The following is a 60,948-nucleotide window of genomic DNA, read 5'->3' on the forward strand; positions in this document are numbered from 1 at the left end:
CTGGGGGCTGCAAAGCCTAAGCAGACATTCAAGGAAATCCAAGCCCTGCACTGGCAAAATCCTTGCTGTTTTTACTGGCAGGAGAGGCAGAGGAGAGCATGCCAGCCACGCCACAGCAGCAGCATTGTGCTGTAGGGCCCCAGCAACATCTGGGGTCACTGAGAAATTTGCAGAACTGAAAGTCAGCACATCCTCTCCCCTGTACTGTGGTGGGGATGACAGTGGTGTCTGTACATACAGGCTGATGTACTGAGTATGATTGCCAGATATCTAAAGATTTTGTGCTTCAGGGCTTTAAGGGTTTCATTCCAAATTACCATCCGTGTATCTCAGGTCACAATTTGCGTTTATTGACAGACTCTTCTTGGGAGAGCTGAGTAGAAACTGGAGCTGTCTTGTGAGGATAAGAGTAGTTTCTCCTCACCAGACCTCAGGTCAGGGGCAAGGCACAGGAGCAGATGCAGGCAGGCACAGCCTGATCAGCCCTGCCCGCTCCTGAGTGACCAGACAACCAGCCTACAGTTCCCCCCACTTCTTCCTTTCATCACCCTGCGCTTCCATGGAAAAATAATTTCATACAAATCTTAGAGGAACATCCAGTTAATCAAAACACAGCAGGCTGCCAGCGCAGCCTGAGCAGAACGGTGCTATCGCACACCACGGCACTTTCAATTCTGCTGCTTCATTCACTTGACAGAGATATTAACAAAAAGAGGAAACAGGCTATTACCGTGACAAAGGCTTTGACAGCACAGGGAAAATGGCATGTTAACTCAGCATCAGGCAGGCTGAAGCTGCCTGGTAATAACCATGCTCCCCTCACAGCACTCAAATCCTTTCTCACCGCTGTGTGGGTGGGTTTGTCTGTTGTGGAGCAGGGCACATATTTCCATGCACTTTTACCCACATTTTACCCACCCGAGTAATCAGACACTGTAGCCAAGATCCCCACTTTCAATAGAATGGAATACTAAAAGATCATCTTCAGCCTCTTTTGTTTCAGATCTCAAACCCTCTAAGTTACAGCCACTGATATCTGGAGGAAGCAAGTCAGAAGTTACACTCTATTTAATGGATGGGAGGGCTCCAATTTTTAAGGGGCAGGCATCTTCCGCTGTACGTGTAGAAGCGCTGTCATCTGATTTTATTGCCAGCAGATGTTGGAGTGTGCTTGACTTGGAAAAACCCATGAGGCTCAGAATTAGCTACGCCAATTGAGGTCATTTGGTAAACTGGGTGTATTTTAGTTGCTTCAAGATCCAATTCAAGGTTGCAATGAACAAGGATCAGTTTTCTCTGGGTCTCTAAGAAAGCTCTGGCCATTACTCCATTAATTTCTCCCTGTTTGAGACCCATTAATGATCAGTGCTGGGGAGGCTGCTTTCTTTGGGTTAGGATTAGGTTTAGGGTGCTTTCTCTCTCTGCCAGTCCCATGCCATCGGTCTCTTTAGCAGTAGCCCACCTTAGGTAGCCCTGACATAGCGATCTTCTGTCAAACTAAATGGCATTAAATTTAATGACATCTCCCTGTCATTAAATTGGTCAAAAGATGAGCAATTACAGTTTTGGATGGTACTCTGGCCATTTTTGAGCTATGACTTCAATTGCTGTTGCTGTTCTCTGGAATTTGATATTGAAAATAATTTTCCTGACTTCCTCTCTCAGAGTTTTTGTAGGTCCTGAATTCCTTAAGCCAGAAACTACCCGTCTGCCCATAGAAATAATTGGGCTCACTGTGTTCTTGATCAGTGTGAATAGTAACAGAGAGACCAACTTTGCATAAAGGTATAGCCTCTTCTGTTGCATCCTGTAATATAAAAGGGAAAGATAGACAAGCCTTGGGATGTTTATCAAGTCTGACAAAGCAACAGTAAAAAAATCCCCAAAGATTTACAAGGTCATGATCATTGGAGGGTGTCCAGCTACCCAATCTTTTTAAGTGATTTTCCTGGAAAATAGAATAAATGTAAGCAACTGGTAAGTCTCTTCTTTTTCTTTTCCCTCAGTAATTGAAGTTGGTTTAATTAAGTCAGTCCAAGACCAAGCTGCTGCCAACCCCTCTTCCTCTGTCCCTTATTCCTGCTTCTTCCACTGGGCAGGCACTGATGCAGGGATAGACATCTTGAGATACTGTTAAAGGAGCTAATCTGTCTCAAAACATATCCCTGGCCGCCAGCTGCTTGTTCCTGACCCCAGAGTAGCCCTGTGCTCAGGCTAGCAGAAGTATTTCTGTGTCCATCCAGTGGACCACGTTGGGAAACTGATCCAGCTGAAGAATAAACAGGGGAACATAACGCGCTCTTCTCCCAGGTGAGCCAGGTTCCTAATTTGATATGCTGAGCTGCTGAGAAAGTACAGTCAGAGCACAGGGCAGGGGCAAGGATGAGATCATTGGAAAAGAGGACAAAGTGAACCTGGAGACATGTGGGTTGAGCCGTGTCCTTGGAGCTACAGGCAGATCTAGGCTGCAGGGGAAATTAGGGCATTGCGACAGCTCTGGCTCATCCCAGGATGAGAGGGGACCCTCCTGCAGCAGCTCTGTGAGCAGACACAGATCTCTTTGGGAGACCCAAAAATAAATAGTTACATGCTCAGACACCAGGTCTTCAGAGCAGCTCTGGATACACACAAGGAGGTGGTGATGTCAATTAAGAGCTCTAAATAACATCTCCTCGTCTCCCTGTCACGGCCTGGGAATTGCAGCTGTGGGATTGGGGAATTGGGTGTATCAGGATTCCTGCAAGGGGGGAGGCCATGCTGTGGCTCCCAGCTGTGCTCAGCCAGTGGCTTTTCTGCTGTCCCCAGGATGTGATGGGCAGCTGCTGTTTCTTGCTTGAGCGCACAGCTGTTGGTTTCAGCGTGTTTTCTTATGCTTCAAAACAGATGGAAAAGAGGGAGAAGGTGATCAGATAAAGGTTTAGAAAACATATGGAGGGTATAGGAACAATCCTTACTAGAGATGGGAGCGAATGGTTTGACTGAAAGAGGAGTTTATATCTGGCATAAAGGTCTGATGTGGTTCCCCAACCTCCCCTCTACCCCCAGGGCTCTGTGGGGCAGGAGTGGGCAGCAGGGTGGATCCCCTCATAGTCTTGATTCCCCAAGGACATTCCAAGGTTTCCATCAGCCCTAGCAAGGAACTTGGGCTGGCAGCATTTTTGGAAAAGGAACCAAATGGCTGAAAAATAGGTCTTGTCTTCTTTTGACAGCTGTGCTGGGTGCTGGTGTTGTCCTCTCAATACCAGCCCACTCCACTCCAGCACAACATCCAATCCAACAATCAGGAAGCTCCAGCTCCATGTTTTGTAAAAAACCAAAGCAACCAACCAAACAAAACATTTGAAGGTTTTTTTAATGTCACTCCTAAGAAAAAGAAGAAGTTTAACTCAGAGGTAGATAATGTTAATGACTGCAAAATGACAAGAATAAAAACGTAGGAGTCCATAAGATGTATTTTAATGTGAATGTTTACCTGGAAAGTGAGTCAGGATATTTTGCCAGACTGGTAAATTCAAGATAAAACTAATAGCATTTTCATTTTGTCCAGTGTTTACCACAAAAATAAAATACAGCACAGGCAATATTGACTGTTCAGAAATATAGATGCAGCCATCAATATAGGAAGAAAGATTGGTAGGACACTTCTCCTCTCTTGAAAGTAAACTTTAAGTGGCTGCAAAATTTTTAATGATGTTGACACTTAGATGGTCACAGTGAAGCTTCAGCACAAATGTCTTCTGGAGATGAATGAAGCTGCTTATGATTCAGAAATACTATTTCAGCATATGATAGGTGCTGTTTTCAGACACCACATCAATTACACCTTTTTTCATGATAAAGATTTTCCTCACAAGCAAAGCAGAAAGGTTATACAAACCATCAACAAAAAAATGTCTTTATAGTCTGAAAAAGAAATAATGGTGTGAAATGAAAGAAAAAAAAAAGGTTACTGAAGAATTTTATTTTACTCTGGATGCAAGTTTTGGTTAGCTATAATAATTCCTCTGCTAGCAAATATATTCTTTCTGCTTTACTGCTGACATAGCCTCCCTTCTTTTACTTCTCTGACCTTCAACTTCAGACTTTGCCTGGATAGTTTTGCTTTTTTCTGCTCCAGGTTGTTGCAGAAATTGTGTCTGCTTATTTCTGGTTAGTAATCTTGTGCCATCTGGAGCACGTTTCATTTTTTGGTTTTTGTTGCTTATTATCTGTTTCTTTATAAAAAAGACGATTTTCAAATTATTCATACAAAACATAAACTCTGAATGAGTGCAGAGGAATGGCCAAGATGATGATTATAGTGGGGGAACTCCTCTCCTATGCAGAGAGGCCGAGGGAGCTGGGGTTGTTCATCTGGTTCTGGAGAAAAGAAGGTTCTGTTGAGACCCTATAGCATCTTCCAGTACCTAGAGGGAGTATAGAGAGAGATGGAGAGGAATTTTTAGCAAGGTCATGCAGTGCTAGGACAAGGCAGAATGGCCTCAAACTGAGAGAGATTTGGTTTAGATTGGATATTAGGAAGGAATTCTTTACTGTGAGCACAGTTAGACACCAGAACAGGTTTCCTAGAGGAGCTGTTGATGCACCATCCCTGAAAGTGCTCAAGGCCAAGCTGGATGGGACTTTGGGCAACCTGGTCTAGTGGGTGGCATCCCCACCCTCGGCAGATCTTTAGGGTCCCTTCCTACCATTCTGTGATTCTCATTCTGTGACTCTGTGATTTTAAAGTGTTGAAAGAAATTGCCCCGACAGCACTAAGTATCCATGGTCCTGCTCTGCTGACTCAGGGTTACCAGTGCTCTCAGGAGGCTCTCAGAAGAAAAGGGGACACGCTGCCTGCAGCCTCCACCCCAGCCAGAGGGTTTGGAGATGCTCACTGGAGACGTGAGCAGTAAAGCCAGTCTGACCTGACTTCTCCTGACCTCCAAGAAACGCTGTGCATGGGGTGTGAATATGGCCACGCTACAGTGGGAAAATGTCCCTCCTTAGGAGAGTTTGCCAAGATGCAAAGAGGGGTACAGAATTGCCAGTGCTGGCATCCATGAGAAATCTCACTTTGAGGTATGCCACGAAAACCTGCGCTGAGCAGCCAGCCTATATGCATACCAGAGGATAAGCACTGAGGGTGCGTTTTGGTTTGATTTGGATATTCTGTTTGGGGTTTTTTTTACACAATCAGAGCATCTAAAAAAGGGATTGTAAGCTGATGGTTAGGGAAGCCATCATTTACATGATTACTGAAATTATTTATTCAACAGTTAGTTATCTCACCAATTCATCATTGTTTAAATTTTAATTCAGTGACAATGTAACCTCTGGAAAACACTGCTTGCATCTATAATTAATAGATTGTTATGCTCTGTAGTTTAAAATTTGATATACTTCCCTCAAACTCCATGAAGAAATGTTTCATGGGATCTCTTTCTGAATTCACAACAGATGCAAATGGCCTGCTAGGTTTCATACAAGGAGGTTCATTTGTAGGGAGGTGCAGATCCTGTTTGCTGTTTGCTGTCTAACACAATTTAGTCAGAGCAGCACAGCCCTCCCCTTTTTTCCTGACAGCAATTCTCCCTCCAAAATGAGGTTCTGGCAGTCTGCTTTTGTACAAAGTAGACTCAAATGTAATTATGCTGCTATGACAACTTAGTCTTAAAGCAACTCACAGTCCTTTTTCTTCTCATCTTTGTAGTGCTGCTACGAGAAGAAAGTGATTCTGTTTTTTTCTTCCAGTATAAATAGAAATACACATCAGTAAAGTCCAAGCTGTACTGGTATAAGGTCAGGGTCAGTCCCAGTACATTAAACACTTGTCTATTAAAAATAATGTGATGAAAAGAGGGAGAAAATGTAAACTTCTCACTCCCCCAGCCCTGTCTAAACGAAGGCCACGTTAACCACACATCTGCATGGGGAAGGAAACTTTATTTGAATACCCACACGGAAAGAGAGCAGCCATGGCCACATCTCTCCCTGCCTCACCTTTCCTCAGGAATAAGCCACATGAATTCTTCAGAGCCCTTGCTGCAGTGTTTAGTCCTCGCCAAAGAGTCTTTGTGCTCCCACGGGGGGCTGCGATGGCTTACATCCTGAGCCACTGCCGGGGGGGTGCCAGCATGGGAGAAAACAAACCCAAAGAACTTCTCTGGACATGGCACAGTGCCTCTGGAGGAAGGCAGACAAGGGAGCTGAGCTCTGCATGGGAGGAGCCAGTGAGGAGGAACGGGCTGGAAGGACCACGCTGGAGGGATTGGCTGTTCAGGTGGGAGAACATCCCAGGAAATGTCAGATAGCTGAGGAGTGTTTTACAGAGAGCAGGCACACGCTTTCTGTTCCCTCTTGCCTGTGTCCTTGTAGGGCTCTGAACCTGACATCTGCTCTGAAAGCAGAATCTCAGCTGTAACAGGTTTCAGCTTCCCCTTAGACCTTCTCATCCAGCCTTTGAGGCAGGCAGTAGGAAATGTCTTTCGAGGGTCACCTCAAAATTTGGACCAAGGTGCAGGCACACTAAGGCAGAATGCCTCGGGCCAGGCCTGAGGGAAGAACATGTGGTTTTGCCATCAAGATGTCTCCATTAATTACTACCAAAGCCAGAGGTTTTCCATGTGTTTACCTTCGATGAGTTATGTCCTGCAAAAAAATTGTAAGTGTAGCCAGCATAACTTAATTCACAGTGACACCCAGGGAGCTGTGGAGAGGTGCCAGAGGTGTGATGGAGAGCATTTTAGTTTCGTGTGGCTTCCTGAAGCTCCCTAGAGCACACTGAAAACAGTCCAGCCATTTTTTTCTTTTTATTTAAGGTAAAAAAATATTCCCTTTCCAGCTGTGAAAGCAACTGCATAGGCCAGAACAGAAGGTGTTTGCGGTAAAAAGACACACAGGCTTAGCCAGACTATTTTGATCTTTTTTTTCCCTCCCTGAATTCTCCAGGGAGGAGAGGTGCCAGCATCAGAGGACAGAAGAGAGACCCAGGGATTCTAATTTTATTTTTTCTTTCTGAGCCAAGCTCTGGGAAGAAGCAGAAACTTCTATCACTTGTTCTCTCTGTCAGGCAGGCTGAGACCTGGGGTCAGAAAAAGACTGTTCCCAGCTGGTGTGGCTGTGAGAGTGACCAGAGCCAAGGAAGGGCAGGAGGGAGGTCATGGCACTGCTTCTGAAATTCCTCTCTAGAAGCAGTGACCCAAACCACACAAGTATCAGAGTCCCTGAAGTCCCATGACCCTCACCCCCATGTGCTTCTTCCTCCCCACCATGCACTCACCTTGCAGTGGAGATGGAATTCCCCAGCTTCTCCCTCCCCAAAGCATCCCCCAGAAGCTGCCATGTCAGAGCAGGGTGGGGACCAGGGCCTCCAGGGAAGTCAGCTCCCCAGCCACTTCGGGTGCCACAGTAAAGCCTCAAAAGCAAGATAAAGAATAGCAAGTGTTACTTTTTGGTCCTGTATAAACTGTGGCTTGCCCCCATGCCTGTGCAGGGCTGTTTCTAGGTGTAACCCTCCATAGCCCTGGAGCACAGCTGGACCCCACTCCCAGACAAGGGAACTCTGACAGTCACAGTGGGTCTGGACTTCTGTTGTGCTCTCCCACCCTGAGTGCTGGATTCTGGGTGATCCTGGGTGCTGCAGAACCTGTGCCTCCTGCCCTGCCTTCCCCCTTCAGCAACGTCTGTCAGCGTGGGCATCACCTACACCCATGGGTGGCCTGGGAACTCAGACACAGAAAAGCTGCTTTCAGAATGGCATCATCTGTCAGCCCTCTGTCCCCTGCCTCAGAAACAGAGAACAGACACCACTGCAGGTGTTTTCCCTGTCTCATTTTGACATCTTTGTGAAGTGACACTGTCAGAGAGGTATCTTTCCTATGAAGGAGTAGCTTCTTTTCCACTTGATCCTTGACATTTCAGTGGGTGAACTAAGAAGATTCTGGCCTCTATTTTAATCAAGTAAGACAGATTTCATGTACAGGCTGGTCGCCCTAGAGCTTGCTACAGCATATGAGAGATGTCTTGTCCGAAACACACACCTAAATCCAGCACTTACAGCACAAACACTGTTCCTGTCTCAAGCCCCATGTTTGCTTCTGCATGTTTTCTAACCTGTCATGAAGTTCCCTGCTCAGCACCTCCTGGCCCAGACCTCACATTTGCTCTGGTGGGTGGCTCTTTCTCTGTCTTGCTGCCCAGACTTCCTGCGTTTTGCAGAGTTTGTCTGAGACACTCACGAAAGCCGAGACTGATCCTTGACAAAGTCCTGTTGATCATGGCTGAGTGAGGTGAGTCTGGGAGGAGAACTTCCTGTGGTTCCATTGACCTGCTGGTCAGAGGGCTGACTGCTGCAGCCTGAGTGTTCTGGAGGTTCCTGGGCCACCTTTCCTAGGGGAAGTCTCAATGCATCTTCATAAGCATGGCAGCTGTTCTTCTCTAGGCATCTTCATAAGCATGGCAGCTGTTCTTCTCTAGGTAATCAGTGTTCCCAGGCTGATTTTATATCTCGTCCATTTTACTCCCAACCTCCCTTCCCTCTGGCACATAGTGCTCCCTACACCTCCCTGTTGCCAAAGGGACACCACCACCCCACTCCACCTCTCACCCACTTTGTTCCCAGCTCTGAGGGTACTTTTCACACAGTCCTTGTGCACCTCCACTCTCTGCAGAAGGTCTGCTGTGCTGCAGCTGCAGGCAGAGCTGCACCTCAGCCCCACACATTGGCTGCTTCCTCCTGCTCACGTGAATGATCCCTCAGAAGTAAAACTCCTGATTTTGTCTGAGATTAGAATACCTGGGCATGTCCTTTACTAAAGTGCACCACATTCACAAGAGAAAGGGGCATACAAAAGCTTTATCTTCTCACAGACTCGATTCTTCCACAGTCTCGTATCATCAATCATATCCCTGCAGAGTACAAAACAATGCCCAATGCTGTCTCTTGTATTTACTTTCTGAAGATGTTAATGACTGTGGGAGCAAAATGAAGTGGTCCTTCCCCTAGGAGATAATACCATTTTGTTCTGAGAGGCAGGTCATAACAGATGGGATGTACGTGCACTTACTTTCTTGTGTGCACTTCTCATTTCTCCTTCCCTGTTTTTTTTTTTTCAGAAGAAAAGTTAAGAGTGACTCACACCAATTGGTGGTTGACAGCAAGACAAATATTCTCTGTTTTGAGGGGTTTGTAAGAGAAGAAATGGGAATCACACTCTTCCCTCCTTCTCTGCAAAATGAAGTCTCTCACAAAATGGGAACTTTCTTCCAAATGATTCTTATACGTAATCTTAACAGAAGCAATTTGTGATCAATGAAGTAAAAGTCAACTGATCCAGCATCATAAAAAGAACTCAGAGCTCATTGGAATTCTAGTTTAGTTTCCTTTGTTGGCTTATATAGTAGTTGGACAAACAATGTTTCCTGGTTCTGATTCCATAATAGATTCTATGGCTCTGTATTTCACAGCTACCATAAAAGCAGGTGCTGCAGTGATGGGAGCCATATAAGAACCTGGATAGATGATAAAAATATTGTTGCTGAGCGCTTCAGGGCGCACTTTGTGTGAGGAGACACTTAATCTAAAGAATAAGGGATTGTTAAATTTTACTATATAGCATATGCAATACTAGAATTTATTAGTCTATTGTTCAATACAGGAACTGATGTGCTGTTTTAAGTATTTTTTTAATCCGTGGCATAAAAGAAGTTCCCAAACTTCCTGACTCAGTTTTCCTGTTTGCAATATGTGAATAGTGTTGATACTAAGTGAAAGTGCAGTAAATTAAACAGCAGAATAGACATATAGAATAGACACAGGTGGAACATGATTCATGTGTGCCCATGAAAAGATCTGGGCTTTCCCCAGACTAATAAAGGACTGATTTCTAGTAAGGTAAGGGCAGAGAGCAGACACTGCTTCTTCCCCACGTGTTTGAGAGTGGGCAGGAGAGCTGGGCAGGGTTATCTGTACTGTGGCACTCTTCAAGCTGCCGTAACCAATAGTTAATTGTAATAGTAATTTGGACACCCACTGTTGTGTGGATGTCCACAGTTGAGACAATTCAGTAAGTCAATCTCAGAGAGCTGAGCACTCATTACTTTCCATATGCAATAATAATTAGTAGAAATTATTGACAACCTTTTTTTATATATGCATGCCATCCAACTCATTTTTGGATTCTTGCATTTACATTCAGTTTCTGTTTTAAATTGACGGGTTTAGCCCATAGCTGCTTTCAGCACACTAGGAGAGGAGAGTGCCATTTCTTTACCTCCCTGCTGTTTGAGGGAAAAGCAGTTGTTCTTTACACAAAATCTCTATCAGTGGCAGCTTTTAAAGACTTCCTTGTGTGATGTCTGAATTTTTAAAAGTTTTGAAGTGCCAGGTTTTTCTGCATAAAAGCTGCTTATCCCTCAATAGCAAGAACTTCAAACAGTTTGCTGACAGCACATAGACAGCCCCTACTTAAATAACTTGAGTTGGTTGTAGCTTCTCTTGGCAAGTGGGGGAGATTAAGGGCAAAATCCTACAATGATGAAGATCATTATGCCAAAGTCACTCTCTGCTCTCCATCTCTCCATGTCTCCAGGCCCGACCAGCATTTCCCTGCCTTGCAGTGAGTGTGCATCTCTGTGCTGCAGATCCATCTGCAGCAGTAGCAGCAGCAGCAGCAGCCTGTCCCTCTGTGCTCCCTGCATGCTGGAACTTGACTCAGCCAGGAGGCAGCCTGGTGCTCACACATGGCTGGTGGTTGTCTCACGCTGCTTTGTGCTAGCTTGCAGAGCTGAAGTGGTTACTTCACCCATTTTGGTGTCTGGCACTGCTTCATCCCTCCTCCATGCCTCCAGAGTAGTAGAAGAGCACAGTCCATTTATGCTTTGTTAAATTGGCACAGGAGGCAGAGAGATGCGTTTTAATTATTTTCATCTGGGTATGTACAGCACAGAGGGACAGTGTTTTGATTTTTCTGTTTATTTTTTCCATCTCTGAATGAATAAAGATTTTTTTCTCAGCAGCTGTATGCTCATAATCTCCAGCTCCCAAATATTTGTAATTTCAGTTGACTCTTCCCTCCAACTTTCACCACCCTGTTCATACCTTGAGTATCTGCCTTTACTGTAAATGCTACTCAGAGACATAAAATGTAAGATATCCATTGATATCCACTCCCGGGATTTTGGGATCTGAAAGGACAAAGCCACTAGGGAATAGGGACATGTAGCAGATGGGAAGCTGACCCCTGTGGCTGTGGCGAGTACAAGATGCCTGAATATCTTTGGGAATACAGACCCTGATGTCTGTGTAAACAGTCTGCTGTAAGAACAGTACCAGGGTCTGTGGCATCTCTGGATGTCTGCCCACACCCAGTTTGTACCAGAATAAGCAGAGACAACACAGGTCAGCAGTAATGGCTGAGGAATTTTTTACTGAGGGCTTTCTGGATGCTGTTCTAACACAATTCCCAGCAGCAGGTGCTGGTAGGACACAGGAGGTCCTCCTGTGCCTTACCATTCTGTTAGCACTCAAGTCTGGATGCACACCCAGGCAGTGGGGGTCAAGCAAGCACTGCAGCCTCACAGCAAGCAGTTTGTCTCTTTTTTAACATGGTGCAAACACTGGGTGTCCAAGGAAATGGAAACTCTTCTCCAACGACAGGATTCGTCTCAAAATGCTGTTTGTATGGATCCCCATTTTAGAAACCTTTTTTTCACCTGACTCACAGGGAAGTCTGCTGCATTTTCACTGTAGATGGAATCAAGATAGGCAGCTTCACAAATCTCATGGAAGTTTTACTTAGCAGGCAGACCAAGGCTATCACTGAACACAGAAAATACTTTTGGAAAGGAGTAAAAGCACTGTGAGGCAAGGTACAGGAACAGGTTGCCCAGAGAAGCTGTAGATGCCCCATCTTTGGAAGTGTTCAAGGCCAGGCTGATGAAGCCCTGAACAACCTGATCTAATGGAAGGTGTTTCTGCCTGGGGTTAGGGAGTTGGAACTAGATGATGTTTAAGGTCCTTTCCAACCCAAACCATTCTATGGTATCTTCTGGTTTTGATGCTTGTGCTGATATTCCACACTGAAAATAGCTGATGATCCCTGCCTGGCTCTTTGGCCTCCTGCAAAGCTCCAGCAGCCTTCCTGCAAGCTGTTGCTTCAAACCTAGAGAAAAATGAGCAGCTGCAGCCTTTTGGGCTTATTTGGTAACAGCTGTTGCTTGCCAGTGTGCTCTCTCTTTCATCTTGAAAGTATTCCTGTCCTTTTTTCACCTTTGGGATCCTTTCTTCTTTCATTTTAATGCCCTCTGTGATTTAAGAGAATTGGTCATGAGAAAAATTTGGTGGAGAGCACAGAAAGTTTCTTTCCAGTACCCATATGTGGCAGTGTGCTGGGAAACCTTCATTAAGCCCTTTGGCCCTGTCAGAAGGTGGAGGGCACCAAGTACCACTGTGCTTCTCTGCATTATCTTCCTCCACCCTGTGCATGCATGGGATCACTGGTGTGAAGGTGATGAGCAAAACCTTCTTCCCTCTCAACAGCCTGGTTCAGTGGAAGGTGTCTCTGCCCATGGCAGGGGGATGGAACTAGATAATCTTAAGAGTCCTTTCCTTCTAGGATTTCTCCCCTCTTTCCTGGCAGCCCCATGTGTAGACAACCCCCAGCACAGCAGTGCCAGTGCCAGCTCAGGGGAAATCTCTGCACTGGCAGAAGGTTGTTCAGTAGTTCCTTTCCTTGCCAAGCCCCTAAGTGTGCCAGTCACTGGTGGAAGCTAAGATTTGAAATGCTTTTCCTCTCTTTCTGCCAACACAACATATGAGATGGTTGTACTCTTTGTGATATTTTAGTAGTTAACAAACATGTGCATGCTCTAAGAAAAATCCTGCATGCAAATGAAATGGTGTGTAATGTATGCCTTCCTTTACAACACCTTTTAAATTATTTTTCTTTTCTTTATTATTTTTAAGAAGTCTGTGGAACTGGAGCATAACAGAGAAAGACAGGACAAGCTGAGAAGAACCAACTGAAAGGAAAATCTTCACATTTGTGGCTATCAGAGCAAAAGGCAAAAAGGTAGGATTGCATCCATGTGGTTGTTCGTCTTTCACCCGCTCACATTGACTGAAATGGGACTGCTGGCTCTGTGCCCCTGCCTGTTGGACCCTCACTTTATGAAGGTGGAAGGGGACATTAAGACTCCAGAAGTTCAGGGAGATGGAAGCCAGACCAAGGCAGACTTTAGCAGGCTTGTGCTCCAGATGGTTTGGCTCCAGGAAAACAAGCGAGGGCTTGCATGCTCGGCATACGAGTTGGCCCTCTCCAGCTCTGTGTCACTGTCTCTTTGAGACCAGCCCAACTTCACCACCAACTCACATACAAATACATGAAAAAGAGCAAACCCTGCAGTTTTGTGCTGAAGCAGCTCCCTGCTTAGTGTTCAAAACAGTGGCTTTATTTCCATAATGTTAGATGGCAGCATCATAACCTTTAGCAGCACATGAATCAAAAGTTGTCAGCTTTTCCTCTTCTGCCATGAGCCTTGTGATTCTTGCCGTGTGCTTTATTTTCTTGTGGTTAGCCCAAGCTTGCATGCAAATTTTTCCAGTTTAGAAACGTCCATCATTTCCTGTGGTCTTTAACAAGAGAGGAATGGCAGCCAAGGCAGGCAGCCTCTCCACACAGCTCGTTGCTCATACACACTGAGGTTGCTCTCGGTAAACAAGGTCGCTGCCTCTCCCTCTCTTGAAGCAAATTGCAACAAGACTCTGCTTTGTGCCCTTGTCCCGGCAGGAGGGGGGAATTGGGAGGCTGGAGGGGAAAACTTGCTTGAAAATGTCAAAAAACAAACCAATCCCAAACGCCAAACAACCTAAAAGAACTCCACAACTTTTTTCATCAGTTGTTGAAAAAAAAAGACTTATATACTTATGTGGAAATTTTCCTATTGCTGTTATTATTTCAGCTTGTAGCTGGCCATGGGAGCATTTCCAAAGATACCAGTACTCTGGGAAACCTTTTGTTATCCAGAAAGGCTGTTATTCAAAAGCAATTAACATAAAAACATTGAAATTGTCTAACTTCCGAGACAGAAAAATGGAGGAAGGAAATGTGAGAGTGTGTCTGTGTGTGTCTGTGTGTGTGTGTGTGTGTGTGTGTGTGTGTGTGTGTGCAGGAGGGAATGCCACAGTCTGGGGTAATGTAAGAGGCAGGAGGAGGAGACAAGAGCAGTTGGGCCAGCATGGGATGGGTGCAATTGCCAAGGAGGCTTGGGATGGTGAGACCCCACACATTTGGGATGCAGGAGCTGTGAGGTCAGCTGGGGGCTGCTGTGGCCTTGGAGGGCAGCACAAGGCAAGGAGAGGTGTGGGACAGCAGGGGTCCCAGCAGTGACAGTAGAGATGCTCAAATGTCTCTCCATTCTTCAGGCCCGGTGTGAAGTGTGTATTATATGTTTTGGCAGCTCTGAGTGCCTCTTGTCATGAGGTGTGAGCTGTGGTTTTGAGACCAGGCTTGTGCTCGGCAGCTCAGGACAGTGCTCCCAATCCCCTCGCTCCCCACTGCCAATGCTTGGTGAAGGCACTGACAGCAGCAGTGTTGAGAGAAAAAAACCCACATTTGTACTGTGCAAGTTTTCTCCACCATTCCTCCAGCAGGTTTTGAACCAGCTGGCTGATTTCAGCCTCACTTGAGAGGGCAGAGGGTCACTGGATATTAAAGTACTGTCTGCTTGTGTGGAAATGGAGTTCGATCAGAGGGAGTTTCCAGATGCCCCAAGGCAGATGTCCCTGACTTTTTCAAAAGAGCACAACTATTTTAAAGTGTCAACTGTACCATATGCAACCTGAAGTAAGATGTTTTCTCTTACAAGGGTGTGCCATACCTGTAAAAGTACAGATTATCTTTTTAGGCCTTTTGATGTCTCCATCAATTTTTCCTCCTCCTATGTTATCTTGTCCCTGACCCTGCTCATGTCCACACGTGTTGGTCTCAGCCAGACTGGGACGTGGAGATCTCAGTCCTCCTCAAGGGGGACCCAGGGGACTTGGGAGTCAGCCAGAGGTAACATATCAGGGAGGAGACCCATGGGAAGGAGAAGTGGCAGTATTATTGGGAAGGCTGAGTTCACTGTGACTGGAAGACATGAACTGGAGTTGCAGGAGTCGATGAAATATCCCAGACTAGCTAGGATTCCCGAGATCAGTCACACTCAGAAGAGCCTACCTGTGTCCCAGAAGCACATTTGAAACAGAAACCTACAAAGACCTTTGATACATAAAAGTCTGAAATGCAAAAGCTCGTTCTAAACTAGACAATGGTCTCACACTCTGAAAAACCCAGAGCAGAGGAGCAAAAAGCATTGCATAAAAAAGACAAAAGACATGTGAACAACAGGACCTGCAGAGCAAAAGCGTGCTTCAAAAAAGGCTCAGGGCAGCATGTAGTGCCAGTGGAAGGGGTGGAGGCATCTGGGACTGTCCTCCTGCCACAGAGGGAGGCTTTGCAGGTTATCAGGGCAGCGTTTCTGTGCTGGTGATTTCCTGTAAGCCTCCCCTTCCATTCAAAGGGCAGAAAAACTTTTAATAGATCATCAGTAGTTGGTACAACAGTGTCCCCCTACTTCCATCGTTCTGTCTGTTTCAAGATCAAATTTTAATTGAAATAAGATGTTGTAGATAGGATGAGTGTCTATAAACAGGTTCTAAACTGTCACCTTAAGAGGAACGTATGTGACCCAGTTCAAACACCAACATGAAGAAGGAAAAATTGTTAAACACATAGTTCTGCTAGACACAGGAAGGTCCCCTTGGACATTGTTTTAATCTTTGGAGGATATTTCTTTACACTGGTTCCAGCAAATGATAACACATTTTCTGCTTTGGTGCCCAGGAAATGCATTTTAATAATAGATTCCATTCATACCACGTGTTGTATTGTCACTGAATTTATGGCACAGATAATATGCGTGCTTACTAGTTTCTCCTTCTTTCATTTTGAAAGAGTTTAATTTATATATTCTGTTACCTGATATGCAGAAGAGATTTTCTTTGGGTGTTTAACCAAATCTTCATTTGAAATATGTAATTTTTGATGATAAAATATTCTAGCTTGACCAAATGATTGATCTGAGAAAGCATTTAAAATATTGTAGAGGTTGTGAAACCCTTGTAGCGTGTTTAAACTTCCAGTTTCATTTATATAACAGAGTATTTAAGTTGTCTGAGCCCCCCAGAAGATTACCTGTATAAGCAGCAAAGGCAGACAGGATTCAGGTTTTGTTATTCAATCTCTTTTCAACATATGATATGCTTTCCCAACAGCTGGTTATGTAAAGCAAGGTTTATTGAGGTTATTTTTCAGTACTTGGCTCTCAGCACTGCATATTCCTCGTTTGTTATTTGCCTCACTTTTTGAGGGCTTGTACGTATAATCCTTACAGCTGACGTTCTGCAGCAGCCTGTGTATCTTGAGGAAAATATTTATTTGAAGCCTAAAAACGTTTTCAAGATAAAAAATACAAAGCTAGGGGTGGCTTATATTTTAAGTGTGCTTATGCAAGTTTAAATAAATGAAACATGGACTTTTAAACTTTATCCATATTCACTGAGCTTGATGCAGTGTTACTATAGATAGTTAGCACTCAGAGCCAGCTACCATTTAAAGACCAATAACAACAATACTGTGTTTCTAGAGGCTTTATCAAAATGAAATGCTCCTTATCTGTTCTGTGAAGCTACAGCAAACTATCCTGTACAGCAATGCTGGCTGCTTGCACACACACTGCAGAAATTTGCAAATCTTTTTATACCATGCAATGGTCCAGTTGGAAAAAATTTCCTCACTGAGACAGCAGCTAAGTATTGGAACAGGCTCCCCAGGGAAATGGTGGAGTCCCTGGAGGTATTCAGTAACAAGGAGATGTGGCACTTTGTGATACAGTTTAGGGGGTGTGTGGCGCTCGAAGGTTGGACTTTATGATCTTGGAGATCTTTTCCAACCTTAATGATTCTATGAAATTGCTTGAAAGCAAAGTAGTTACTGCTTCGAGGTTAATAAACAACATATTCACCAGTCATAGATGCAGACTACAGGCTTTAACAATCAAAATATAAGTGTCTTTTTGTTTTGTTTTAGGTTTATTTGGTTTCTCACTTGTTTTTGGGGGTTTTTTGTTTGCTTTTTTTTTTTGTTTTGCATTTGTTAATGGACTGGTAGATTTAGAAATAACACCATGATGGAAGCGATGAGTTTTAGTATCCTAGGCAGTCTTAAGGAGAAGTCACAGAGCTTGCATTACAAGATGAAATATCAAGTTGCCTCCAGCCACAGACAGCAAACAGTTTGTTTTGATAAGGTTTTTGGGACAGGCTGACAGCTTAGTTCATTGACTTTGCTATTGCTTGAATTTGGGTGTTAGTTATGTTTTCTATTGCATACACCTTAGGATGTGTTTTAAAACTTGTTAGCCTGAATACCAGGGTGCACAAAAGCAGGATAAAGAGACGGGTGGTAGAGGAGAAAGAGAGGTCCTCTGCCTACAAGCATTAAACACACATTCTCTAGCAGAAAAACACAGAAGACAGAAATCTCTGACAGGAGACAGCAGTCTGCCCCTGTTTGACTTCTTTCACCACTTTGGAGACTTCTGTCTGGACACCACATCAAAGGGCCTCAATTGCTTCCAGCTCATCATTGCTCGTTGTGGTGGCAAAAAGTCAATGAGAGAAGAGAACTTTGAGCCAGGTGAGGTCTGAAGCTCCCAGCAACCAAGAAGGCCCTTGGGCACCTGGGCCCTCTTGTGCCCCTTGCACACCTGAAGTGCTGCACTTATCGAGCCACACCATGATATAAAGCAGACAACCCCATTCAGAGAACCAGTAAATATGTAAAGTAGTTTGAACTATGTGCCATGTGAAAGTAAGCATCTCTGTGAACATTCAAGTTGTCACTTATATTTCAAAGCAGTAAATTCACCTGTTTGCACATTTTGCAATAAAAAATACGAGCTATACATGTACAAGGAAGGACTTGGAGTAGATGTCTTGAGTAAAACATCATCTTGGAAGGTGTATCTGCCAGCACAGAAAGAAGGTGGGTATTTTGAAGTCTGACCTGCATATGTCCAGCTTTATATGAGGTACTTTCTTTTGCAAGAGGAGGGAAGACTGCTGAATTTTCTAAAATTTACTCTCTCCCTCCTTTCAGAGCCTTTTTATATTTTCCTCTATAAGAATCTGGGTAGGGAACAGAAACCATATTCTTTAATATCAGTGACCAGTCACACAGCATATTTGAATCCTGAACAAAAATTCTTGGAGATGTGGGTACCATTCAGCAAACTGTAGGCAAAAAAAAGATTTTATTGAACTTCTTCACCACATGGTCATCAGAAAAGACTGTAAGAAATGTTATCCATTTGTGGTCAGAAGTATCAAGTACAACAAATTACTCTTACTGAATGCTTCAGTTACTGTACTTGGCAGTGGATTTGCTTTAACTCCAGGAGGGCATTATAAATGAAATCTTCAGAAGATATGTGAACCAACTGTGCAATACTGGACTTTTTGTTCCTCAGGCCATAGTCCTGCTCCCAGTCTCAGATTCACTGTGCCTATCAGGAGAAGCATTCTATTAAGAAAACAGAAAATGTGACCAGTTCCTAACTGCAGAAGGCAGCATGGCAGCTAAGATATTTGGGATGAAACCACCACGAGACAACTGCCATTCCAGCAGGATTTGGCTCAAGGATCATGTGGGAAGCCTTTCCCCTGCCAGAACAGTGATGAAAAAGAGACAGGGGGTGAGGGGGACACAAGCTCCAAGTTGTGAATCACCCCTCGTGCTGGCCAAAGAGGCTGCAGATGGAAATAGGAGGGAAGCGACCACCGAGGCTGAGCTTTGCAACCTTACTTGACCCGGCCCCCACTTGGAAGAACTGTGCTTTGTTTCCCTTTCTGAAATTTGCCTTTTCATACAGCATTTGCCACCATTAATTGGAGCACCTCCTTCCTGCATCCTAATCAAACAGTGCTGGCAAAGAAGAATCATTATTACGAGCAGTGTTGGACATGTGCTGGCCAATTCAAGCCATGAATTGCTTACCTCAGGCCTGGCAGGTAGGGGTCTCCATTTAATTTTATTCAGAATAAAATTACTAGCAGCAATGAAGCATGTGTAGACCATGCAGAAAAGGAAACAGCCCCTGTTGCAGAGAGAGAGCTCAGTTTCTGTTTTTCCTTCAAGTACAATTAAAACATTGATACTTTCTCCCAAGAGAGGAAAATACTACCAGGTAAAAGATGGCAGCAAATATGCTAAAATTGGTGCTACACCAAAAATCAAGAAGTGAAAAACAGCTGAGAAACAGTTCAAAGTCAAGACTGCGCACATCAAGAGGTACCCCACTTCTTAGCAAGCATTTCTTTCAGTCAGGGAGTTCCTACTTCAGGGCACAGGTACTCTGTGCCAGACCCAAAAGTCCTGCAACAGAAGCCAGCAGGGAGTGGGATTTTGGCCAAACCTGGGGTGGAAATGCATGTAAACCACAAAGTGGCTTCCAAGTCTGGGTTGTAATGTTCCCCAAATGTAGTCCAGAAATGAAATTGTGCTACCAGAAAATGTCGTTGGGGGCCTGGGCTGATGTATCAAGAAACACCAGGGAGTTGCACTCACAGAGCGAACTTCACGAGAATTTGATTCCAACAAGGGGTGTGCTTTTCACCCCGTTTCCTGATCCCTAGAGGAACAACTGCGGAAAGCCGGAGCCTTTGCAGCAAGCCTGACCCTGTGTCGCAAGAGATGGAGCCACCTGCGTGTGTGTGTGTGTGTCACTGTGGCCGTGTCCAAGGCAAACAGCTCGCTTCCCGGAGCGCGGGCCGGCGGGCACAGCGGCGGTGCGCAGCGCCCGGAGCGGGGAGCGGGCGGTGCTGCGGGGCGGGAGCGCCGCGGTCCCGGCCGGGCTGCGGGCGCTGCCCCGGGCTCGGCGCTGCCGAGGGCTCCGAGCTGCGCTCCTCGGCAGCCGGCAGGCACGGAAGGGCGGCAAGGGACGGGTTTTGCCCGGAAACTTATCTGTCTGGCAGACAGCAAGCCCAGCATCCGTGTGTTCTGGGAGGTTCCGATAGACGCGTTACGCCACCGGAGCAGCCGCTGGGCTCCGCAGCTGCTCGGCTTTGGGTGGGTTTGGCGGGCAGCCCTGCGTGAGCCTACTGGAAAAGTTCAAAGGGTATTTTCTCGGTTCTTCCCGCTTCCACTACCCCTGCCAAGGCAGCTAACCTCTGCTTCCTTTCTCAGAAACGAACTAAAGCTTTGCTCCACTAAAACTTAGCCACCATGAAAAAAGAAAAAAATTTTAAAAAGTCAAATATAATGGTAAATATATTTTTAAAATCGCTTTTCTCTAGAGAAATATGTTGCAGATTGGATGACAGTCATGTTTCTTTCTTTTTTCTGTTTCTCTCCCTCTTAGCCATGCACATACATTTTTTTCTGTGGTAGGGTTCCAATCACTGAAGTTTTGGGCAACTTCCATCACGCATTGCTGTACTGGGACTGGGCTAGGACAGCAGGCAGCAGGCCAGCTTTCTGGGATAGAAGCATTCCCCCTGTATGGAGAAGGAGGAGAGAGGGACAACATGCCTCTCTACTTTTCTTGTCACATATGGTGGTTTAGATAATGATAAGGCATGCTGAAGAGGTGTATGTCTTTTAATCTAAGCTCATCAGTATGGTGTGTGTGAAATATGGGCTTTGGTGAGCTGCGCTGGCTCTGGATGGAGGGGAGAAGATTTTGCAGTGCTTCTGTCTTTCCTCAGTTCACCCAGCCTGGCTCCCTGCAGGAAAACTTATTTTGAGGTGGATTTATGAACCAAGATGCCACCTCCTTCTTGCAAAGCTCAGTAGTTTCTTGATTGCTTTTTAGCGTGAGAGTTCAGAAAAACATTCTTAAACTATGATGTCTCCAGAGGTTTGTGGTAAGAAAACAATGTTAATTTGCCCAGTCTAGAAGTAGAAAGATTAAAAAAGAGCAAAGTACACTGTGTTCTTTGTTCCAATTACCTGAAATTAGTGTCTTTGTTGGAGATAAGTGCCATAAATGGCTTTAACATTTCCAGGTTATTTTCTCATTTTGGAGCAGTGCTGTATTGCTGCCACAGCACTGCTGCACTACACAGCACAGTCACCTATTTGCAGTTTTTAATGAGAGCGACTCTACTGTAGCTATTGCATTGGCTGTGCATCCATGATTTGATTTCCAAAGGAGAGTGTGTCGTAATAAGCTTCTAGAAAAGTTCAAGACAGCTGTCTGTGTCATGGAAAAATAAGACTTGATTAACAGAGGATGTAGGATGCCAAAGTAAATACTAGAAATGTGTAAAGCAGTTATGGTTGTGTAGATTAGTACATATGAAGGGATGTGTAAATCTGAGTGCTTGACATGATTGATTCTTACGTTGAAAGGGAAGTCATTGTGTTATTATGTTTTGAGTTGGAAGTCACTGCTGACGGTGTTGGAGCTGTTTCAATGTCCCACTCAATTAAAAATCTCAAATATTGTGAAGAGTTGGGCCTGCATTCCCATTTTTCCTGAATTTTAAATGTGGAAGGACAAGTAGCAAGAGAGAAAATGCTAAACTTTGAAGACTATGCCCAACAGCAAAAACCACCAGTGTGTACAGGCAGCACCTCTTTGTTGAACCACGTAACTCATGTTTAAAAAATATCCCACCATGAGAGGTAGAAGTGATGGTAACTGTGTGACAGGACCATCTAGAAGGCAGGAGGAGAGCTTTGTGAGCCTATGAGTCTTGCAAAGCCCTTCAGATGTTCTCACCTCTCTCACACATTGCAGACAAGTGGGCGAAAAGCTGCAAGCTACTTAAATCAGTCCCTGTGACACATCCAGTTAGTTTGGTTATGAAGAGAGCATGAATTACGGCATTCTACTGTGTCATTTAAAGAGAAATGTTTTACAGCACAAATCCCATTATTATGTGTACATTTTTAAAAGAAAGATTGTGTTTTGTTTTGAGTCTTTTAGTTTGCTTGGTTGGGGTTATTTGGTGGGGTATTTTGTTGCTGGTGGGTTTTTTTACATCAATTTTAAGACTTCTAGTCTTGCTAGGAGGTAGGTCCAAGTTGTGGTTAAATCCTGCAGACGATAGTCTTGGTGATCTCAGGATTTTCCAAATATTAAAATGCATGTCTGGATTTCTCAAAACCCTACAAAGCTTCAAGAACATTAGACCTGTTTCACCTTTCCTCAGATAACCGAGATGGCCATAAACTGCTTGAGTGTCCTGGTCCTAGCAAGATTTCTTATAATAGGCAGTCTCTTGCATAGCTCTTAGTGCTTGTTAGCAACTTCAGGTATTATGTTTTAGCAAACAAAATCGAAGTTTATCCCTTAGCTTTTCCTTAACTACAATAAATTATTTATAAGGTCCAACCCTCTGTCGTGCAGATGCTTTTTCCAGTCGTGTTGTTTTATATGACACATACCATTAAAAATGTCATGGGGGGGGGTTCTGTACGGAGATGTGTATGAAGTTGGAACAAATTAAAATAAATCTTCCGGTAAACCCTGTCACTCTTGTGACTATGATCACTGTGCCACCCCCAGCACCACTTCCTACGGGAGCCACAGCCTTGAGGCCAAGGCTGGAGGTTGGTACATACATGGGTCCGGATGTGGGCTGGTCTAGATGACAATTAGCTTTAGCAGAATCAAATGGAAGTCCTTACCTAGAGATAAGCCTGAATTGCTCATGCACTATTAAGTTCCTGGCAAAGTCTTTACAATGTATATGTTTACACTCAGGATTTGTACATACATTTACACTCAGGGTTTGTAGATATAGTTACAGTGTGACAAACATCCCTATCTAGACAAGTTGGCAGAAACAGAACAGGGTAAGTACAGGAACACTAAAAGAACAGAATAAGTGTCCATGCTCCTTTTTGAGTGAAGCCTGGAGGGTTTTAGTGAGCCTGGAGTGTGTGCATGTGTCTTTTTCTTTGTTTACTTAAGATGGTTTAAGTTTCTCAAGTGGTAACTGCAAGCCTTGGGTAGCAGAAATACACTTGCTGAAGTATGCTTGTCCTGCATTAGGACAGCTGGCTGGCCCCATGGCAAACCATTTCTTATTTTCAAGTGGAGCTTCTGGCTTTGTCCCACCCTGGGATTTTGTTTGTCCTCTGTAGGAGTCTGTCTTTTTTGGCAACATGGGCCATTAGCTTTCCTCTTGTGGTTTCAGCTTTTCTTCTTGCTTTTCACTTGGGAGTTTTCTTCTAGTGGTTCTTATCTCTTTTTAGTGAGCAGCTTCTGCAGATCTGCAGGTGAATTTAGTCACTCTGTATAAACTCTTCCCTTTTATTAAATCAGTCATGTATTTTTCAGTCCTCATTCTTAAGATGAATAACACAGAGTTGTGGTTTGTGAAGGGTTTTGGTTGATTGCTTATTGGGTTTGTTGGAGCAGGGAGGGGAAGTGAGAGATGGAGGGAATCACATCTCACAGGGAAGGTGCTGTTACTAATTATGCCTTGGAGATTATTACTTCATGGCTCAGATATAATTAGTACTTGATCAAACTCCTATGTGCTATTTAGGACAAAAGAAAGCCTCTCTTTCTGTGTGACCCAAAAAGCCAGCTGTTACTTCAAACATTCATTTGTAGGGGTTCAGGGAACTGCATATATAATTCTTATGAGTCCTAACAGCTCCTGAACCCCTTCCAACAGCTGCCATGCCTGCAGGCCTCCTTTTACCAAAACTTTGCCACCTATAGGAATACAGAGGTGCAAAGGAGTACTTTTAGGACACATCTTAGTGCTGGATTCTGGTTGTCTTTTGAGAACTCCTTAGAAATGTATGTTGTAGGACAGGATTTTTAACCTTGTCCCTGTCTTATTCATGTAAAGTTGGCAAAAGCTGGAGGTAGAGAGTAGTGCAACACAGATCATGAAGGTAATGGAGACATGGCCTCAGAGGCAAAGAAGTTCTGGGAGAATGATAAGAGGATCCCTGTCTGACCTTAATTATATTTTTTGTTTCTCTAATGCTCATGTTTCACTACTTCAGATCCAGTGCTGGGAGTAACACCATGTGCCTTCTGGTGACCAGAAGTGTGTGTTGTGTGAGCTGGTCAGATGATAAAGGTGTTGAGTGAAAATCCACTGAATTGGTAAGACTCATTCCCAGATCTTCAGAGAGCTGCAGATCTGGGCTGGAGTTTAGACAGCCCATGCCCAAATCTGCATTCCTCTATCCTCACACCGCTGCTGCCTGGACGAATTGGTGCTACCAAGCTAGCTGAAGCTCCTGCCTTTGAGCATGCCCAGAGGCACGTCAGCCTCAGCAGAACTGAGCAGCTCAGTGCCAGGTCTGTCCCCCAGCAGCAGATGGGGACAGACCTGGCAGCTCTTCAGACTGCATCTGCAAAAAGGCTGTTGTAGGCTCCTGCCTTTGTTCGAAGTACTGCAGCTGTTGCAGCTCCTGTTCTCCTTACCCCACCACCCAAGGTAAGGATGCTCCCCTGCACCCAGCCTGGTCTTCTCATCTTTCAGCTTCTTTCTTTCAGCTAACAGATTCAAAAAAGCTCTCCCATTCTCTGAGGTATGTCTGAACTTCCAGGTTTGTGTATAACTGTTTTGCAGTGGGTGCAATCCCGATTCATGGAGCTGGAGGCATTAACCAAGAATCTGTGAAGTGCAGTGAGCAAGGCATGTGTGTGAGAGGTGGAAGAGTAGGATTCCACTGCTTCTGCCAGAAATCATCCCTGTGGCTTATGCCTACTGTTCATGAAAGATATAAACAGGCCTTGGGGTGACAGTTACTGCCTAAAGGCTCTGGAGAATCTGTCTCCCAGTGGCATTGTATACAGGAAATGTACAGGAAGAATGGCCTTTGCACTCCCTGTCCCAGTCTGATGTTTCAGAAGGACATTTCAAGGTTCACAGAGAATTTGGCTTCTAATTCATTATTAGGTAAATTATACCCATGTGGAGAAAGCTGTTCCATGTGTTTCAGGGCTGTGTTCTACAGTGGGGGTCCCTGTGCTGTTTTCCAAGGGTTCAGGAGGCATGGGCCAAACCCATGGACATGGTACACCTTGTACCTCACTAAAATGGTGATAGTAATTCTCAGTTTACATGGCTCATGGGAAGGACTCATAATGCTGGAAAGGAGTTGCTGGTACTTATTTCTTAGCTCTGATTTTGTACAGACTGGTAGAAGAGATGAAGCATAACAGATTAATTCTTGGTTGTCAGAGGCCAGAAATGTTCGGTTGATAGTGCTTAACCACCAGTTTCAGTAACACAAGCCACTTTATTTGGAGAATAAGGTTTGTGCCTATTGGCTGCTACCACTTGTGCACATGAGACTGATGCCAGCCATCGACTTCACATCAGCAGCGATGACATATATACACCTTCCTGAAAGGCACAGTTTAAAGTGGTCATTTAAGCCCTATTTATATTCTTTATTTCAAATATTAAGGCCACCATAATGCTGTATGTATTACTTCAGAGGATTACAGATCACACCACAGAGTGTTTTATAAATGATTTCTCTTCAACATAGCCTTATATTGCCAGGCCAATTGCTTCTACAGTCCTACTTCCAGCCCTTCCACCTTAGTCTATGTCCAACTCTTGCTGAAATTCCTGACATTCTTCTTTATTAAGGTTATTATCAGATCCCACACTGCCTTTGCTGCAAGAACAAGATTTGGGCCCAGAGACAATTTATTAAAAGGTCCTTAATTCTGTCCCCTTTGCATTGTCTTTATCCATTAGTCATGGAACTAATGACCAGACACACAGTATGTAGGCAATGTACGTGTATTTATGGTGTCCATTTAAAGGCATTTCTTCCTCCTGGGAGAAGAGAATTGAGAGAAGCTGCTGTTCCCCAGGATATAAGTGGGATTTCAGCAAAAATTCATAAACTCCTTGCTCGCTCAGTGCCCAACTCACACCAGGCATCAGCCAAGCAGACCAGGCCTGCCTTTCTGCTTACAAGGGTTTACTGCTGTACATTTATCAGCTCTATACAGCAGCACTGAATGCACACACCCCCCATTTATTTCAATATGACAAGGCAGGAAACACTTTCTTCCCATGCACGGGTAGGCAGCTGTCTTCCCCTTTACCATAAACTGTGCTTTGGATTCAAGACTTGCTGAGAAAAGGGGCACTATTCACATGGACTCTGACTTGTAAATGATTTTTTCACTTGAGAGATGAGTAGTGTTTACATCCCAGACTGGGGACATTGGAGAAGGCTTCAGGCAGTCCATGAGCCAGATGCAGTTTCCTGGGCTGCAATGCTGGGTGCAGTGCTGGAGTCAAGTAGCAGAGCCACAGCAGTCAGCATATAATACCTGAGGTGAGCTCTTGCCAAGAGGAGAGCATGCTGGTAAACAGAAACCACAGCCAGCCTCAGCTTACTGTCTAGTGCACTAGTTCTATGCTTTTTGTGTAGAGATTATTGATTTTAGACTACAGTGTCAAGAGACAGCAATGGTTTGTACAAGTGACCTCATAAGTCATAAACCATGTGCAATTACACAGGCAGTACTAAACTACTACAGTAGTTCAGACAGTGTTTGTTAGTTGTTGTTATTACCTCTCCCAAGAGCTTAGTGCTATTGCTGTCTGTAGGCTGTGATTTACAGTACTGTAATCACCTGAAAATATTGGGTTTGTTAAGCTTCTCAGGTAACAGAAAAACCAGTCAAGCAATACTTACAGATACCAAATGGACTTAAAATGCTTTTCTTGCCTGAAGATGTATTATTTTATTATGTTCCACCCATCCACTCGCCAACAGACAAAGTGGTTTTTCATTGGGGAACACTTACTAAAAAAGAGAATTATGAAGGAATTTCTTAACTTGTAATATTAGTGGTATGACCACCATAGTGTGACTGAATGTTCAGTAACAATACAGATGCCACTTGACTCTTATTTAAATGAGCACTGAGTCAGGGTTTTCCTCCTGAAACCTGACATCAAGTCTGTGAAACTCTCCCTTCTTGAAGTGATTCAGGAAGAAAAACTATGTGCTATTTGAGAATGGAAGCCACACACATTGTTAGAAATTATAGGAGACCTTAATATCCATTGGTTAGTCTTCTAGTAATAAATTACTGTTGCATGAATTTATTAAAGATTACTTAGGCCTTCGGGAAAATAATTGTAATCATGCTTTTCAAGCTTTTTTTCTGAACAGGGTGGACTTGGAAAAACCTTTTTAAGCTTATACTAGTTAATTTTCAGTTTGATATTTTGTACTAGTAAAAAGCCCTCCCGTTGCTTACTTTCATTTTCCTCTGTCAAAGGAGATCACATCTTCTTGAGTATGACTGCTCCTCCTGTCCTCCTGTCCCATATATAGCAATTCCATAGGGATCTAGAACACTATGATGGGAGGAAGCCAAGAAATACAGGACAGTGAAATGGAGGGGCTCCAAAATGAGCTGGCCCAAGGCCTCTCTCAATTGAATTTTACAACTTTCTAGGATGCAGGGCCAAGGTCATTCCTATTTCAGATGCAGCAGAGGGAAGTGCTGGGGCAGGAAGTTTCCATGGGCACACACCTGCTGTTTGAAACAGCAGTGAATAATCAAGGGAAGAGCCGTGGAGCTCCAGCACCCTGTTTTCCCTTCCTCTAAAGAGCGCGGAGGCAGCAGCTGTGGCTGTTGATTGCTTCATTCCTGTCATGGCTCCCAGCAGATCCCTTACCTTGGAAGCAGCTGGCTCCACAGTCCCTGACCCCACTGGCCCAGCCCCTGCCCCAGCTCAGCACTAGGGCCACACCAGGCAGTTCAGCTAAGGTGGTTCTGCTGCCCTGGGGCTGCCTGCTTTGTCTTGGCCTTCGGGGGGCAAGCAGATCCACCCAAAGCTGCTGCAGTCTTAAACAAAACCAGAAAACCCCACAGTAGGCTGGAGACAACTCCCATCTTCAGTGTTTACTGCACCAGTGGTGTGTGCTGGGCAGGAAGCTGCACAGGAAGACAGAAGCTTGGCCGCTGGGATAGGGCAAACGAGGCATGGAAAACGTGCTTTCCACCTGCCAAAAAGACTGAGGCTAAAACTCTGCCAGTTGGACCGCACCTTGAGAGTTGGAAGACAAGGTCACTTCTAATTAATGACAGTGGGATTTCTTAGCAACTGGTGTGTTTACAGGGGGAATGACGGGGAACATCACAATGCAAATGCGTGTGAGGCTGAAGCCATCCATGGTCTGTGTGAAGTAATGCACTCAGGTGATTCTCCACACTCAGTAATGGTTGTACTCTAACAGATTACTCCTCACCCTGACTGCTGGCTTTTGCTTTAGTGATATGGCAGTGCTATTAGCCAAAACACATTCTCCCCAAGTATGAAATGGTATTCATTGTGCTTGCCTTTTCAAAAGCTTTCCTTTTGTCCTCTTCTAAATTTTAATTCAACTCATATATGATAATCTAGATAATATCCTGTAAGTACTTTTGCACATAAATGTACTTCTCAATTTTTACTTCTAAAACTGTCAACAAAATATTTTAAAACTGCTCTGTGGCACAAATGAGCTTTTCACTCATCCATATTTTCTCTTAAATAAAGCAAAGGAGGTACTGCTCAGTTCTCTCTAGAAGGCACTGATGAGAGCAGCAGGTTCACGTGCTGTTTTCAAAAGGAACCCAGCAGGACTGAATGCCATCACACATGTTGGCCACTAGATCTGTTGTGTCCTCAGCTTCCTGCTAAATGAAACCTGGTTTGATTGTTCCACATAGTAAACTGTTGTTGATTGATGTAATGCTGAATGGTGCTGGTGGCTGATTCATCACTCTTGACTTGACCATTGCACAACCTAATGAGTAAAAGGGAGGTACTACTGTCTAGGAACAAAAGGCCAACAAGGGAAGAAACATGGAAGGGAAGAAAAGGGAATCTCATAGCCATCATATGGACACAGAGCACTGAGAGAAGAGTCACTAAGTTTTTTGCCAAATTTAAGATGCATTTGATTTTCTGATGCTGATTCATTTAGTGAGACACTTAGATTTTGAAAACAGAATGTATAAATGCTGCATGGGAGAAATTAGCTGAGAAGCAACATCTTAATATAGAGTGCAGGAATGCGAGGAACACTCCTGACAGTGGAGGAGCCTGGGCTCCTACACAGTCATTCCCAAAGAATGTTAAAAATATTTATGGGAGAGAACAAACTTGTGAAATCGATTTTCTGAGCTGCTGTCTGCTTATTTAAAACAAAAATATGTTTCCTTTCATATCAGTGTTAAGCTTATTTTATAATCACATGTTCAGCATGTAATGTAAGTTTAAAATATCCATTACAAAACTTAATGCAAAGAGAATGTGGCTTGGATGCTTGCTGGCATGTAGAGAGATATCCTGTCTTACTCTTTTGTATTGCGATACAGTTGTAGCATTATAGATATCTAGAGCTTTGAAGGATCTATTGTAAGCATGTCAAAGACTTCTAGAATTTGGTTTTGGGATCACAAAAACTGAGGAATGAGTCCCACAAACTTTCATTAAACAATGAAAGTTATTGTTTTTCCCATTTTAGAGTTGAAATTAAACTAGCATAAATAACACTCTGCATATTTAATTCTTTCAATCAGAAAAAAAGTAACTATTATCATGTCTATAGAAAAATGCATTCAAAACACATCTTAGACACTGAATAGTCACCGCTGTGTGCTGCTTGTGCAGGCAAAGAGAAAAGTGTGCCTTGCACAAGACTCTGATGTCCATGGTGGAGTTTGCTGAGTCAGGAGTGCTGTCTCCTGACCAACACCTTACCTCCTCAGGGACCTGGGGAGTCCAAGACTAACTATGGCACGAGTGTTCCACTTGGCAGTTCTGCACGTGGGAAAAGAGCATTCCCACAGCAAGTGGTAACTTGTGTGGCAGCCAACTCTAGAGCCACCACTACAGGACTGTTGATAGACTGTGGGAGTGAAGGCTGTGTAACTGGGAGCTAGGAACAGCTGAGCCTGAAGTCCAGATTTCAACCTAGCAAGAGTTTAAGGCTGGCACAAAGACTCAGAAGTGGGAAGACAGTAGTTTGTCATAAGAAAGAGGACAGAAAGAAAGAATGGGCAGAAAACCCTCTGCCCCTTTGCCCCTAGACTTAGTTTCAGGAAGTCATGGCCATTCTTATGCTGGTGTGTTGGCATGTACCTGTCAGCCATCCCCCCAGTAAGAGTCCAAACTTTCTTTCAGTCTCCTTCTAAAGTATGACAATGTTCTGTTGCTCTCAAGTATTCCTTTGGTTTCTCATGGTGCTAAGCTCAGTGTAGAAGGTCTTGCCTTGCTGAAGGCAATCTGGGTGTCAGAATGCCAATGGAGAATGGAACTCCTGCTTCTTAGCTTTCTTTTTTAAACACTGGGAAATTAGAACTTTCTTCATACTAATTAACACAAATACTGTAATCACTAGGAAAGGTAGAAGAATATTTAGGCTGTGAAATGAAGCACTCAAAGACTGCAAAGTGTCATGATTAAGAGTTACACAGTGATTTGACTGGATCCTGTTACACACGTTCACAGATGAACATGTAACAAGCAATGTATTTTACAAGCAAGTTTGAGTCCAACTTTATTTATGTTGGCAATTAATTAAATACAAACATTTGTGTCTTCACAAATTTCCACAGTGCTACAGAACCCTGAGAAGTCACCACAACAGCAGCACTTGCTGGGTATTTTAGCTTCATTTTACAGATGGGACAACTTCATAGCCAAGTGGCAAGCACATCTGGTAAGGCAGGTTTAGACATTTGGATATCTTGTTACCTTTTCCTTAAATCAAATGACAGTTTCTTCTGAGCCACGGTAGTACATAAAATATACAGGGTGGAAATGAAATCCTGTCTTTTCAGAGATTAATATAAATTATAGTACATGAGACATTTTAGTACAGATACATATCCTTACGGTCTAAGTTATTCAGTTCACCAAACTAAATTGCTAACAAATTGGCAAACTAACAAATATCAGCATTTGTGAAAATTAAATCCATATGTTCATCAAATGCCTGTCTCATCAACTACTTCCAGATGTAAAAATCCATGGATAGTTTTAAAGAATCTCAGTCCCACAGTCAGTTTCCATCATGATACTCCAAATGAGCACTGTTTACAAGCAATTTACAAGAATATTTAGTCTGTTCATGAAACAATACTTGTTGCTTTCCTTAGAGCCAGGTATCCTGTAACCACATCTGAAGGGAGCATCCGAATATAGGCAAATTCTTCAATAGTACTAAATCTTAGCTTGCTCTGTGGATCTGTGTAATTTGCCTGAAAAAGAAACAATGGTAGAGACATGATTCAAAGAAAATTTCTAACCATAATAGTAAAATAAGTACCTTAATTACAGGACCACAAAGCAGTGAGTTTCTCTTCCTAGTAACAGCACTGCTGCACTGCTGGTCTACCCTGTGGCCACAAGTCTTTTTTTCTTTCTTCTCATGTGATATCTTACGAGAAGTTAACAGACCCCCTATAAAATCAGATTAGAAATGCGTTAAACATAACAGAGGGCTGAAGTAAGCTTCCTATAAAACACAGCGCAAAAGAAATTCCTCAACTCTCTAAACTCACCCTAGCAACTCTGTGCCTTGTGCAGTCTCTCTCAAGGCAGCTTTCCAAAGAGTCAGGCTGTTGCCAATAAATTACCCACAAAGAGGCTGAATTATGGGTGCTCTGATAGCTTTGGGCTGCCTTTCTCTTGCTGCATACAACTTAGCTTTTATTTTACTTTAAAGTGGTTGTTAAAGCTAGGGAGTCTCAGCTTATGGTTCTGTGACTGAACTGATAAGAGGTTTGAACCCGGCACTGTGGCTTGCTCCAGATGCCTGCTTTCAGGATAGCAGCCTGGCCAGCTCACCCTGGGCTACGCTCCTATCCTCTGCTATATTTGGACCCTGGGTGCCTGGGAGCGGTGCCAGTTTCCTTCTATCCTCTCCCCTTCCTTGTTGCTACAGAAACCTGGAGCTCGGCTGAGCTCGGGGGTAGGCCAGGAGGCTGCACTGGGAGAAGGCAGGCATCAGGGCATTGCCTCTCCCCACTCAGCCTCCAGGACAACCCCTGCCTCTTCGTCACTGGATCACCAAGCGCCTGCCAAGGCTCCAAAAGTGTCTTCTGTGCTTTTATTTAGCACGAGTTGGTGGCAGGCTGCAAGGCACAGGCAGTTGAGATTCCTGAAGACATTGATACTAAAAACAGGAAAGGCCAGGAAGAGCTGGAGTACTCCCCCATGCCACACAGTTATCGTGCAGAGCTCTCTACATTTTTATGTTGGAAAGCACCTGTTGACCATGGTAACAATCCAGCCAATCATTTGGTCTGATGTGACTTAGAAAATTTAGTGTTATTTGTAGCTTTGTTTTCTTTACAAAGAAATGCTGCCAGATTAATTAAATGTAGTCAGCTAACAGCTTCAGCCATCAATTAAGTTTCAAACAAATGGCAAAGTTAGAACATTAGGAGGTATAAATTTATACAGCAGGTATAAATTTACTTTTATTTCACTCTTTACATTTGGCCTCATATAAGAAAAAGCTAAGCAATTAGACTGTTTTTCAAATGTGCATAATTCTGTAATAGAGTAACCAAGCAATATCTGCAATTTGTATTGTGCACTGATCTAGGTTTAAAATATTATGGCAGCTCTTGACTGTTCTGGTATTATGTATTGGGCTGTACTGTTTGCAGACACAAATGTACTGTAACCAGCCATTTATGCCATGGCTTCAGCTTGAAATAAACTTTACCAATACTCCAGCAATAATTAGAGATTAGAATATTAAATTAAGATGAATTTCCAAATAAAAAACTCTGTCATGTTTAAAAACTAAGTCAAAGGCCATGGAGACATGCTCTTAAAATACAATAAACTAGGTATCTCAGTCTGTTTCTATAGTAACAGGTCTGATCCATTTTCAGAAAAGGAAGAGAAATAGAAACATTGAAGGTTTGGGTTTGTTTTTTTAAATCTGCTTTACAATAAATTACTCTGCTTTGAATGCTAAAATATCTAAATACTCATTTTGCAAGTTTGGAAATAATAGGTTTATTTTGCAGTGTCAATACAGTATATAATAGCTTTAGAATTCTAGGCTGCCTTACAAATATAAATTGGCTGCTCTGCTGAGAGCATTGGTAAATTTAATTCCATTTGTGCTACACACAGAAAGAGAAGGGGATCAGTAGAATTTAATTGTGGCATCTAATCTAAGAGCAAGTATGCTGATTGAGAATGTTTTAATACACTTCTCTTTTTGTACCTAGTAGATAATTTAATTCTTCCCTAAATAGGTAATGCTAAGGAATTCTTCTTCCCCCCCCCTCCAAGAGGAATCCAGCATTCCCACAGAAAATATATTCTTACACAAATGCTTTTATATTTTACACAGAAAATACAGGGGCATTTTTCTAATACTACATTTCTATAATATTCTATTGTCCCACATATGCTCCTACTAGGACATGATCTTGAAAGCATATTTAGTGCTTCTTATGAAACATTTCTAGCCTAGCAATTTAAAGGACACACTGTCTCAGCTATTTTAATAACAAAAGGGGTTTTTTAAATGTGGTAATTATATCATAGTCTGGAGAAACCTTGCAGGCCAGGTAAAATAGGAAACTTGACTCACAATGCAATTAGAGGATGGAAAATTAAGGGAAAAAAAGTGGAAAGAGAAGAAAAGAAAACAAAAGCAGCACTGAATGGATTTGTATAGAGAGTATCTATACTAAGCTAGAATAGTTGCAATACCTAAATCACTGATGGAAAAGAGGTGCTGGTAAAGAAAAGCTGAAGAACTGAGAGAATTGCCCAAGGTTTAACTGACGTCTCTCTGGTAGGAATGTGGTCTCCACTCTCATCTATACCCTGCATCATCAGCTTACTATAGGTGCAATGACTGATTAGTTTTGAAATACATCAAAGGTTAGTGCTGGAAAGCATTATCTCATTCCTTGGAGATGGGGTAGGAGCCTGCCTGGCTGGAGGGAATTACCTTCCCTGAGTTTGTGAGCATTCTCTTCCATTTGCTGTCTGCCAGTTCATCTGTGAGGGAGATGTTGCTTTTCCACTCCCTCTTGAACACCAAGGGTTATCAGCCTTTATTTGAGCAACTCACTCCCTTTCCAAACCACATTCAGAGGCACAGGCTGGACACATTCCACCTCCTAGGTGCCTCATTTAAATGTGTTACTTAAAAACTAAAGTCTAAGAAAATATATGCTACCAAATCAAGATCAAATGCTAGGATGTGCAGGATTACAGTTGGAGCTATAGCTATTCTTTGATGCCTTACACTAAGTATCCACTAAAAGGCAGCCCTTAGTTAAGTGCTCAGCCATTTTCTGTCCTAATAGGACTTTTTGCCTAATTCAGTGCACAGAATGCAAGGTGGTATGCTAACCTGCATCAGCATAACAAATATGTACCTTTAAGCACATCTCCAGGAGGTGATATCGAGCCTGTGAAGGTGTGCTAGTGCCCTATGGGTAAGAAACAGTTTAAACTGAGGGAAGTGACACAGAAATTCTGTGCAAGGCTCTTTGATATTACAAAGTTTTCACTATTGTACCTATTAAGTGTAACTATTACTTAAGCATTTTTTTTCCAAAATACAACATTCCCATTCATTTCAATTGCAAGAAATGCACAGACTTCTGCAAAATAAATCACTGGCATTTGAAGGTGAAAAGTGAAAAAATATTCTGTTACTCATACCTGTTTTGTTCTAAGTAAAATTATTCATGTAACATAGGAACGGTTTCAACAGGAGATACAAAATTTTTGTTGGGCAGAATTCAATGACTTTACTCCTGTTTTGTGTCAACAGAATCTTTGGGGAATTCAGACACCAAATTCTAACTACCAAGTCTTTCTGGAGCATATGCAAACCGTATCTAAGTCAAATGTGGTTTGGGTTTTGTTTTTTCCCCTTTCCCCTCTTTCTTTAACAAAAACACGTAAAAGAGCCCATCTGTGACACACAGGCTATACATCTGCCAAACTCCAACTTCCAGCTCTGAAGCATAGGGGTATCTGAAATTCTCAACAGTCTATGCCAAGTGTCTGTTTCAGGCTGATTTGTTTGAGGCAAAGTTTGAGAGAAGTGATAACAAGGTTGGGGTTTTTTTAACCTGGTGGAAAAGAGGACAAACAATAAAATTTTGCCTAATCTCATTATTGAAAATTACTGAGCCATCTTTTTAAAACTTCCTCTACAAGATACAATGAAATAAATCTACATCAGGCAAACAGAATGGAAAGTTTCAGTTAGTGTGGGTATACCTTGGCAAAATCAACAGTAATGGAGACTGTGGACTACCAGCATTCCCTGAAGCTATCTTAAGAATTAGAAATCATGGGCACCAGTGTAGAATCTACAGGTGAGAAAGAGGTGTCATAGGAGTTACTTGGCTGGACAAGGTATTTAATCTGTCCTGACATCTATTAACAACCTAAGGATTTTGTGATGTAGCGACAAGTATTTGGGGTTTGGTCATAAATGACTGGATAATTATTAGGCCCAATTCTGAATAGGAACTTCTGCATATACATCTTTTACAAAACAAGGCACCAGCACTATTTCATTGTGGAAGGTGAGATGTCAATTTTGAGGGGAAAAGAAATACTTACAGGAAGTCCTGAGATGTCTGAGTATTTCTTAGCCGGTTTAAAAGAAGGAGGAGCATCAATATTAAAATCTAGAGAGAAACAAAGGCATAAACTCAGTGTCTCATATATATATATATATATTCTATAGCATTAACCTACTCTCTGAGGTCTCTATTAACTAGCAACACTAAGGCAAAGAAATATGAAGCAGAATCACCTCCGAAAACATTTAGCCTGTTAGCATGTAAATCACAGCCTGATCCTGCTCATCTATTAATAGAGTTCAGCAAGCAGAACTGCCCTCCCCAAAAGGAAAATGCCAGAGACATTTGAAATGTGTCCATTTCTTCCAAGTCTTAATGAATTCCCTTGCAGTCAGTCACGTGCAAAGAATAACCATTATCAAATGCATACTGTATGTTAAGACCGTGAAACATTGCTCAAGATTGCAGCTCTGAAATACTATAATCCAGAAAAGCAAAGTAATCTTTTAAATCAGTTAAATCTTTAAGCATGTACCACTTTAAGCCAGTCAATGACCTAGAAAATTGTCTGAATGTTTAAACTGAGGGTTGGAAATTGCTGTTCTTTGGTGTCCTTTAGATAGCAATTATCATTCATAAACATTTTTAAAGATATAGTTGGTATGCTTAAGTAGTTAAATCATCAATTTTGGATGTTTACAAAAATATCTTGTAACTGAATGATTTCTTTCCTCTTTCCTGATCTCCTTTGCAATTTATTCAGATGCTATGTTCAATTCAAACACTCCATCCATATCAAATTTCTAACCCTCCATCTCATAATTCAAAGGACCCTAATGCCACAGACAGCTGGTTTTAAATATGAAACTGAATTTCTTTTCCCTCCTTCTTATAAAAAATACTGTAAATGTCTGGTTGCAAACAGACCATAGTAGAAATAGCAACATCAGCAGATTGTCAGTTACAATGGCCAGGAACACACAGTAGTCTGCATTTTTCTGTAACAGTTGCATCTAAAACACTTCAAAAAAACGGCAAGCTATTTTTGGATAAAGCACCAAGTCTGACAAAAAGTGTATACATATTCTCAGTTTTGAAATGCCTCTACTTGCCTAAATAAAATCTGAGGATTGCATTCTGCCAGCAGCTAGGTTCAATAGTATACTACTTTACAAGCAGACTTGAAGAGTATCTAGATTAAGACCACTGCTGTAACTCTGCTCCCGTGGATGTAACCAGCTAGGACTGCTAATCAGCACTGCTAATAGTGTAGTTTCAGCTGTGCTGCACTAAAGAGAGGATGTAGGATTTAAATCTCCCAAGAATCTAGGATAAGGAGCTGGATAGGAAGCTTGGGCTGAGGTCTAAGCTACTGCAGGTATGTGGCTTAGCAGAAACTATTTGAAAAGTACTCAAATATAGCTAATCAAGCAGCAGCCACCCACCAAAAGACCTCTGGACTGTACACAGAGGAAGAGGTGCCTAACCAGTGAAAAGGTGACAAAAATCTCATGGGAATAAGGGTTTCTGACTTGGTTTGGGTAAATATTTTTTCCTTATTCAACTCTCCCCCCAAATGTATTTGAACTTTGCTATGATACTCCAAACTATTTGCTTCCGCCTACTTTCCACGTAGGGCTGATGAGTGTGATTGGAGAAATCTTAAATGCATCACTGGATGCTGTCCAAGCAGGATACTGCATGCACTGATGAAATAATTTAGGTTAGTTTTAAAGAAAGTTATTTGTGTGGATTCTATTATTTATAAATACATGCAAAGCATCTAAGCAGCTTACAGCTAGGATCATTTAGTTGCCATGGCAATGCCCTTTCAGAAGCAAGAATTTGTTTTAGGTTCTTCCATGTTCTGTTCTTCTTGCCAGCTGCTGCTCCACCAATGCCGGAGTGCTAGAATTAAAAATATGGTGTTTAGAGAAAAAAATAAATAAAGAATATTCTTTCAGAGCATGACACTTCTATTTCATAGTCTTTCTGATATGTCTCATCTTGTCATGAACCAATTGTTATTCTCACTTATTCCATCAGCAGGCTACCATGCTGTACACTTTAATCTTGGCTGCAAGCAAAAACAAAGCTTTTTGGACTGTGTCAAAGCTTCTATGTTTCCCATTAACTGAAGGAAATTAAAATCTGTTTTTTACATGGAAATAGAAAATCAATGTGGTTAGGCTTAGCCTGAGATTACAGGATTCTGTATGTACTTCCTATTGCATTAGAAGTTATTACTATGAAGTTGTTTCTAAAATTGTGATTATACAGCTAAATTTTCTCTCTCCTTTTTATGGCATATTACAGGTGTAGCTCTTTTACAAATTATTGGTGACTGCAGAAAACACAACTGATCTTGCAAAATGTAATAAATACTGAGAAACTTTCTGGAAATTTTATTTTTCTTTCAAAGGCTAGAAGACAGAATAATAGAAAAGGAATAATAAATAGAATGTTGGCTGCCAAGACAATTTTGCAGTTTGAAAGGAACACTAATGGAAGGCTTGCCACAGGTACTATAATGGCAGATGCAGTTATCAAATGTGATTGCTACGGAGTAATTTATTTATGTCCCTCCAGAGACAGAAGCTGCACAACATACTGTACTACTTCTAAATGATCAAAGGACACAGATTTACAGCTTAACTTTAGAAAAAGAAAATATTCTTACAATTGAGAAGCTGCTATTTCTGCTAATAATTACTACTTGCCCCATGAGTCTCATTGAAACTCAGCGAAGTTCCATAAACACACTTTTGATTTGAATGTTTTTAAATTAACCACTTAAATTGATGAGGATGACAGGAGGAAGGACTCAATGAGAAAGCTTTTCTTGTAGACATAAGATATATTCAGAAAAGATGCTCACGAGCTGATGGTATACTGGCTTTTGGTGATGGATATCTGATTTAAAAGACAGAAGCAAATATTTGCTCTTAGGGTAACACCTTAGTCATCTAAAGATTGTTGCATAATAGAGACTGCTACAGCATGAGATGAAACTACATGTACTTCCACACCACTAATTCAAATTCATTGCATGAATTTTCCCCAAAATCACTCCAAGATGATTTTTTGTTCAGTATTCTCAAAACCAACCTCGTTTTTTATGAACTTATGCCTCCTAAAAATGGGGCTGAGCATCACCTCACACACTTACAATGAAAAGGCAATGACTGCCAAGCACGTATGAACCAAACAAAGTTCAGAGAAAGCTGAAGCTAGGACAGGTGGAGCTACTGCTCTACAGCATCTATTGCTCTACACAAGTGTCAAAAAATCTTTTTTGCCTCACCCATTGTCAAAGGATGTAAATTCCAATCAGAAAGTTTAGGAAAAGGTAATTTCTTCCTCCTTCTGTTCTCTTAAGTCTATCCTCTGCAGTAAACTAATGGTTCAAACTTAGGCATACATACGAGAGAGAGACACAGTTTGATTTATTTTCTTCCTTTTAAGGCAAATTAGGCTGGAAAGATGCAAAAATCCATCCAAATTGTTGCTGCCAGGTCATACCAATGCTGATTAACAAGTAATGCATTTCTTCTCAAATTAGTTACTGTATTGGAGGGGACAATTTCATGGGTTTTATTATAACTGCCTATTATTTCTGCAGCAGTTGCCAAAGACCCTGTACATTCATTATTATTTCAAGCATGAAGACATTAGTATTGCCTCTTTGGAAATGGTGACATCCCTCTAAGAACTGAAGGATCAGCTCAGGGCTTCATAGATATTTAAATCCTATGTGGAAGCTACATGGGATGCCTCTGGGTACAAAAGGAGCTTTTGCAGTAAGCCCCACTTTTCAAAGATGCTGGTGCTTGCTGGAGGATTAGTGAGGAAAGTATATGGTTGTTTGAATGCCCCTCTCATGACTGAAGTTGTCTGCAAAGCAGATGTAGAGCAACTCACATGTCAGAGATTAATTTCATATCCCCTGCCAAACCTGTGCTTAGTGAGCTGTGCGTTGCCCGATTACTCCTTATGTGCTGTGGGATATTGTATCTTGTTCATGCAGAGTGAAATCTGGGATAAAATCCTTCTTTCTAAGTACTGGCTTAGGACCAGCAGTCTGAGAGGTTTGCTTGTCTAGAAAGCATTTGTACAGTGTGCCAATGAGTTGGCCTTGGCACAGCAAGATAAAAAGATATCAAAAAATAAACCCAGCATTACTAATTTAATCTTCTTCACCTTCACTCCTAGTTTAACCCTCAGAGTGTTAGGAGCCTGCATTTTATCAGCTGTCAGTGTTTACATGACTGAATGCTGGCAGGCCAGACTTCTAGGGAGCACAGAGCATTTTGGTTCTAAATCTAGCTATGATTGGAAGAAGACACCACAAATCTGTTAAGAGTTTCAGGGACCAGAAGAAGAGCAAAATGCCATTTGCTAATGACTCTCTGGCTAATTTCTAGCTGAACTGCTTTGCAGCCTGCCTTAACTTGGAACTGGGACATGGGATTCATACATTCATAGTATTAATTGTTCTTCTCTAGCTGTGGTAGTTTGTGAGATACCATATCATAAAACTTCCACACTTACCTGCACCTAACAGGTTTTCTCACTCTGTTCCAGAATTTAATGGAACAGTTCTGCCTCTGGACTAGTTCCATTCTCATGCTATAATACAGTGTGCACTTTAGACTGTGGTATTACATGGATTGAGGTGAATTTCTTAAAAATTGTCAACCTTTTATTTGGCTACTAAGCTTATTTTCTTAATATTTACACTAGGAACATGGTTAAATAGAATCCTAGTAAGTCTTTCATGGGAAAAGTTTGAAATTTCAAATTGTTAAAATAATATACTTACGATGAAGTTTGGGTCTTTAAATGGTAACGGCTTGGTAGTAGTATCCACTGATCCTGTGCTGGAGTCTGTGTTCAGAAGTTTATTTTCACTCACAGCCTCTCCACCTGCACTCTGCAGAAAAAATACAGTCTTACTGCTTGTTACTCTCAGCAAGCTTAACTGGAGATGGAGGCATCTGCTGTACTACCTATCTGCTGCCTTTTTAGCTTTCCTATCTCTTTTGAATCCAAAGATGTTGTATGCCAAGAGTGGGGAAGCATGAAATAGAGGATTTCTCAATCAATTTACAACTGACACACAAAAGGAAGGAGGGGAATAGAGTGGCCAAAGCCCACTGAGTAAAAACTGCATGGGGTTTATTGCACTTTATAAAGTGCAAGACAGTATGTGCAACCCAAAACAGCAGAAATGCACACTGTTTTAGAATGTTCTGTATAAAGCCTTAACAGGAATATATAAAATTTATAAAAAGGCTTGTCATCAACTTTCTAAAGAAAAATGGATTAATCATTTTATTCTTCATCCTCGGTGCCAGCTGTGCTTGAGCAAGGACAGAAAAAGTATTTTATTATATATTATTTTTATATGCAAGCTTCACAAAATCTACATGGGTGCTAGTTAGTGTTTTCTTGTTTCCTTTATGGTTTTTTATTTATTTAGCAGGGAGAGCAGTCAGAAAAGGTGTGTGACTGGAAACCTAAAAAAGTTGTGTCTAAGCAGTCTAAGCAATTTCTGATAATTCTGCACGGCTGAGTTTATGGGTTTTTAAAAATTTTTTAGTGACCTATAAGGCTCCACATTACCAGAACTAGCCCAAGCTACACACATAAATGTTTATTTCAAATCCTCATCTAACCCAAAGTTAGTGCAAATTTTGCCACTGAGTTTGGTAGTTTAGTCAACAGGAATTCATACCTTAATTTTTTTTTTTTTTTTTTACTTGGAGTAAAAGCTTAGCTAAAAGCTAAGTCAGTATTTACTAAGTGGATGGTTAGAATGTTCTTTCATGTTATGTTTAGAGAGATAATACTTAGGGGAAAAAAGTGTTTTCCTGTAAAAACATTTTGTGTTGATACAATACTCATTTAAGTATGAAAAAAGAGACTGCTATTATTTGTGGCTTATCGGGAACACCTCTACAAACTGGGCTATAGAGAGCAAAGGCCATGATTCAGCATATCTTTCTCCATGTGACTACAAGGGAAGTGTTTTTACTTTTAATACATGCAAAAGTAATTACAGGATTTGGGACCAGGCAAGTTGAACTCTTCTTCGGGGAAATACTTCAGTCATTCTACAGTGCCTATTTTCAACATAGCAAAGAGAGGTCTTAAATATTGGAAGTATAAAGTAAAAAAGAAATGTTTCTAGTGCCTTACTAAAACAAAAATATGAATAGAAATAATCTGTTTTCAAAACAACACAGTCCTCTGTAAGTCCATATTACAGGAGATAAGGCAATAATAACATCAGCAGAAGCAACACTGAAGCCTGTAGCTTAAACTCGATTCTTCCATTGAGGACAGAAAACATTAAAAGGCAGTGACTGTCAGAGAAACAGAACAAATGCAGATGGATGTTTAGAAACATGTATATTATGTGGCAGTGAGCAGAGAAAAATATCTTCATCAATCCTGAGTAAAGTGGCTTCATACACTGAGTTCCTAGGTTTCAAAGCATATACTTGTACATTCATGCTTCCAGCACTTCAGATTTCAGCAGCAAACATTAGTCAGCTTTGAGAATGACAAAACTTGAAATACGAGATTATTTTTCATGAATTCATTATCTCTGATACTGCTCATTATCAGTGTAAATTCTCTTAAGTAGAAGAATCAGCACTCAGATTTATTCTTCAAAGCATTCTTGCCTTTTATTTGGTACCATCTGGTTGGTTTTAAACCCCGTTCTACAGATAATTACTTTATCACTTTTGCCCCTTCAGTGATCTTCTCGTAAGTATTCTGGTTTCTATGAAACAGGCTTTGAGTAGTATTTCAACAATAACTCAAAATAGTAACTAGTACTTTGAGACTCAGCAAATAGAAATAGTTAAATAGTAAAGAGAAAGAAACTTCCTTATACATATAGTCTGTAATTTCTGCAGCTGGATAGACTTACATACTACCCTCACTGTCTTCAGTGTTTTTCTCTGTCTGGATTCAGCGCTCATCTTGCTGGTACAGTGGGAAGGAAAGTAAGGAATTGTTCCTGGCAGGACAATTCCTGAATGTAAATATTTACTGTAATTTCTTTTCCATACCACCTCCTAAGGGATTTCAGGTATTAGAGATGCTAAGAGTCAGGCTAGTTCTCATTATGGGACAGATCTTGATTTTGTTGGTGCCAGTATCCCTTGCATGGTGGCAGAGGCAGCACGATCTAGAGCAGCAACTGCTGCTTTTTGGGTTTGTTGCTCATGAAGGCATCAGGTTCATGGGATCACCCAAGTCATCCTCTGGTGCCAGTGAGACATAATGTCAGCAGTAGCCTCTGGATCTGTCATGGACAATTTGAGACCAGCAGTTTCCTGTCCAAGGCAAAGGATGCAGGGCTGTAAAGCAGTTTTTATATCACTGAGGCATGCAGCTGATACCATGATTTCAGAGCCCTGTGACAGACTGGGAAGCAAATAAGACTGAGTATTATGATTCCAGTTAAATGCTGGGAACTGAGATAAAGCCATACTGCAGAGGCATGCCAGTTCCCTCACTCAGCACTGCTTGTACAAAAACTCTGATTTTTAGCAACGGGACCATGGCAGAGAGATGCTCAGCTAATGTGCTTCTCTTTCTGGAAAAACATTAAAGAGTTGAGCAGAAGCACTGCTTCCCGAATAATGTGCTATTGCACAGAGGCGTGAACTCTGGCAGTACAGAGCTTTGAAAAGCTCTTCCTGTGCTGCCTGCAGAAGTCTCTGCTGATATCCTTTGCAGCTTTATAGCCACAAACTGCAAGTGCCTATAAAATCTACAAATCTCTCTGGCCTATGTTTTAAACATCAGGATTTAAAGCATGGGAAACTTTATGTAATTTTTCAGGTTTGTTTTCTGAAAGTTTTTTAATGGCAGGGGATATGGATCTACCTTTGTTCTGCAAAACCCATATTTCCTGAAAGTGAATAATACAGTGATAATACAAACCGTTACTTACAGCCTGAAAAGAGATTCCTCAGTGAACAATTACTGCACAGTAAAGGTAATATTTAACTTTTAATATCAGTTGAACAAATCTCTCCCAAATGTGCTTGTTCTCTTGGTGGTTTAGATTGGAAGGCAGTTCATCCTTCACTGTCATGTGCCGGGACAAACAAACAGGAAGAATTCAAATGCCCTTTGTAGTCCTGTGAAGTGACGGTGGTGGCGTGAGCACAGTGAGGAAGTGTCTGTCACCAGGGAACACGCTCTGCTCAATGTGTGCTGTAACCCCCAGTCACGTGTGGGGCAGCTTCCCCTTCCTGTCCAGTCCGCAGCCCATCCCCAGCACATTTTCCCTACCGAGCCACTCTCTTACCTAACTTCCTCACCCCCAGACTCCTGGGATAATCCCAAATGCTTTGCTTTGGGGCTAAAAAGATGGTGCAACCATGGGCTGAAATGCTCAAAAGCTTCTTTAAAGTTTCTTTTTAACAGATCTTGTAAACAATCTTTATGGGAAATTCAATATACACTTCAAGGAGAGAGCAGCTTTTAACGTGCACTTTATAACTAAATTGTGTCTTTTAAATGGTAGTTTATGTAACTAGGGCTACAGGGAATTTCTGCTAAGTTAGTCACTAAGCAGTATGTTTTTCTCCATAGTCTGTTGAAGATCATAGCAACAAAGATTTTGGAGTGCTTTACGTTTACAGGCTACACCTGCATGGAAAAAATGAAGATGTGATGTCAGTACAGCTGAACATGCTTATGCTAGTTTTACCTCAAATAAGGATAAAAACACTGCAATAAAGACCGCAGCTAAGTCATCAGTAACTATCAGTAACTCATCCTCTCCCAGCACCTCTTTCTGTGGCTATTAATCCCCACTGAAGTCCATGTTGCACTTCTCATGTTACCCTTCTCTGTTTTTCTCCTTCTCCTCCCAGTATCCCCAGGCATTGAACAACCTTGACTGGAATGGCATGTATTAAAAGTCATAGGCAGCAGGTCAAATACTTCTTACAGGAGCACTTGTGCAATTTTATTCCCTCTGTAAAGTTGTGTTTATGTGCTGCAGCTGAATTTTAACTACAACCACAGTATGGCAAGTTGGCAACCTCTATCCCTCCTAGGATAGACAAGAGAAATAGTGAGGGGATGAGCTTCTATTTTGCAGTTCTTTTCACAAGACCATCTATCGAGTATTCAGAGCATCCCTGCTGGGTGGGACAATGCCCTCCCTGTTATGTCCTAGAACTGGGTGACAGTCGCCCAAGGGAGGAAGATGGCAGAGGACTTGGTAGCAAAAATTTGAGAGAGACTGAAAACCTGCAGCAAACACTTGGGAGTCGTAATAAGTTTGTTTTACAAGCAGCCAAGTCTGGGGAAGAGACCTGACCTAAGCTTTGCTACCTTTCCACTGGTTTCTTTAGAGTAAAGCCAAACCCCCAGGAATGAGCCTAGTTTGGACTCTGCTGTATATACTGTCTGTACTGGGAGGAAACACACTGGGAGGCTGCCTATTCACATACTACTTTCAGTATTAGGTTTTGGTAGATCTATTAATTTTTTGTATATATTTTGTTCCAAATTCCCTACCACAGATGTTTTCACATGATTTCCAAAAACTGAGCCATCTGTCTGGTTTTATTTAGAGAGGAAAACCAAACCTTGTAGACCATGGAAGCTGATTTCTTTGTTTTGGCTATTTCTAGGTGGAATCAGCATTGTGGGGTTTGGGATGGGTGTCTGCAATGACGCTAAATATTAGGTGAAATTAGCTTATTATGAAAGTGCTTGTTTCATGCATAATTTTGTTTTTTTTAATTCCCCCAGCAAGAATTAAAATTGCACAGCTTCACTGTATATCAGAATAGCTGATATATACTGAAGTAAAATTTCTTACCTATTTGCTCTCAGATTATATTCTATAACATTTTTTTTATTATTTTAGACTAATAGGATTTTACTATGTATTAAAAAACCCATGAAAATATGAAATATAAAGTCAATGTGTAAATACACGCATTTCTGGCATCCCGTCACTGCATACCACGCATGTCATGGCTTAGAAAAAAAAATGGATTTGCACATCACTGAAGGTATACTATGACCATCAGTGTCCAGTTTCACTAGGTGTTAACAGTTTTACATGCTAAAAAAAAAATTAAAACCAAAAAGTAACTGAACAGTGTGTTGGTAAATCAAAACTTAAATGCATAAATAAATTCTATGAGAATTGGAAAGGGAGTTTCTAATTTAAGGATGCAAAAACAATACTGAAAACATCGATTCTTTCTGTTTTCTGCAGATCATTAATTTGTTAGCTTTGACAATACATTGAGTACAGGAATTGTAGATGAAGGTGATTGCACATGTTGGATTTTGGTTTGGTTTTTTTTCTGCATTCAGTATTTCTGAAATGCTGGGTTTATGTTATAGTCACGATGAGAGTGTTGTTTGTCACCATCGAAAACAAAGTAATTAGAGGGGTCTGGCCCCAAGCACCTAGTTTACTGAGGAACCCACTTGCCTTCAACCTTTCTATATGAAATTCAATAAATAGTCTAAATTTCTTTTTCCTTCTTTTGGCAGCTGATTTTCATAATCACAATACTACAACAATGTTTCTTTAACTCAGCTTCAATAATGGTGCATGTCTAATTATTCCTGTAGTAGGTTACTTCCAAAGAACCAATATCCAACTTGTGGCAACTTACTTGGCTTTTAGTTGTGTGTAAGTTCTGTGATATTCTGACAAGAGCTGTGGCATGCAGCCAAGGAAGAAAATGGTAATTTATAAAATCGATGGATAATACCTGTATTTTCACTAGCAGACAATTACAGTGAGTGAGAAGGCCATGTGGAAACAGAGCACGAATGTCACTAGATGACAGCAGCAATGATATGAGCAGACTTTTTAAAACTGGGAGTAGAACCTGAATGTCAGCTATTTAACGGAGTGCCAGCTAATACTGCTCATACTGGAACATATATTAAGCTGTTTGATTAATATATTAGCTCTCACTATAAAAAGGCTGGCCCAGGCTCTTGCACATTCTGAATATTTAAATCATTTAACTTTGTATGATGACATGACAGGGGCCATTAAAACTTGAACACGTACCCTCTGGCAGACAAAAATGCAGCTCTTTACATTACTGGGAATAATTCAGTGAGAAAGGTGTCAGAATTAGATGTGTTTAAGCTCAAGTTAAAATGATGGTTAAAAAATTTCTCATTGCCAACAATATAACCATGCTACATTTCTGAAAGCAAACTTACTGAAGACTCAGAAACAATGCAGGACTGATGATTAACTCCCTCCACATCTGCGACAGAAGGGTTTGCTGGAAAGACCTTTTCAGTAAGACATATAAACATGTCTTCCTCATCTGGTTGCATTTTACTAGTTCTTGGATTCAGCAGGAAAACCTTTTTCCCTCTTCCTTTCCACTCATTAAAATGAAGCCCAGTGCAACTTCCCCATTCTTTTCTCTCTCAGCATTTGGGTGCATGCTAGTATTTTAGGAACGTTCTCCCTTCACAGAGGGTCCTACCTTATTTTGGGCATAGGACAAAAAATAGTTCAGCTTGAAAATGTTCAAATGCCAAGAAGGAAAAAAAAAACCCTAATCTTGTACATTCACAGCAAATTCTGTTCCACAGGTCACTGAAACACTGAATTTACTTAAAAACCACTGAAATCTGAGTAGTATCCAGCTATTAAGTATGGTACAGGTCCTTGTCCTCAATTTCAAGCAGCTACTATGGTTGGCAAGTCATTTGTGTATACAGTCTAAATTGGGAGTAAATCCATCCAAATCAGTGGGTTTCATCACTGTCAACTCATCTTAAAAGACAAAGATCCTGGCATAGGTTTCTGCTTCCACCAACATCACAAGTAAATATCCCAAAGGCCTGACAACAAAAATATTTTTGCCTAAATTACCACATTGTCCTCAAATGCTACTGCTGTTTTCACTTATAAAGAAAGCTGAAAGAGGGTTGTTAAAACAAATACAACAGCACAAAGTTTGAAATGAGATTGCTGGACTGTTATAATAGATATAATTTACAATTCCAAGTACATGTAACACTAAATGCACTTTTTCTAATCATTTCCCAGAGGATTTTTGAGTCACATACTACTTACCTGTACAAGACTTACAAAACCTGCCTTTCCTAAAGCAGTGGTTCTTTCCCTCTGACTTGCTGAGTATTTCCACTGAGCATCAAAAGTTAATCAACTGTGTAAATTAACTCAAACATATGACTAAAATTTAGATATAATCTCTGCTGTTGGGTATATAAGAGTATGGGGGAAGGTGTTTGAAGCAGGACATGGAAAACGCTTCAACTGCAATTTAAATAAATAAAGATAATACACAAAGACACATAAGCTGCCCAGATAGCAATCTCGACATTATGCTTTCGAACTTCTGCTGTTCTGAGGCGAGTTAAACATCTCACATTCCAACTGCCTCAGAAAGGCTGAATAAAATTTTACTCATGCACTAAAAGATTGGACTGTCACAAAGTGATGGATGGCTTTTCTATGCTCTCTGTAGGGCATTTCAATACCATAGACTCCAAGTGCTCTTGATTAAAAGGCGACATTCTCATTTAGGGTCCTGTCAGTGCCTGAGCATAAAACCATTATCATTCACCTGCACTGGTGGTTCCAGTGACAAAATACTTACCTAAATGTATAAAATACTAATTACTTTAGTCACTTTGATAGAGGTATAAAACACCCTAATGCAAAGCTCTATTATGATGTGCAAGGGGTTAGAATTCAAAATTAAAAATGCAACCAAAGGGAGAATAAGATTTTAATTACATTCCCCACCTCTCAAGCATTTCTTAAAAACCTGGGGGAAAAAGACATAGCAATTTCATGACACAAGATCTCCTTTCATAATGGTACTGCTCACTTAAAAAAAAAAAAAAAAACAACAAACAAACCAAGAAAAACTCAAGTTCAATTTCTTCTCTTCAAAATTATTAAGCAGTCAAACACAGAATAAGATGAACAAGCCTCAGTAAAAAGCTTAGATTTATTCTTAAGAGATTTCAAATGCCAAACATGTTTTCCCATTTAAAGACATTTAAGTACTGTGATAGGCAAATTTTTATAACTTACAGATATTTAAAGGAAAAAATTACTATTTCCTGTGGGGAAAAGTCTCAAATAAAATGTAATTGGGACACAACTGTGAATAGCTTCACACTATCCCAGAAAAACTTGGTTTAATTTGCATTTGCCACAAAGCTCCCTTTGGCTTAAATAATAGCACGGGATCTCTCACTTTTAGATTTCATTTGGTGGATTGGGACTACTCCTTGTTTCTAAAGTTTGACAGTTTTCTTTATTAAGAAAATTGTAACTTGGACAAATTCATAAGCATAAGCTGAATGGCATTGCCAAAGTGGCCCTAGAGCTAAAACTTTCAGTATATTTAGAATCCAAAAGCATGTGTTGGGTCATACTTGTATCAAGGGTAAAAGTGAGCTCAGCTAACAGAATATTTTGATCCCTCTAAATAAAAAAAGTCTCCTAAATTGATGGGCTTTAAGACTGAAAAAGGATGGAAGCATACTCGCAAAAAGGACTACAGTAAATCACAATTAGATTTTTATAAAAAAACCGCCAGTATGTTCCTTTCTCTATCAGAAAAAATCAGTCAAGGACTTTGGCTAAACTGCATCTTAAAGTTTAAAATACATCATTTGATACAGCACAGCTAAGGTCAAAGTACTTCTGGAGAAAAGAGTGGAGGATTACAATATGCTCATGTGCTGCTAACATTGTAATGCTGCTCAGGGAGCATACCAGAATCCCTGTGCCGAGTAACAGCCTTCAGCCAAGGTAGGAGAAGGATCCAAGTTCATTCATCTACACGTGACTGAATCAAGGACAAGGAAAGCAAAAAGTTGTCGGCTCCTATGATTGATGGAAGACTAATTTCATTCTGGAAGAAAAAAAACCACCTTCAGTTTCCACATTGTAGTTTATTCTGTAGAACATTATCCATTCTGATGGAAAATAACACTTGAGTAACAAAGAAACACAAAACAAAATTTCTTCAAGGAAAGGCAATTAAATAGTTTCAACTGAAAACAGGGGGTATCTTTCAGAGCTCCTACTCCATCTATTTTGCTAAGGAAAAAACACACCTGAATTAGAAGAGTTAAATTTTACCTTCAAAATGTTATTGACTACTGGGTAAACCAATACAGATAACAAACATTCACTTTTGCATTTTCCCTATTTTTTGCACATTTTAGCACTTGATTCTGTTTTTCTTGTCACTTTAAGGATATTAAAATTCTAGTTTTATTTCATTTCTGCTAACCACACTACTTCTGCCACGGTGCACTGCAATCTAAAGTTACTTAGAAGAAGGTTTTTCCATTTGTGCACAGGTATCTAAGATTGCCATACTGAAACACCATGTCAGAAACATAAAGCTTAGGTACATTGATCTATGAAACATTGCAATGCTACAGGAACTGAGAATAAAAACATTCTTTCTACAGACCTTCAAAAAGTTATCAAAAGTATAATGTATCAGAGAGCAGTAATTTTATCAGATGCTTCAAAAGTCTTTTAAAGAAGACAAGAAAATAAACTATACCTCAGACTTTAAACTTCTTCAAGCTAAATCTGTCATCTTTGTTGTTTGTCTCATATTATGGGACAAAAAAATCTGGTTGCACATGCCCTGAATACTGCATTCACTTTCCTTTCTCTAGTAAACTCACTACCAACCATTCCAAATTTGGATAGCGCACCAGTTTCCTGTACTCAGCAGAACTGTAGGTGCATTATCCAATGGATACCTACATTTAACTGGATAATGAAAAAAAAACCAACCTGACAACTGAACCAAAATAAACATATGGCAAATTCTAATTTAGATGAAAATAAGGTAATATAAGTATCTCTTGTAGACTATTTTGAGGCAGCTCAGGAGAAAAAGGGAAGATGGAATTGTATGGTAGAGCTAATTTGAAGGCAAATTTCTGACATATTTCTGCAGAAACATTTGTACAAGTAGGTGGTTGTTTACTCAGCTATGCAAGTTCTGTGGCACTTCACCCTGATACCATATATTGAAGTTGAGGAACTGCAGCAGATCTGAAAAGTGCCAGACAGTTCATGTTTTCAAATAAACTTCTCTCCCAACTGCCTTTTTTGCTTGAAATAAAACAGAACTATTAAAAGACTTGACTTGCCACCACATTAGAATCAGTGAAGTTTTGGTATCACGTCCACAATTGTAGCTGAGAGGGGAAACATAATATTTAACATTTTGTGGTGGGTTTAACAGGATCCTGTTTTAAGATATTTCCCACAATGAATTATTCAGCAAATAAAAAACTACCTTTTGGACAGATAAAAAAAAGGACAAGCATAAAAAGGGCAAGTCTGTATCTGTAAAAAAAGGCAATTCAGGCTGCAAAAAGTAGATTTAACAAAAAGTCAGATGAAAATGGAATTTCTGAGTGGAGAAAATTCAAGGTCATTAATGTGAGACTTGAACTAGCACTTCTAGTTCTAGACTATGTAAATAAAGATAATCAAGTTAAAGAATAAGACCTTTCCAGATTACTACTTTGCTTTAAGGAGCCTGAGTACAGTGCGCATACATCAAGGAAAAATGGCCTTCTTCTATTCCAGTTTGCTGACTTTAACAGCTAATTTTGTTGTCAGAACATTGTCCTGTCCTTTCAAGGGAAGAGCAGTTCTACTAAAACATAACCATTGTTACAGTATAAGGAGACTTAATACTGTCTAAATGTAGTCGTTGATTTTTGAGGTAATTTTCACGTTTGAATCTGCCTATGACAGGGGTGTAGGACTGTTTGCTTAGGGAGAGGACACACCCATCTTAGTCACACAATCAGACATCTGGAAGTTGACACAGTAACACTGAATCACTGAGGCTGGAAGTGGTCTCAGGAGGTCACCAGCTCACCTCCTGCTCAAAGCAGGGTCAGAACTGACCTTGGAGTAGATTCCTGGGGCTTTGCCCCAGCAGGCCCCAAGCACTTCCCAGCGCAGAGACTGCACAACTCTCCGTGCAGCTCTCCATCTCCCCGGCTAGAAATCAGTATCTTATAAAAAAGAAAACACTGGTTTTAGTAACAAAAAGCTCTTTTGGTCACAAGCAGTCTTGTAATTCACATTAATTACTGCCCAAATTTCTTCATGTTCCAATTCAGCAGTATTTTGCTGTAGTCCTGATGATTTCAGGGCATAAATGTAACAAAGTTTTTAAACAGATGAGTCATCTTTTATTAAAGGTACCAGTTTATCTGGAAAATTAGGACAAGTTTTTGGATGGACTGCATACCAATACACCACAGATTCAACAGAAAGACTTTTTATGGCACATAACTTTCACACAGTTTCCTAGAGTGTGTTCCCTCCACCTTTATCCTAAGCGATGAGTGTTTTCACAATACTTTCTCCCTTGCCTGATGAACATCGCCTATCCTCTGGAGATGCCAATAACCTTTGCTTCAAGTATGGTCTCCTTGATTCATATCTAACCAAACTCCAAGCAGTAGTTCTGTATTTAGCTTGGGAAGTTGCTGTTTCATTTTCAAATATGAAAAAACACTTAAATGCCTGAAATTTGATTTGAGTTTTCCAGCTGTACTGCTTAAGTGACACTAGCCACACCTGAAAGCCTTGTCTAATATATGCAGAAACTATCATAGGTGTCTTAGCCTTTCCTGCCTTTCTTCTTGTTCTTTCATTAACTCAGAAAAGTAAAAATCTGAGGAAGCAATAAATAAGGCTGTCATGATAAGCACGCTGCATCCTCATGAACATCAGGGTAAGTAAAGCTACAAGCATGTCAACACTCCAAGGGCAAAACCTCAAAAACCTAAGTTGCTTAAAACTGTGTAGAAGGTTTTACCTCTAGGCCTGTGGATGTTTGCAAAATGAGCTATCTTTTTTAATTACATCAGGTTTTATGTAGTACACATATTAGGTAGGTTGTACACAGAAGCATGGAATTTTGTGTTTATTGAAAATTAATTAATTGCACAACAAATCATACTTCTCTGTTTAATAAATGATAAAAAGGCAAATATGATACTAAGAGTTTCTTTTCATGTGGTAAATCTGAGCAATGGCCTACAATGCTCTATAAAAGGAATTTTATCTTTTAATTCTCAAAACCGCTCCTTATCCACAGCAGTGTCTTTTAATGAGCAAGGACAGTTTTTCTTGCTGAGTCAGCCAGTACTTACATCCTGGGACAGGACAATTACAAGACATGTAGCCACAGATATTCAACCCTTCCAAAATGATGGCTCCGCCACAGTGTAAGTATGTATTACTCACAAAAGAGTTTCCTTCTATCCATTTCAAATTTGTTTCTTGAATTAACAGTATTGCATTTTTACTACAACATAAACACATCTTATTAGATGGTGTGATTATTTCACTTTTTGCCTAGAGTTTAGAAAGGAAATTAGTTCTGATTCCTGTTTGCAGAACCGTGTTTTTTGTATTAAAATTATCATAAGACAAAGCATGTAACAGAAATAAAGACCTAAAATACATAAGCAGAGCATTCTGATAACCATGTTCATTACCAAACTATGATTTGGCCTCTTTGGAACAGAGACAAAACCTCCGTCCTTGGCTGTAGAGGAGAACACCTTCGCACACTCCCACATCAGACCTGCTTTTAGCCCAGTGGTTAGGGTGTGCTTGGGAAAAAAGGGTTTGAATTCCTTCAGGCAGTGGCAGGAACAGGTAACTTCAAGTGGAGGACAGATTAAGGAGTTGTAAGGACAGATGATATAAGAAGCAAGTATCAGTGCATAAGCGTGCTTTTACTTTTGAAAGAAAGGATATAATACCTGCTTTGAAAAAGGCAGGTGTTCATGGTTCTGAATCCCATGTAGAGTGAGTTTCCTAAATCTTCAGGGAAAAGTATAATTAGGACCAGAACATATTTCTTGATAACTTACTTTGGTGGCATCTCACAGTAAGCAGAATCAGCTGAGGGACTTAGAGGCTGACAGACAAGCAATATGACAGCTGAAGCTGTTACTTTGCAGGCCTTCCCGCAGGCAGGGACACAGGATCAAGCATTTCATTTAGTCTGTTACAGTCAACTAATGAAATCTGGAATTAAGAGTATGCAAACTCATGAAGTAGGTTGCTTGTAGTGGATAAGTGGTTTTCCTTGCCACTTGGTCATGCCTCTTCCTTGTGCTACACCCCACAGCTGTTAGACTTCCCTGTGAATCAGTCCAGTTCACCAGTGCAGCAGCAGGCAATGCAGTTTCCAGGGGAGGGGGAATGTCTGGCAAATCCTGACAGCAGACCTCTATAGTGGGAACAGGTCTGGGGAGAACCAAAGCTGGCATGATGCACACTGCAGGAGCATGCAGCTGAGACTTGGCGGAGGTGGATAAGAGGGAAGAAGGCAGGAGGAGAGTGGGACTCCAGAAATGAGAAACTGATCCATTTGCCTAATTGAGCCTCTTAAAGTTGCAGGTGTGCTTTGCAGTGAGGCAAGACACTCTGTTTATGGATATGAATTCTTGTGTCAGGGCCAGGCATACTTCCCAACACAGTGTGTCACAGCTTTTATGGCTTTCTGCAGGTTTAAACAAACAGCCAATCTCTCCATTCTGTTTTCTTGGAAAGTTTGAAAACTGTGTTCACAACCCTCCCTGGCTAATAAATTAATATTAGCCTTTCTAATCCAAAATGAACACATTGAATAAATGGATATAATATATAATTGATATAACTACAAATGCCTTGCTACAGCAAGAATTGAAGCTACTGTCAAACACAATTATTGCACTTTAGAAAAATGTGAAAAACAGTCTAACACCACTTCAAATCTGCAACATCTAGACAGTTGAGTTACTGCAAATTTTCTTTTGTAATCTGAATATTTTACAGCACTAACTGGATTCTGAGATCACTTTTTAGGGGTGCTACCTCTCAGGAGAAAATTTCATGTTAAAGTACATGTATGAGGTGTTTTAGATTGCTCTTTCTCCTTCAAAAAAATAACCTATCCTATGTTATCTCCTTATGATTGAAGTGGGGAACCATCTTTATTAAGTCTCCTAAATTTCCTGCATGTTTATTATGAATCCTGAAACTAGGTGTTAACATAGTAAGACTCCATTTTGTGTTAGCTAAAGAAAATATTAAAATTGTTTGCTAGGACAAATGAAGAAGGGTAAAAAACCCATGGCACCAGAACACTGATGCTCATAGTAAAAGGCAACACACATATGCTTTTGCCTTTCTACAACATAACAAATCTGTGTTTACTCTAAAACTAAAATCTATTCACATTTGGTTGGAGGAGGTAGGTAATTCTTTGAGATTGGCATTGTCTGGTTTAGAAATTCACATACTTTTATGATTATAGATCATGTGAAGCCTTCAAAATGTGATAAATGTCAAGCAAAGTTAATTCTTAGCTCTGTTTTGACAGTTTCCATTTTAACCTAGATTGCTCTAGAAAAGCAATTCCTTTTTAAAATACAGCTAAGCTTAAAACACACGTAAATTTTGCCAGATTTCCATAGAAAATCTGCTTTTTGTCTTTTAATTACCATTTTTCCTCATCAGGGACTGGGGGGATTCTCGTTCTTTAACAGATTTAACTTCAAATGTGCAAGTGACAAAAAATGGTGCTTCGGGATAATCCCATTTCTCTTTCCTGGACTGCCTGAAAATAAGATGTATTTTGGGAAGAGTGTTGCAGCTATTCACTATTAGCTTTGTTGCAGAAAGTATCTTTGTGGTGCAGAGTCTGAAAGGATTAGATATAAGCAGTGACCCTCTGAGAGCTGCAAGTCTGGGGGATTTTCTCTGCGGTCTGGTGACATGCACTGTGAGGCCAAAGTCCATTAATACGTGTGGGATAGCTCTGCCAATTGAAATGCTACCTGCTAGAACTCTTGTTAAGACACGGCAATTTGTTTTGAACTGGCTGCTAGTTTTGTAAGTGCCAAAACTCTTGGGTAGGGTTTGGTACAATTGTGCAAGTGGCTGAACTCGAAGAGCTCACTTTAGCAGTTTTTATCAGTAACTAGCAATCACCTGCAATCTATCATAGTATCTATATTTCATCCAATGGAAGTGTCATTTAAATCAATTTAATGAGGTTTGAATTAACATCCTGTGGGAACACACTGTATCTTTTAAAGACACCATTCCAGGCAAGCAGTAGCCTCAGAAAGGAAGAGCTTCACTGGTTAAATTCATGTATTTTTGGTTACTGTTACAATCTTACAGGATGAAAGAGGTTTTAAAATAAAAAGTGTAGTCTAGAGCAAAATGACATGATAGTTTTTTAATAAACTGGCAAATAGATATGTACTTATATCTCCCTGCTTGCATGTTGTGTCAAGTTCCTTTCTGTCTTTCAGGGCAGGCAGATTGGTGAGAAATGCTACTTGTTTATTAAATTCCCAACAACAAAGGAGAATTAGCACAAAGTCTAACATGGTCTAGCAGAAAGTCTGTAAGTCTAATATGCCTAATACTAAAATAATTAGAATAAGTTTGGTATCATACTGACTGTAGTAAACAAGGTCTGAAGTGGTAAGTAGGTAATTTTTAATTTTCACTCAGAAAGTTGTCATACTGTGCACACTGAAGGAGGTCCTCTAAGAGATTGTCCCAGAACATGGTGACAGCAGCAGCTCAGCTCAGTAGCTCTAGTGGTACTTGCCAATCTGTAGTTAAACTCATTCACCCTAACCTTGATTTTCAGGAACTAATAGCCACATCAAATGGGATCTTTAAAAAAAAGTTATTTTAAAATTGATTTGATGGTTTCCTATTACGAATTCTAGGCTTGGTAAAATAGCATGACAGGAGAATTGATTAAATTTACTGAAATTTAGGGTCAAATTCTATCTGTTTATGTACTAAGGATAAGCTCCCAGCCTTTAGTGGGCAGCTTTTGAGTACATAACAGTAACCAAGTTAATATGTATATATTTCAGTCCACTTATTGAACTTACAGCTGTCTATCAGAACTTTGAAATCTGATGATCTTCAGTTTATGAGATAAAAACATCATAATATAGATACATTTAAAATAAAAATGGAGTTCTAATTGTATCAGAGTCACTCCATTTATTTTTGTGTGGTGCATTAGACGAGCTTATTTAACAGGATAGTAACAAAATCACTTTGATTTTATTTTCTAACATTGTTGTATAGCTTTTGCTGTTAAGCATAGAATGAGAAATACAGAAAGCATTAAGCAGGCATACCAGTAGTACTGCTGCAAAAATAATAATTATAGATAAAATCAACATAAATACTTCACCAGTTTAAGTCTGAAGTTATTTCACAAATAATGTAAGCAAATTTAATTTACCATATTATTTAGCATAATTCCTCTCTTTAATTTTTCCTATGATAAAATCAGAAACTTCTTTTCCAAATCATTCTCCTATCTTACTGCAAATTCGATCTTTAAAGATTGCTACCTGTCACAGAAAATCATTTTACTTTATTACTTACATCTTGATCTAGAATATACTCTTTTAAAAGATTCCTTTTGCATTATAATTTATAAAAATAATGGTGTGAACATTAAGGTAGAGCAACTGGTGGTATTTTAAGATCAGTATCAAAGATTCTATCCCAGGTAAAGTGATAGTAATTAATGAGACAGGAGACCTGGAAACAAGTCTGAACAACAGCCAGGGATGGAGCTGAATCAGCAGCTACTGGGAACCACTGGGCAGGGATATCTAAGGGAATGGTGCTGTATAAATCACTACACAGCACTGGTTTTGACACTTTAATGTTACCATTTAATATACATTATAAGCCTCAACAGGGCTGCAGCAAAGACTGAGGTATTTTGCAGTGGCACAACAACATGGGAGGAATAATTGTGTAATGCTGATGAAAGTGAAGTAATCAATTTGCAATCATGCTTTCCTGTAAACTCACTTTTAATATTACATTGGGTAAGTACAGGCATTATGTCCAAAAAGCATGTGTCTCCTTCTGCAGACATGACTGACAAGCCCTATGAGCAATGCGCTTCCAAAACAAATATGACTCAATACCTTTGGGTCGGTAACTCACACAAATCACACAATGTTCTGAGTTGGAAGGGGCCAACAAGGATCATCCATTCCAGCTCTCAAGTGAATGGCCCATATGGGAATTGAACCCAGAACCTTGGTGTTATTAGCACAACGCTCTAAAAAAAAAGATGAAGAATGTTTCTTGGTAATGTTCCTAAGGTGTATCTTAGAGAAAGTAGCAATACACATGTTGAATGAACAAAATCAAAATGCGGTTTATAAAAATCTGTATGCTATGTGATAATTGTGCCTTCTTGTAGGATATAAACAGTCACTCAAACTAATTGATTACACTGCTATTCTTAAGTAAATTTGTTATGTTAAAAAATGACCGCATTCTTGAAATTTGCAGTTTTACCAGACCAGCGTGTCTTTCAGGGTGAGCATTGTGACAGCTGCTTGTGACATAGAGCACACGAGAGAAAAACTAAGTATACAATTTGCAGAACTGACAAAAATCCCTTTTTGTTTAATTTTCCAAAGACAGAATCAGAGACATGGGGATGTTCACAGCTGGCACAATGAGAAGTGTATTTCACATAGGCCAGCACAAGGTTCTCAGCAGAAGTTACTACTTAATACAACAGGGGGTCCCCAGATCTAAGTTGACCCCTGCAGGTAGTTTTAAACCTTCCAGTAAGAATTATCTTACCTGTAGTTTGCTAGTTAACCAAGGAAATAATGTCAGTTTACTTCAAACACAAATCATTTAATGCTGGGCTATGGCATGACATATTTTGGTGAGCTATGGCATAATCAACATTTTTAACTCAAAGCATGCAGAGCCCCAATTTCATTTCTGTTTGAGCTGGCTTACTCCAGAGTAAGACAGCAACATTGAGTAAGATTGCTAGAATGAGCTGTTTCTTGTCCCATTCCTGAGGTTACACATTTTCTGAGGTATTTTTTTATTTTCCTTGTGAGATTGATCTGCACTGCTGAAGTCAATGAATGCATACGATGACTCGGATGCTGTGTTGAGAAATTACTTCTTTCTCCACCGAAATGGCTAGTGAGAAGAATTACAAAAACTGTTTATCACACAGTACTGAAACTCAGCTTGAGTAAGAAATCATGGATTGTCTCATAACACTGGAAACTATCCACAAGATTAAGTTTGGTGTGAACTTTGGAAAACAGTTTTAGAGGCTGAAGGGTGTGGGGAAGTCTTAAACATAAATTATTTTATACACATTTAAGTTATATACCAATATATAATGCTTTATATCTGCATACACACACACACATATGCACAGAACACACTGCTCCACACTGGAAAATTCAGATCATCATCATCTCTATCACACCTTGAAAAAGTTGTCAAACGTGATCATGTCAGGCAGTAATTTTTCACAGTTGTGGCACAGTTTGTTAGTGACATTAAGCACGATGGTGTGTACTCCCGGTCCTAGGATAAGCCCACCAGAAAAGAAACCATGTAACTGCCACGGGGTGAAAACAAGAGCATCACTCAAACGAGGAAGAGTTTGTGTCTGTGCTCTCGTGCGTGCACAATGGCTTCTATTTGCCTGGAGAGAAGATTGCTGAAAAATGCATAAGCATTTTTCCTGATGTAAAAACAAGCAACCTAACTGGCAGTAGAGCAGACTTTGTAGCTATGCTACTGTTACAGCTCATGAAATATTACTGAGAAGAATAATTTCTAAGGGGAAGAAAAAAGTCTGCAATTTTTTCCAACCCTCTTTTGACCACTGTAGCTACCAAAATCTTTCTAGAAGTAATCCAAGACATAACAGCATCTCAAGTCTATAGAGATGTCATGTACACGATGACTCTGAACATCTTCTAGGACTTCATTTTGGAGCATGAGATGCCACCTCATCATCAAGAGGCAGATGAAGAATTTTTTGAGTAATCGCTTATTTCTATAATGGTGTGATCTCTACCTCATCATCAAGAGGCAGATGACATCAACTCGGGATAGGTGCTGGTATGACACAATGCAGAAAACAAGGCTGCACCACCCGCTGGGATTGAGGTTTGGAGTTTAGAACAAACTGACATTAATAGCCCTTCTCCCTTCCTGACTGACCTGTTCCCCAAATCTCAGGCTCTGAGGTTACATCTTCATTTCACATGTAAATAAATCATCTATCCACTTGGTCCAACTGGGAGAAGGCCATGTGCACTGCACACAGCAGATATAGCAGCTGCCGGATCGTGCTCTGTCCAGCACTAGTCCCTCCTCCACGACAGCTCGGCTGCCTCACTCTAAAATCAGCATCACGCAGGGTCGGAGATTTGTGAATTTGGGGGTACGCACGGACCTCAGGCACGGCACACCCCGCGTACAGAGCTGCGACTGCAGGCGAGCGCAGGGAACAGCGAGCTGCGGGGCGGCTTGGTCAGGACCTGTCACCCACCACATGTGTGTCACCACACACGGTATCTCGGTGGTCACAAACGCAGCCTCCTTCCACGGCAAAGGCCAAGCTTTGCCTCATCCGGCCGCACACCCGGCCGGGGAAGGGGGTAACGCCGCCACCGGTCCAGCTGTGTACATGGCGGGGAGGGGACACAACCTCCACGCTGCAGCGGTATGAAGGAAGGCCCCATCTCTGAAGGGCCCCGCCGGCCCGAGGGACACCGCAGCGGGCTCGGCAGCTTCCAGCGCTGCCACGGGCTGGACGGGAGAGGAGGAGGCAGGGGTGCCGGGGAGGGCGGGCGTGACCCGGGACACCCGCGGCACCGGGAGCGGGGGCAGCCCCGGCGGCCAGGGGCTAGGGAACACGCTCCCAGCAGGCGGGAAAGGGCGGGGAAAGGCCGGCCGCCACCGCGCATGCGCCCCGGCCGCCCCCCTCTCACCATTACCTGTGAGCCGCCAGGCGCCGTCGCCTTCTTTTTCTTGGTGGGGCCACCGCCGGTGCCCGGGCTTGCCGGGCGCTTCTTGCTGCGGGACGCGGCCCCGGCAGGAGACGAGGCGGCGGCGGGGACCAGGCTCGCCATGTCGCTCCGCTCCGCGCCCGGGCCGGGAACTCTGCTGTTCCCTGGCAGCTGTGGCGGTGCTGCGGCCGCGCATGCGCAGTAATGGCGGCGCGGCTCCGCCACGGGCCGGGCCTGGTCGGGAGGGCCGAGGGCGAACGGGTTTGGCGGGCGTTTGTGAGGCGTAGAGCTCGGAAGGAAGCAGCTCTGCCGCCTCCTCGTTGTCCTGCAGTGTCGCGGGCCCCTTGTCAGAGACCTGGCTACGGTGGCAGCCTTGGCCCCAGGGTAGTCCGTGTG

General features: G+C 41.5%; 1 protein-coding gene across 1 annotated transcript; it reads right to left on the bottom strand.

The window, feature by feature from the left end:
• Window positions 1-30,584: 30,584 nt before the first annotated feature.
• On the bottom strand, window positions 30,585-60,735 carry INO80C (INO80 complex subunit C). Its single transcript, XM_084203510.1, has 5 exons — window positions 60,541-60,735; window positions 40,448-40,558; window positions 37,422-37,533; window positions 35,663-35,730; window positions 30,585-31,299 (listed from the first exon to the last, which is right to left on the bottom strand). The coding sequence occupies exons 1-5, from the start codon at window positions 60,673-60,675 to the stop codon at window positions 31,168-31,170; spliced, it is 558 nt and encodes a 185-aa protein (XP_084059636.1). The 5' UTR covers window positions 60,676-60,735; the 3' UTR covers window positions 30,585-31,167.
• Window positions 60,736-60,948: the final 213 nt, after the last annotated feature.

Source organism: Fringilla coelebs (genome assembly GCF_963513975.1).
Source record: "Fringilla coelebs genome assembly, chromosome: 1".
NCBI lineage: Eukaryota > Metazoa > Chordata > Aves > Passeriformes > Fringillidae > Fringilla > Fringilla coelebs.

Bases quoted from the DNA above. Each gene is read 5' to 3' on its own strand.
- INO80C (XM_084203510.1), bottom strand. From the start codon at position 60,675: ATGGCGAGCCTGGTCCCCGCCGCCGCCTCGTCTCCTGCCGGGGCCGCG. The intron at 35,731-37,421 runs GTAAGCTGCTTA...GTTTCTCTCTAG, and splicing joins GCAACTAAATGATCCTAGCT to ATTTTAATATTGATGCTCCT. The intron at 31,300-35,662 runs GTAAGTATTTCT...TTTCTTTTTCAG, and splicing joins CAGACATCTCAGGACTTCCT to GCAAATTACACAGATCCACA.